At 34.2% G+C, this 72,089-nt stretch overlaps 2 protein-coding genes across 2 annotated transcripts; one reads left to right on the top strand and one right to left on the bottom strand.

The window, feature by feature from the left end:
* Positions 1-21,621: 21,621 nt before the first annotated feature.
* On the top strand, positions 21,622-23,791 carry LOC149528425 (xanthotoxin 5-hydroxylase CYP82C4-like). Its single transcript, XM_089809905.1, has 2 exons — positions 21,622-22,550; positions 22,913-23,791. The coding sequence occupies exons 1-2, from the start codon at positions 21,654-21,656 to the stop codon at positions 23,552-23,554; spliced, it is 1,539 nt and encodes a 512-aa protein (XP_089666031.1). The 5' UTR covers positions 21,622-21,653; the 3' UTR covers positions 23,555-23,791.
* Positions 23,792-26,201: 2,410 nt separating this feature from the next.
* Positions 26,202-64,971, bottom strand: LOC149528424 (protein PLASTID MOVEMENT IMPAIRED 1-RELATED 1-like). Its single transcript, XM_089810071.1, has 5 exons — positions 64,835-64,971; positions 64,241-64,301; positions 31,731-31,808; positions 28,060-30,808; positions 26,202-27,618 (listed from the first exon to the last, which is right to left on the bottom strand). Exons 3-5 carry the CDS (start codon positions 31,762-31,764, stop codon positions 26,436-26,438), a joined length of 3,966 nt encoding a protein of 1,321 aa, XP_089666197.1. The 5' UTR covers positions 31,765-31,808; positions 64,241-64,301; positions 64,835-64,971; the 3' UTR covers positions 26,202-26,435.
* Positions 64,972-72,089: the final 7,118 nt, after the last annotated feature.

The raw sequence follows: 72,089 nt of genomic DNA, 5'->3' as shown, positions 1-72,089 counted from the left end.
AAGAGATTTCCATTGTGGAGAATGACACACAATACAAAGAGATAGACACTACTAAGCTATTTGCAGATAGAGACTCAAATGAATTTGATGCAGTAGTTGTAGATCTAATGGAAAAGAATAGAGCCCAAGCTAAGGAAATCAGAAATCTCAAATTAGAGCAAGAACCACAAGCTATACTGCTATGTGAAGTGGTTGAACAAAATAAGAAAGTCATGGAAGACAAAGCCATGATTAAAGAAGACAAAAAGGTTTTGGCCAATGGATTGGAAGAGAAATCATCAGAACTAACCAAGATTTTCGACATGCAATTGAATACTCTAAGTCAAATGATGAATTCCAACTATGAATTAAATGTCAAGGACATTGAGATAACTACATTAAAGTTGCATAATGAACAATTGCAAAGTGACCTAAAGAGAGAAAAGGAATTTGCTAAAAGTTTCAACAAACCAAATGAAGCTATCAAATACTTTGAGCGATTATTGAGATCCCCTAGATCCAATAATGATACATCACTACTAGGTTACACAAGCACTGAAGAAGGAGAATCATCCAAAAGTGTGGAAGAAAGGAACAAAAAAGGTAAGAACTCCAAACCTACTTGTCATAATTGTGGTAAGAAATGACATACTGCTAATGTGTGCAGGAGCAAAACCACAAATCAAAATGTCAAGCCTGAGAACATGGTTCACCACCATAAGTTCAACAAGCAAGGTTATAAAGAACATAAATGTAGAAGTAGGGTCATGCATACATAAAGATTTAAAGTATATTGCTACAACTATCATAAGTATGGACATAGAGCTTTTGAATGTAGATAAAAACCCATGTGGTCATCAAACAGGCAAACAAAGGTAAGAAACAATGACAACTCTTATAACTGGGATTATATTACAAGATATAGTTGTCATTACTGTAAGAACATGGACATTTTCCTAAGAATTGTATTAGGACACATTTCAGTGGTAACTATCAAATATGGTTAAGTCAAACCACATATTTTAGCTATTTGAAAATTGATCACATCAGTAGATATTGACTAACTAGGTCAAAGGCACTGAGATGTAAATTTGATAAAGGCAAAAGCAAGGCAGATGTTGAACACATTAGAAATGAGATGAATAAGACATGGAAAAGTAAGGATGATTGCAACACATCAAATAGAGAAGGGATCACTTCACCTAATGGGTTAGGTGATCACACCTCATCAAACTAGGCAATCAAAAGGTATGTAGGACTAATATTTAAAAGCTATATCATACATTAATTCCAAAGGAAGATAGTATTAAAAGGACTACATTAGCATGAATAAAGATGCAAGATGTTGTTAGGAATTCAAGATAAATCTTTGAATTTTTCATGTTGTTGCCGAGTGTGAAATATTTCCTATGTATGTTGAGTGAAGGTAGAAGATGTTGAGCTAGCAGTCTAGCTAGTTGATGTTGAGCTCATAGTGGTTACCATGTCATGCCTGACCTTATTCCTTACTGTTTCTCTTTGTTTGCTTCAGTTATTGTTGTGTTTCAAGTTCATTTCTATGACTTTATCAACTTTGTTTATCTATTGGTTAATTTAGTTAGTTGAGTTTTGGTTTGTGTTGATTCAGTTATATTGATCATTATCTGTTTATGATAATTTATTATTTTTGAGGAATTTAGTTCACACTTATAAGTATGTGATTTGTGTAAATATATATTGGTATATATATATAAATGTGAATATTTTGAAAATTCACACACACACAATTCATATGAGTATTAATGTGAAATAATCACATATATTTACATAAATTAATGTGTGAAATGTTCAAGTTGAACTTTGTATATGTTAAGTTATATTTGTAACTGCAATATCAATGGGGGTTATTGTTTTACTCCTAACCTATGTGTTAATGAAGGATTCATTCTTTCTAAAACCCTAGGGGGTTTCGAATTCTTTTATATGGTAATTTGTTATTAGTATTATGTTTATGGTTTTAAAAAAAAAAAAGAATGGTGGTGGCTTTGGACTATCTTCTGTACTCGACTCTGCAGTTGAGATTAATGCATTTTAATGAGGATTAATGGAACTCAAGGACTGGGTTGGCCATTCCATTCTAGTTTTGTGTTTGCTGAGTTTTGGCCAGGTTTTGGGCCACCTGCATTGTAAAGTGAAACACCTGTAAGGTGTTGCTATTGAATAGGCAACATGGTTGGGAAAAAACCCTATTTTATGAGGCCAAGTATGTTGTTTTTCACAAAATTTTTGTTATTCTTTGTGGTCGAAGTTGCTCTCAAGTTCATTAAGTTGGACATTTCGGGCTGTTGGTATCAAGTTTTGGGGTTCTTCTACCTTCAGTGTTCGCTGGTAGGGGGCATTTTCTAACTCACATCTTTTACTGTTCTTGTAGTATTATCCTATTGAAGAAAGTAAGAAAGCTGTGGTTTTAAATATGTTGGTTGATACCCAAGTGTGGGTATAGGTAGGATTGGGTAATTGGTTGCCGAGTTCTATGTATATTCACACTTGGATATGGGTTATACATGTGTTTGTATGCTTTGTTGTATTCTAGGTTTAGTTAATATACGAGTTTCCATATTTTATTTAGTTTTTAATAAATCTGTGAATCTTGGGTGTTTTCATTTTCATCTATGTTAATGGTATTTTAGTCATTCACATAGCAAACGACATGAGACAGCAGTATTTTTTTACTCCTAACCTATTGTTTTATACCTGTGTCATTCTTTTGAGTCGAGTTGTATGTGAAAACGTATGTGCATAACAGACAGCATACTGGCAGATTTTGTAAAAACATATAAGTTTTGCAAACTGCTGTCAATTTTTGTGAGATTCCATGAACTAAAGCTCTTTTGGGTAATAAAATGTGAAAGGTTTGGTCTCAGCCTCTAATTCACTTTAAACTCGAGCTCAAATCCCATAATCGAGTACTGAGACATTATATCGAATGGTTGATTTGAAATGTTAGCAATGTCGATATGCTTAGTTAAAACAAAGACATTTTAACAAACACTTAGTATGAAAATTATATTATGTTAAATTAGTTTGATCTAAAAGGTATTAAGATGTGATTTTAACATTCTCTTTTAGTTGATACCTACTGATAAGTATTTGGGGATTGTGAACTGTCATTAGCAATGTCGTTTTACCAAATTCTTCTGAACCGTATTTTGTTTTCTTAAAACATATATTAATGGTCATTGGTTTGATTTATTTCTTTGACTTAGAAAACTTAGGAAGAAAGAAGTGATGGAAAATGGATGTTTGTGAACGAAATTTGTGGGTTCACTCACTTATCGATTGTTATTAGTGTTATACGGGTTATGGAAATATAAAAGGTTGTTGTTTTGTGACACCAGTCGTGGACATTATGATAACTAATTTTGTTTGCAATTTCTTTTAAACATAGTTGCATTATTATTTTTATAGCATAGCTAGTTTTGTCATCGATTTATATATAGGAAAATTTGTTAATAGAGTAGCCATTACATTGTGTAATCGGGCAGTTTAATATGATTATGAGTTTGGAGTATCATATGATGTTGAAATTTCAATTGGCTTTCGCTGATATGCATCTTAAAACTGGGCAGTAGTATTGTCTAAATATGATGGTGTTGGAATGAATATTGATTAAAATCTGTATGCTGATTATAAATAGAATGGCAAATTGGAATTTTGAATGAAGGTAAATAATAGTTTAGCATTTTTTATTAAGTAATGTTTGTATGAAAACATTGGGAATGATTGAACGGTTGTTTAATTTGAGATTGAAGAAAACTGTTTATGGTAGCACATGATAATTTATTGGTGATTATATATAGTAGGTTATTATATTGAATATCATTGTATTCTGGAATGAAATGTGATTGAGATATCTACTTTGTAAAAAAAAAAAAAAAAGCATATTTATAAGCATTGGAATTATTTTTCTAATTATATTATTTTGTTCAGTATTAAATGGAAATTGTATTCAAAAAGTTAAATTAATGATAATTGTTAGCTGAAAGTCATTAAAAACTAGAATATCATATTTATTGTTATTCTATCATCTTAGTCATTTTTAAAGATTAATCTAGTTTATTATGACAGAAAGGTTCGATTGTGTAGTATTAAGATTTGGTAAATATCATTAATGTGATATGTTAGATAATTATAATTATGAGATCTTAATGCTATAGTTTGGTTCCTGTTGTTATAGTAACCTAAGTTACTTTTGGAATTGGCAAAATAACATGTGGTCAAATAGATTAAAGGATGTAGTATCATGTTGAATACTGATTTATATCTATTGCATGTGCGTTCTTTTGTAAATTTGTTTGATGTGTATTTTAAGAATAATGGAGATGAACATATACTGAGGTGGCTAAATTTGGTTTATCCTGTTCAGTTAATTAATTAAGTGATAACTTTAAAATCAATTGGGTGGGTTAATTACATATAAAAGATAATTGGCCTTACCTATGACTTAAACCTATATGGTTAAGTACAGAGAACAAGGCATATCTCTATTCTATCATTCACAAGTAAAATAGAGAATTCTATTGTGTGTTGACTATGGGCATACCATACACAGATGCAGAATCTTAGTGCTATCACGATGACACCTCAATATATATATGATTCATTTATGGGTTATTCTTAGTGCGAGTTTAATTTTGCATTGTCAAGTAAATGTTTACTTCTTGCATATTAATTTGAAACTGCACTATGTTAAAGTGGTTCAGATATCTACATTATGGTTTATATATGTTATTCTAACATGTATGCAGGTGGATTACGTCTTTTTTTTTTAATCAATGTGTACTGAGCCCACTTGTTGTCTTGTGTTGCATTGTTGTATGTTTTCTAGGTGTTTCGAGATTGTTTAGCAAGTAACCAAAGATGACTGTTGAAGTTACTTTTGAAACAACATTTAGGGTTCCTATGTTGGACATAGGTGTTTAAAAATGATGTTGTACTACATTATTGTACTGAACTCGATTTGTGTTAGCATCATTATGGAAACATATATGGATGATATTATATTTCTTATTGAGGTTTTTAGATTAAGAATGATTCAATCTGTGTATTTGTACTTGTATTAAGGTGATTTAATTTTTATTTTATTTTTAAATTATTGTGTACTTTGTTCTTGTTATTGGTTTCATTTTTATTGGTTTTTTTTTTAGGGTAGTGTTACATTTGGTATCAGAGCCTGGGTTAGAATAACTAGGACTCTTGGGTTATAGGGTTTTACCGTCATCGATGCGTTATTAATAGATTTTTGTTTTTTTAGGTTGCTATCATGCCTCCCGTCACTAGAGGAATTTGAGGACACGAAATTCCTAAGGATAACCTTGCTGGCAGAGGTAGAGGCAGAGGCAGGGGCAAGGGCTATGGTAGAGGTCCTAGGTACCAAAATGATGCTAGGAATGATCAGTTTGATCAGAATGTTGGGGTTGGAAACAACTAGGATAAACAAGCTGACCAGGCTATGGTACTTTAGAGGATTCTGGAACGTCTTGATAATATTGAGGCTAACAACCAGATTCCTAGTGGGGGAGCGAATTATAGGAGACCTCTTGTGCAGGGTATTAATTTACCTGTAGAGGAAGATCCAGTGGCTAGAGCTCAGCTCAAGGACCTTTCCAAGATGAAAGGGCCATTATTTTATGGTACTGAATAGGGTATAGTGGTAGAAGCTTGGCTTCTGAATATTGAGCGATGCTTTGTCTTACATCGTTACATGAGTAATGTGAAGGTAAGATGGACGGTTATGCATCTGAGAGGATTCGGTTCCTTGTGGTGGGAACAGGAGTTGGAGAAACCTGGCATTGATATCTCTCTGGTTACTTGGGAACTCTTTGTTGAGGGTTTTAAGGAGAGGTTCATGTCAGAATATTGGCGGTAGGCCCGTGCAGAGGAATTCTTTTAGATTATGCAGTCTGGCTCTACAGCGGAAGCTTATGAACATAGGTTCTACGGGCTTAAGAAGTTTTTTAGGTGGGCTGAAAATGATAAGGCCACGATACAACACTTTATCAGAGGGATTATGCCTAAGATTGAGGAGGAAGTGAGAACTTTCTAACCTTTGACTATGTAGGAAGCTTCGGAGTGAGCAAAGCTGATTAAGACGAAGTCTGGTTATCATGGGACTTCCTACAAAACCAGCATGAATCCACCTACTCTGAATGTCAGTAAGAGTCAAAAGCCTCCTCAATGTAGTTCAAAGTCAGGATTTTTAGGTGGGAAATTCAAGAGGAAGAAGTTTGTTAAGGACTCCAAAGGTTCAGAACAGCTGAGACCATCTCAACCACCTCAGAGTGTGCAGAGTAATAAGCCTTTTCCTAATCCTTCAGGTCAGAACTTGGGATTTAGGAAATCTATTGATTGTTTGCATTGCAGAAAAATAGGTCATTATCAGTCTTAGTGCCCAAACTGGGATAAGCCGAAGGTTGGACCTAAGCTAGCTAGGCCTGAAGCAACAATTGGTGATTCTGCCAGGAACCACCATATCTTTGCAACCCTAGATCAGAAGCAAGCCGAACACCAGAACATAGTTATTGAAGCTCAGGGTAATACTCAAGGTATGAAAGTATCTATTTTATTTGACTCTAGAGCTATAGACTCGTTTATTTCTTCTACTTTAGTTGCAAATAGTGGAATTCCTTTGGTTAGGGCAAGGGGCCGATGGCAAGTGGAGTCAGCATCAGGGTCTAAGGTGAATGCTGATACTATTGCTCTTGATTGTAAGATTCATATGAAATCCTTTTCTACTTCAGTGAACCTTAGGGTTATACCTTTAGGATTGTATGACATAGTTATGGGTATGGACTGGTTAGAACAACATCAAGCTATAATGGATTGCAAGGATAAGACAATCAATTGTGTTGATGATTTTGGATCAGCTAGAGTTATTGCGAGAATCAAGAGACCTATCTCTTTGCGGACCATTTCTGCCAAGCAATTGGCAAGGTGTGTTCGAAAAGGCTACAGTTTGTTTGCCATATCGGTAAACAATTTAGAAGATTCTGTAGTTAGAGGTTCACCTCTCGATCATCCAGTCTTGCAGAGGTTTTTGGATGTCTTTGTTGAGAAGATTCTTGGAATACCTCCGAGAAGAGAAATTGACTTTCGTATCAATTTGGTGCTAGGAATGAAACCAATTTCCAAAAATCCTTACAGAATGATAGCGCAAGAGCTGGTTGAACTGAAATCTCAATTGGAGGAGCTTTTGGAGAAAGGTTTGTTTTGTCCTAGCGTTTCACGATGGGGTTCTCCTGTGATCTTTGTCAAGAAGAAAGACAGCTCCTTAAGACTTTGTATCGACTATAGACAATTAAACAAAGTCACTATTAAGAATAGGTATCCTTTGCCTAGAATTGATGACTTGTTTGACCAGGTAAAGGGTGCCCGAATCTTTTCAAAGATTGATCTAAAATTTGAGTATCATCAACTTAGAATCTAGGAAGCGGATATTTATAAGATAGCTTTTTGCACCAAGTATGGGCACTACGAATTCACAGTGGTACCTTTTGGGTTAACAAATGCACCTTCTATGTTCATGAGCCTAATGAACGGTGTGTTTAGAACTTACCTAGACAAGTTTGTAGTGGTTTTTCTAGATGATATTTTGGTGTATTCTTACTCTGTTGAGGAGCACAAGCAGCATTTAGAGCAAGTTTTGGAATGCCTTCGTAGGAACAATCTGTATGCCAATCCTGAGAAGTGCAAATTCTTCAAGTCAGAGATTTTCTACTTAGGACATATCATTTTAGGTGAAGGAATTTCTGTAGATCCATCAAAAATTTGAGCTATAGTGGATTGGCCAGCACCTACAAATGTTTTTGAGGTTCGAAGTTTCATGGGCTTAGCAAGCTATTACCACAAATTTGTGTCAAATTTCTCCAGAATAGCGCATCCTATCACATCTCTTCAGAGAAAAGGGAAGAAATTTGTGTGGACTGATGAATGCGAGGTAGCATTTCAGAAACTTAAGGAATGTTTGACCACTGCACTAGTTCTGGCAGTCCCTGATTCAGCTAAGGAGTTTGTGGTTTGCACTAATGCATCTTTGGATGGCATAGGGGCAGTGTTGATGTAGGATGGACGTGTTATAGCTTATAAGTCCAGAAAGCTTAAGAGTCATGAGGTGAATTACCCTACTCATGATCTTGAACTTGCTACGATTATGCATGCTTTGATCAAGTGGCGGCATTTTCTTCTGGGTCAACGATTTGAGTTACATTCTGATCACCGAAGCCTTCAGTATCTTTTCACACAACTAGACCTCAATGCTAGGCAGTGAAGATGGATGGAGTTCTTGTGTGAATACAATTTTGAGATTAAATATGTGCAAGGGAAGGAGAACGTGGTTGCTGATGCACTTAGCAGAAGGCGACATGAATTATCTTCTTTGATCCTAACTATGGATCTTAAGGATAAGATTGTACATAACCTTTTTGCAAATCATTGTTTTTAGGATGTTAAGGTTGTAATTGACAATGACAGCATCTTGGAAGGACATTTTGAAGGGTATTCAGTGAATTTTGAAGGTTTATTGCTATATAGAGGGAGTGTGTGCGTTCCTAATTTGGGTGATTTGAGGAATCTGATTATGTTTGAGGCCCTCAAAGCACCTTCTTCAGCTCATCTGGGTGTCAAGAAAATGCATGTTGACCTTAAACGGCATTATTATTGGCTTGGAATGAAGAGAGACATAGCAGATTTTGTGGCCCAATGCTTGGAATGTCAGCGAGTTAAGGCTGAACATCAGCACCCTGCAGGTTTGTTGCAGCCACATAGTATTCCGGAATGGAAATGGGACACCATTTTGATAGATTTTATTACTGGATTGGCTCTGACAGCTTGTAGGCATGATGCTATTATGGTGGTAGTGGACCGATTTTCGAAGGTTGCTCATTTTATTCCTATTAGATCGTCCTATTATGCAACTAGAGTTGCCAAGATTTATATGGAACAGATAGTTAAGTTACACAAAATTCCTAAAAAAATTATTTCTGATAGGGATCCAATGTTTACTTCTTCTCTTTGGAAATCCATGCAGCGAGAGTTAGGTACTCAGCTGAATTTCAGTTCATCTTATCACCCAGAAACAGACAGACAAACTAAACATGTCAACCAAATTTTGGAAGACATGCTTAGGATGTACATAATGGATAGACAGAATAAATGGGAGGAGTACCTGCACTTGGTAGAGTTTGTGTACAATAATGGATATCACAGTTCCATAGGTATGGCACCATTTCAAGCATTGTATGGTAGACCTTGTAGGATACCGCTCAGCTGGGATAATTTGGAAGACAGGACTCTTTTAGGACCTGATCTGTTGCAAGATTTGGAGCAGCAGGTTAAGAGGATCAGAGAGCATCTTATTACTGCTCAAGATAGACAAAAGAAATATGCTGATAAGAATAGGATTGATTGTCAATTCTTGGTTAGTGATAAAGTGTTTCTCCAGGTAAGGCCGTGTAAGAGTCCAATTCATTATGGAAAGGGATCCAAGTTAGCTCCATGATTTGTAGGACCGTTTGAAATTTTGGAGCGGATTGCCCCTATTGCCTACAAACTTGCCTTGCCACCAAGTCTTTCATGCATTCATAATGTATTTCATGTTTTAGTTTTGCGTAAGTATATTCTTGATATTGCTCAAGTGTTTGACTGGAAAAATTTGCAGATTTTGGATGGACAAATCATGCTAGAACCAGTGCAGATCATGCAAAGCAGAACTTTGAGTTTAAGAGGAACCGAAATAAGGCAGGTAAAATTCCTATGGGACCCCAATGATGAAACATCTGCTACCTGGGAGGACATGGAAATGATGAGAACAACTCATCCACACTTGTTTTCTGACTTCCAAGAGAAAGTCAAAGCCTAGTGAGGGAGGATGTCATGCCTGACCTTATTCCTTACTGTTTCTCTTCATTTTCTTTAGTTGTTGTTGTGTTTCAAGTTCATTGCTATGACTTTATCAACTTTGTTTATCTATTGGTTAATTTAGTTAGTTGAGTTTTGGTCTGTGCTGATTCAGTTATATTGATCATTATCTGTTTATGATAGTTTATTATTTTTGAGGAATTCAGTTCACACTTATAAGTATGTGATTTGTGTAAATATATATTAGTATATATATAAATGTGAATATTTTGAAAATTCACACACACATAATTCATATGAGTATTAATGTGAAATAATCACATATATTTACATAAATTAATGTGTGAAATGTTCAAGTTGAACTTTGTATATGTTAAGTTATATTTGTAACTGCAATATCAATGGGGGTTATTGTTTTACTCCTAACCTATGTGTTAATGAAGGATTCATTCTTTCTAAAACCCTAGGGGGTTTCGAATGCTTTTATATGGTAATTTTTTATTAGTATTATGTTTATGGTTTTAAAAAAATAAAGAATGGCGGTGGTTTCAGACTATCTTCTGTACTCGACTCTGTAGTTGAGATTAATGCATTTTAATGAGGATTAATGGAACTCAAGGACTGGGTCGGCCATTCCATTATGGTTTTTTGTTTGCTAAGTTTTGGTCGGGTTTTGGGCCACTTGCATTGTGAAGTGAAACACCTGTAAGGTGTTGCTATTGAATAGGCAACATGGTTGGGAAAAAACCCTGTTTTATGAGGCCAAGTATGTTGTTTTTCACACAGTTTTTGTTATTCTTTGTGGTCAAAGTTGCTCTCAAGTTCATCAAGTTGGACATTTCGGGCTGTTGGTATCAAGTTTTGGGGTTCTTCCACCTTTAGTGCTCTCTGGTAGGGGGCATTTTCTAACTCACATCTTTTACTATTCTTGTAGTATTATCCTATTGAAGAAAGTAAGAAAGTTGTGGTTTTAAATATGCTGGTTGATACCCAAGTGTGGGTATAGGCAGGATTGGATAATTGGTTGCCGAGTTCTGTGTATATTCACACTTGGATATGGGTTATACATGTGTTTGTATGCTTTGTTGTATTCTAGGTTTAGTTAATATACAGGTTTCCATATTTTATTTAACTTTTAATAAATCTATGAATCTTGGGTATTTTTGTTTTCATCTATGTTAATGGTATTTTAGTCATTCACATAGCAAACGACATGAGACATAGTTTTATTATGAATAGGTTATAGATTTGGGCTCGGTATGTTGCAAAAATAGTTATAAAACATATATATTTATTGTGTTCTATTTATAGGGAATGGGTTATGGTTTTATACCTATGTCATTCTTTTGAGTCGAGTTGTATGTGAAAATGCATGTGCATAACAGACAGCATACTGGCGAATTTTGTAGAAACATATAAGTTTTGCAAACTACTATCAATTTTTGTGAGATTCCATGAACTAAAGCTCTTTTGGGTAATAAAACATGAAAGGTTTGGTCTCAGCCTCGAATTCACTTCAAACTCGAGCTCAAAGCCCATAACCGAGTACCGAGACGTTATGTCAAATGGTTAATTTGAAATGTTAACAATGTCGATATGCTTAGTTAAAACAGACATTTTAACAAACACTTAGTATGAAAATTATATTATGTTAAATTAGTTTGATCTGAAAGGTATTAAGATGTGATTTTAACGTTCTCTTTTAGTTGATACATGCTGATAAGTATTTGGGGATTGATGAACTGTCATTAGCATTGTCGTTTTACCAAATTCTTCTGAACCGTATTTTGTTTTCTTAAAACATATATTAATGGTCATTGGTTTGATTTATTTCTCTAACTTAGAAAACTTAGGAAGAAAGAAGTGATGGAAAATGGATGTTTGTGAATGAAAGTTGCAGGTTCACTCACTTATCGATTGTCATTAGTGTTCTATGGGTTATGGCAATATAAAAGGTTGTTGTTCTGTGACACCAGTTGTGGACATTATGATAACTAATTTTTTTTGCAATTTCTTTTTAACATAGTTGCATTATTATTTTTACAGCATAGCTAGTTTTGTCATCGATTTATATATAGGAAAATTTGTTAATAGAGTAGTCGTTGCATTGTGTAATCGGGCAGTTTAATATGATTATGAGTTTGGAGTATCATATGATGTTGAAATTTCAATTGGCTTTCGCCGATATGCATCTTAAAACTGGGCAGTAGTATTGTCTAAATATGATGGTGTTGGGATGAATATTGATTAAAATTTGTATGTTGATTATAAATAGAATGGCAAATTGGAATTTTGAATGAAGGTAAATAATAGTTTAGCATTTTTTATTAAGTAATGTTTGTATGAAAACATTGGGAATGATTGAACAGTTGTTTAATTTGAGATTGAAGAAAACTATTTATGGTAGCACATGATAATTTAGTGGTGATTATATACAGTAGGGTATTATATTGAATATCATTGTATTCTAGAACAGAATGTGATTGAGATATCTACTTTGTAAAAATAAAATAAAAACATATGTATACGCATTGGAATTATTTTTCTAATTATATTATTCTGTTCAGTATTAAATGGAAATGTATTCAAAAAGTTAAATTAATGATAATTGTTAGATGAAAGTCATTAAAAATTGGAATATCATATTTATTGTTATTCTATCATCTTAGTCATTTTTAAAGATTAATCTAGTTTATTATGATAGTAGGGTTTGATTGTGTAGTATTAAGATTTGGTAAATATCATTAATGTAATATGTTAGATAATTATAATTATGAGATCTTAATGCTATAGTTTGGTTCCTGTTGTTATAGTAACCTAAGTTACTTTTGGAATTGACAGAATAAGATGTGGTTCAAATAGATTAAAGGATGTAGTATCATGTTGAATACTAATTTATATCTGTTGCATGTACGTTCTTCTGTAAATCTATTTGATGTGTATTTTAAGAATAACAATGATGAACATATATCGAGGTGGCTGAATTTGGTTTATCCTATTCAGTTAATTAATTCAGTGATAACTTTAAAATCAATTGGGTGGGTTAATTACATATAAAAGATAATTGGCCTTACCTATGACTTAAACCTATATGGTTAAGTACAGAGAACAAGGCATATCTCTATTCTGTCATTGACAAGTAAAATAGAGAATTTTATTGTGTGTTGACTATGGGCATACCATACATGGATGCAGAATCTTAGTGCCATAACGATGACACCTCAGTATATATATGATTCATTTATGGGTTATTCTTAGTGCAATTTTAATTTTGCATTGTTAAGTAAATGTTTACTTCTTGCATATTAATTTGAAACTACACTATGTTAAAGTGGTTCAGATATTTGCATTATGGTTTATATATGTTATTCTAACATGTATGTAGGTGGATTACATTTTTTTTTTTAATCAGTGTGTACTGAGCCCCCTTGTTGTGTTGTGTTGTGTTGTTGTATGTTTTCCAGGTGTTTTGAGATTGGTTAACAAGTAAGCAAAGATGACTGTTGAAGTTACTTTTGAAATAGCATTTAGGGTTCCTATGTTACACATAGGTGTTTAGAAATGATGTTGTACTACATTATTGTACTGAACTCGATTTGTGTTAGCATCATTATGGAAACATATATGGATGATATTATATTTCTTATTGAGGTTTTCAGATTAAGAATGATTCAATCTGTGTATTTGTACTTGTATTAAGATGATTTAATAAAATAAAAAATAAAAAAATCATTGTGTTCTGTGTTCTTGTTATTGGTTTCAGTTTTATTGGTTTTGTTTTAGGGTAGTGTTACATACCATGTGATGGAAATGTCAATGGATGCCAAGTGAGCTTGAAATTGGTTGATGTCAAGCTTACAATTGTGTAAGCACTCAATATTAATTGCAAGATTTTCAAAGGGTATTTTATCAATTTTTGCTCATTTTTCATTATTTCAATTTCAAAAAAGAGCGAGCAGAGTAGAAGGTGATCTGGAAATCCATCCAAGTAGTTGCAGAAAGATCTAGGTAGTGACTCTACGTCAATTCGTCAAATTTCAAAAGGTCTTTATCAAGAGCCAAGCTACATAGTTTAAAATTTAGTAAACCTTAGTTTCTCATTATGGTGTCTAGTTTGAAGAATGTAGAAGGGAAAGAAGTTTTGAATGTTCAATTAGTAAGTAATGAGGTCAAGCAACCTATTTTCAAATCTATTCTTAACATATCATATAAGCAAGACCCTTCTGGTGCATTATCAATGATTTCACCTAATGTAATAATGGTGCAAGATGTAAGGAAATGCTATAACTATAAGATTGGTAGCATTGGTGACATGGAGATTAGGGAGGCATATAAAAAACTTTGTGATGATGGTGTTTTGAAGGAAGAGTTCAAAATTGTTGAAAGAAAGGGATTAACATGAGCCCTAGATTTTCTAAAATTATTCAAGATAGAGTGGATTAGGAAAATGCTTAGTTGAATCCATAACGATTCATTATGGCTGGACAATGGACCTATTAAAATAACTAAGAGAATAATCCATAGGGTTACTGGTTACCCAACCCTAGATTGGCCTAAGACATTGAGAAGTGATTCTAAGGAAGTGATTGAGAATAACATTGGAGCTTTCTAGAACAAAAGATGTATGACAATAGATACAATCACTAATCCTCTTATTAATTTTGTTGTGAGGGTTATATCACACAAGTTCTATCAATCCAATAGATTAAACAGTGTTCCCTATATAGATGTGAATGTGTGATATAAGATTTTAAAGAAAGATCATACATATGATCTAGCTAAACTACAATTACAACAATTGATGGAGAACCTTGGAGCAATCAGGAAAACTAAGAGTGCATAGTGCAAATTTGGCTAAATCCCCATTTGTATATTCTTATATGTGCAAAACACATTCCCCTCATTTGGTACTGTGGGATGAAAAACTAATAGATCAATAAGAGTGTAGATTGGTGAGGATATTGAGTAGCTAGGAGAGAATTTTGAATCTCTAATGACAAGCTACTTTGAAGACTTCAAGAAGTCAATGAAGGAAATATTGAGAATAACATCATCCTTAGTTGAGAATCACTATAATGATATATGTTTTCTTGTGGATGTTGACTATACATTTGTGCAAGCTGCTACACTAAGAGTAAGATGGTTGAGGCCAATTGGATGAGGCCTCTATAGCCATCATAACCTTACTATCAAAAGAGGTAGATAAAAGTGCAAAGGTATTTGGAAACTATGAGATGGTAAAGTTCAAAATTGCCATGGAATTGAAGGTTGCTTCAGCTTTGAAGAAAAAAGAGAAGATAGTAAAGAAGTTAAAAGCCAAGTTTGGAGAGGGTGTCAAGGAAGAAGAAGAAGAAGAAGAAGAAGAAGAAGAGGATGAAGAGGAAGAAAAAACCCAAGCACAAGCACCTCTAGCTTTGACACAAGGCATGGGAGCAGATCAAGAAGAGGAGGATATTGAAGATGTCGAGGGAGAAGAAGCTGAGGAAGCACCTACTCCTATCGAGCCAAAGAAGAGGAAGACCAAGGTACAACTTGTGGCAAGGGCTAAGAAGATTATTAAACCAAGCCAAGCTAAGTCCACCACACCTACTACAAGAGCCAACACACATGCAACTACACAAAAGGCCAAGGAAAAGACAAAACAAACTAAAAAAGGAGGTCAAAAACAAAAGAGACCAAGAAGAAAGTATGTGGCACAAGTAGAGACTAATGAAGAGAAAATAGAATCAGATGAAAAAATCCAATTTAAGGTGGCGAGTCATAATCCTCTTTCAAATATTGATAATTTATGTGAAAATGTTAGAAATAGTGCAGATCTATCAAGATTTGGTCATATTGGTTTTGATAAATTGGGTAAAGAAGAGAAAAATCAAGTGGAGGAGGCCATATATGCCATGATGGAAAAATTCAACACAACTCCACTAGAGATTGCCAACTCAATGCCTAAGAGTCTGTATGATAGAGTTGAACAAAAATGACACTATTGCCTAAACTTGGAGAAACAAATAAGAGAAACATATCTAGCCCAAGTGATGCCAGAATTAACAAAGACACAAATTGTTAAGGCTATGAAGAAGTATGTAGTTAGGTTTGTACCTAAATATAGAGCATTCATCATTTTGCAAAATAACATTGAGGATGTGTCAAGAAGACCACTCAGATGTGGAAACTTACTTATGGGTTCACAATAGTAAAGGAAGGAGAGGAAGAATCCATTGAAGTAAAAGATGATGACAAAGGTGACATAGTTGGAGGAGGAACATAAATGCAAGAAGATAACAAGCAATAGCTGAGCCTAAATAGCCAAAAGAATAAAGTGTGCAAGATACACAATTGTTGAATGTCAACGCTCCACATGTCACAAGTAAGAATATTGAGACAATAATTGTCAAAGATGTTTCTAATCTATCAGCTCAGAACATCAATCCCCTTATTGAAGATTATTTGAAGAAGATCTTGGAGCAGTCTACACTGCAGGCCAAATTTTGTGACTATCCTATTTTGGTCAGTATGAATGAGCTACAGAAATTAGTGACTGATGTTGCAGTGGAAAAAGTGAATCTACAAGAACCACCTTCTATCATCCTCTAGTCACTAATGTACAACTTTTGGTAAAGATACCATAAGCCTTATCAAATAAGGTTGATACAATTGCCAAAACTGATATTGTAGAAAAGAGCATAGTGGAAGCACAAGTTGCTACTATAGAAACAGGTTAGATAGACTTATTTGTACCTACTACACAAGGACAAGGTGCAAGTTAGGTCATTATGCCAAAAAAGGGCAAGCCTAAAGAGTGTGAGATGACACCACAATTGAAGGAGAAAACTACCATCCAACCCCTAGTAACCTTACTAGTATCTGGCACTCCATCAAGTCATACTCTTCAAAAACTAAGCACATAAGCTAATCCATTGTAGATCTCAGTGTTGAGCCCTAGTTCATCAAAGGCTAAATAAGTAATTCAATATGGAGATGTAAGCCTTGATGAAGAGATAATTTTACCAAAATTTGATTTTGATAACATGACAATAGAGAAAATGGGCATATTGCAGTAGGCCCTAGAAAGGAAAAAGCATCAAGAAATACTTAGAAGAGAGCACAGGTAGAAGCAGACACTTCATGATATCAAAGACATTTTTTAGATGCATTTACTCTGCCAACTCTAGATGAGACCAAGCTAGTAATGGATCAACTGATAGATATAGTGAAGAAGATTAGTAAAATGAAGGCATGGATAGAAATGCCAAATTACTTGAATGGTCAAAAAATAAGCTCCAAAACAAAGCAAATAAGAAAATATCTGGTGATATAACACCAACTCAAGTTGCATTGGAAACTAAGGTTGAGAATGTGAAGAAGGTACTTGAGAACATATTCTTATTGTACACAAAATTATGCAATCCAGCTCTCTTCACCTAAGATACCAGAAGTCACATTCTAAGTCCAGAGAGCCAAATTTCTACATTAGGTGTAGAACTACCAAAGAATATAGCTCAGAGTGAGAAGCATTTCAGGACATTGTTTCAAACATAGAGTTACTTGCTATATTGATAGTAGATGAGGCCAAAATAAGGGCTAAATTGACTAGCATTCAAGCAACCCTCACCCCCCATATGTATTTAATGGACAAGGAGCTAGGCTATGCTAAAACCCTACTAAAGAAAGACCTCAATCTTTCTACCTTAGATGGTCTAGTTCACCTTGTTGCCATGCTTGTAATCCAAATCAAGTCATTATATGTAGCATGTGAGAACTAGGATGCAACTGTTAAAATGATATTGGATGCCCACAAATCTTTTCTGGACAAACACACAACCACTGTATAGCCCATTGACATAAGTGTCCAAAAGGGGGAGATATATATTTTTGGGGGAGTATAATAATAGAGCAAAGGGGGAGAATGAAATAAAAAAGAGAATGCAAGGAAGTATTAGATGAAAGAGTATCAACAAAACATCGCATTGAAGGCATTTAGTGTATCAATAGAGACACATTTACTCAATGAGAGTACCCAATTTTGGATATAGAACAAACATATCAACTCAAGGGGAGTTATCAAATTTTGAGGTATCTAAGTTATTGCAAAATTTTGGAATTTTGAAGTTTTGTATATAAGTCGAGTTGAGATATATTATGCTCATAAGATTAAGGATGATAATGTATACTCAAGTGTTTTTGACACTCATGTCAAAGGGGGAGATTGTTGATCTCATATTAGTTTTGACAAGTGAGTGTCAATACACTTAAGTTACTTACTTAGTTCATGTCAAACAAGTAACATATGCTAAGCAAATCATAGACCAAGCCGAGTCATAGTGAGTGTCAAGCCACTCATGTGCCAAGTCCCTCAAGTGTCGAACAAATAGTATATGCCATGTGATATAGGAGCTAAGTAAACAATGAATGTTGAGTAATGTAGATGCTAAGTCACACCAAAAAGATTAGTACATGTTGAGCATTAGAGACTTCAGATGCCGAGTGACATAGTTTTGACATATTTGTTTGTAATGGCACAAAAAAATATGCAAACCATTTTTTAGCCAACTTAAGATTAAATTTCAATATTTTGGAGATAAGGATGAATCTCAATTTGGATTCCCTATGAAAATACATGCAACCAATTAGAACATGGGAAGGATTAAGTGGCAAAATGGATGGATCTCAGCCATAGATTCATACCTAACCCTAAGTCACTAAGTCTTCTTAAGGAGCAAGAAACCCTAAACTCTCTATCAATAAATGTGTAAGGAATTGGAGGAGCAAAGAGAGAAGTTTGTATGTGCAAACAGAGCATTCATGGTGGCTTAGAAGTTATGAAGTGAGATTGAATTGTAGAATCAGTTAGAGTAGAACAAAGGATAGAGAAAAATATACAACATAGAGACATTTGATTGAGAAGGATCAAGGAGAAAAATGTTTAGAGGTGATCTGTTATTAGGAAAAAAAGTGTTAATCATAGGATCAAAGCTAAGACATTCTAACAAGTGATTTCAATCAAAATCTCTTAACAAAGTAGTCCTAACAAGCTGTATGAAATTTTTTAACAAGGTTCTTACTTAATTATGAGTTAAAGTCTTTTGACAAGGCACACTTCTAATAAGGTGTTCAAATCTTCTAACAATGTGAGACCTAACAATCTTTGTAAGCGACCTTTCACAGGATAGATCATGACACATGATCAAAACATTGCAACCTTCATTGGATACACTTTATTATTGCAGTAGTGAAGATTTGTGGGTGTCATCCCCACCCCAGTTTTACTTTCTCACTTGGAAGGTTTCTAGGTAATCATATTCATATTTGGTGTTATGTGTGTGAATGCTTACATGTTTACATGATTTAGATGTATATGCTTTGCATGTTATTTCGGTTTACTCATTGAACATCTAAGATAGATGTGTGGTGAAAGTTTTATGGGTCCAAGTTTAAACTATTGATTCACCCCCTAGAAGTTTACCTTTCCTATTGTATTTCCAACATAACATAGCCATCCCAAGGAGAAAAGACATGTTTACCCTTATATTTATTTACTGAAGCATTAACAAGCTCAACAATTGATCTCTCTAATTCTTCCAGAAATTGAAGGATTGGAGATTATGTTTGTCTAAAAGTTCTCTTGTTTCTTTCCCACCAAATTTCTCATGCTATAGACGCAAGTATGGACTTCCAAAGACATGAAATCATTGATTTAGAATATAAGATTAGCCATGCCTAGAATAAATCCCATAGAGTGTTAGGTAATGGCATATGGGAATTAAGCTTATTAAGACATTAATTAAATTTGATTAGAATCGAAGACCTCTCATACAAGAGGCCCACAATTTATCATTGTGTTGTAGACTCTTGCCTATATTTTAAATTATATTACATATTATAATACAATTACATTAATTTCAAACCATTTATTTATTTATTAAATCATGTGTTACTATAATTTCTACTATTTAGACATGGTCAAAAGTGGTTTAGTTTCTCTAAAAAAGATGTGAAGGAAGAAATAGTAATTGTTCTTGGATGGGTGATTTTGTTACTAGTACAAAAAGAGCTTAGATAATAGTTATAAATATGATTTCATTTTTAATACTTTCCAATTCAATACAAACTAAAATTAAATTAAATGACCATTTGATTATGATTTATGTTTGTGTAGTCTTCAAACAACTTAGTTAATAAAATAATACTTTCAATTATTTACACAAACACAATGTTCAAGCACATATTTGTGCAAATATCATCAACCAATAGTACTATAGAAAATTAACTAGATTTAATTCATTATTATTTTTGAAATATTTTGTATTTATGCTTTGATAAAATTAATAGTTTTTAAATGGATTTTTTTTTAAAAAATAAATTGAAATTCACAATTTTACAATAGATAATAGTAACCTCAAGAACCTAAAACACAACCTCTTATTTGGGAGGCCTTGAGTTTGATACTCAAGTTTAATTAATCTCAACACATAACAATAATAATTAATGTATATCAAAAAAAAATTTAAAAAAATTGGTGCCAACATTAAACTTGTCTCCTCGGATATAGATGTTAGTGAAGAAATGCTCATATGCTAAATGTTAGTGCAAAAATGCTTATATACAATTTCTTTTAATCAATGAGAGTAAGGAAAATTAATTTTGAAAATTTGAAAATTAAAAAACTTGATATTTTATTTTATTAAATATTATTATATAGTTTTATTATAAAAATAACTCATTAGTTGAAACATTTAATTATTAGTGAGGAATTAAAAATAATTAGAATTAAAGGAACATAGAGATATCTTTAATTCAATGAGTTTTAAAAACATACATACATAATTTAATAATAATATATGATAATTTTGTTAATGATTGTTTGTAATTTTAAAAAATTTATATGATAGATCTATTATTTAATTTCTTTGAATAAACAATACATAAAAATTATGAGACAATCAAATTTAGACAGGACGACAATCTCCAATTTATATAAATTTGATAACATCAAGGAAGATAAGTTGTTCAATGATCGTGACATACTACGTAACATAAATTATTTAGTTGACCCCAAGATAAAATGATAAAAGGAGGACAATCTCCAATTTATATAAATGTGATAACATCAAGGAAGATAAATTATTCAATGATCGTGACATAGTACCTAACATAAACTATTTAGTTAACCCCGGAATAAAATTTTAAAAAATAATAATAATAATCTTAGAAAATAGGTCTATGTAATACCATGTCATAGGAAAGCAGATTTCTTTATTATTCTTCTATTTTTTTATATTTTTTTGGAGAAAGTCAGTCCATGTGAGGAGCGTGTAATATGGGAACGATTCCTCCGTTAGATGTAAGAACAAAAATGCATTTTTTAAAGTCCGCCTGCCATACTTGATAAAAGGGCTGTGTGTCATATTATGTCGTAGATAATTCGTCCAAGTCTAAATTGTAGTAATCTGATTCAACATTAGGAAAACACGTGAGATGACTGATGTGCATATTCCAATGCTGACTGCGGTGTGCCATGCTTGATTACCTCGTACATTATTCATTCAAGTCTAAATTGTAGCAATCTGATTCAACTGTAGGAAAGCACGTCAAAGAAAACTGCTCATATACAGATTTGATTTATTGAATATACATTTAAAGCTGAAAATTCAAAGCGGAAAAAACATGACTTGGTACACGTGCCTTACCATTGTTCACAATTCATTCTTGATTTTATCCAGAGACTTAGTCTATATATATGCATTATATCATCATAGTTTTCATCGAGCTAAGATATTTGAGAGATGGAGATGTCTACAATTCTGGTAGGAGCTGCCACAGCCATAGTTGTTATTGTGGCAACAATTCTGCTGAAACAAAATAAGAGCCCTCTTCCTCCAAGCCCCACAGCTCTTCCCATAATTGGCCACTTTCATCTTCTCATAGATAAAATCAAGCCAGTCCATCAGATTCTTAGTTCGCTCTCAAAAACATATGGACCCATTATGCATCTCAAATTTGGTAGCTCCCCCGTTTTAGTGGTAAGTAATTCTGCTTTAGCCAAAGAATGTCTTACGGTGAATGATAGAAATTTTGCATCTCGCCCTCAGCTTGTGCAAGGCAAGTATTTGGGGTACGAGTATCATAATATGGGTTGGGCTCCTTATGGCGCCTATTGGAGAAACGCTAGAAAAATATGTGTTCTTGAGCTCTTGTCTACCAAAAGAATCCAATCGTTCGGACCCAAGAGAATTCAAGAAATCAGGAAATCAGTGAATTCTGTACTTGAGCAGGCAGAGTCGAAGGGGATTGTGAACATGAGAAGTGTTCTTTCTAAATTGACTTTTAAAGTTCTGATGAGTATGATTATAAATGAGAGGCATTTTGGTGAGGAATCAGGGCTTTCGGAAGATGTGGTGACCCATCTGATTGAAGAATCATTTATTCTTCATGGCGTAGTTGATATTGGAGATTATATTCCCTGGTTGAAGAGGTTTGATTTGCAAGGGAGTGTTAAGGCTATGAAGAAGGTAACTCAGAAATTAGATTTGTATATGCAAAGGATTGTGGAGCAGCACAGAGAGAACAGATTAGAAGTTGGGTCAGAGACGGAAGACTTCATTGATGTACTCATCTCTCAGTCGGAAGAGAATGGCGAGGCAATTCATGATAAAGATGCATTTATCAAGGCAACTGCTGTTGTAAGTGATTCTAGCGACTTTGATTGTTTATTATATATATATTTGTCTTATAAGTTATTATGTATCTGGTCGAGAGCAAGGGGCTACGAAGTACTAACATAGTTTGAACTCAGTTTTTGAAGTTATAGCAGGTGCACCTAATGACCCTTGATAAATTGGTTAAAAGGATAATTACAAGAGCTTTTTGTTTCATCTTTCTTGTGTTGAAATAGGTTGATTAGTCTGAAAGATGTTACCTTTTATTAATACACAGTATGTGTTATGGCATCTATATTCAAAATAACACTTGAATATAGTCTAGATGTTATTTGTAAGTTTTGGTTTTATTTCATTTTCTTATTATTATATTCTTGGCATTGTAGATTATGTTTAGTGCAGGGTCTGATACATCATCGATTGCTATCGAGTGGGCATTGTCATTGTTATTAGAACATCCCCATGTAATGAGGAAGGCACAAGAGGAGATTGATTCTAAAGTTGGACGGGACAGAGTAGTGGAGGAGTCAGATATACCTAGGTTAACATACCTACAAGCAATAGTGAAAGAGACTCTACGCCTTCATCCATCTGCGCCTTTGATGATGCCCCACAAGTCTATGGAGGCTTGCACAGTGGGGGGCTTTCATATTCCTGCAGGAACAATGCTGATGGTAAATACATGGGCCATTCATAGGGACCCAAAGTTATGGAATAAACCACTTGATTTCATTCCAGAGCGTTTTATGGAGAAAGGGATAGAGATGGACAATGTACAAGTGAGAGGGATTGAGTATGAGATGCTTCCATTTGGGGGAGGCAGAAGAGGGTGTCCTGGTACTGTTTTAGCAATGAGCATGGTGCAAACAGCTCTTGCAAGTTTGTTGCAGAGCTATGATTGGTTTGTTCCGGATGGAACAATCCTTGACATGCGTGAAAAAGTTGGCATGACAACACCAAGGGTAGTGCCACTGGAGGCTCTCGTCAAGCCCCGTCTTCCTTGTCATCTCTATCAAAAGAAGTTCTAGTTTCAAATAGTTGAACTCCTCCTCAGTTCTTATCATTATCTTTTGATTGTTGAATACTCGACACACATCATACTAGTACGAATGTGAGCACAAATAATTAGTTTGGTGTAGCTTTATGTTAATGATTTGGTGCAAGAGCACCCACAAATTATTCAATTTGATGGATTAGGCACGAGTAGGAGTTTGTCTTTGATGTAATAAGGGCACTTGGACCAAAATAAAATGTTATTCAATCAATTTGTAAGGCTTCCTGGCCAAATTGTTCAACATACCTAATTAGGACATAATTGGTTAAATGGTGGTCAATGACATCAAATGTGGAAATTGTAAGCCTTATTTATCATATTGGAAAGATTATAGGGTCATATGAAGTCATTATTCAGGAAAATAATAAAAATTAACAAAAATGCTAACATTTTAGGGGTAGCACACAAGAGGCTATGTTATGTTTTCTCAACAAAAAATTACCACTTTTTGTGCTGCCTCTTTTTAAGGACCTTAATATATCCTTTTAAAAAGTAAATCATAAAGTAGTTTCAAAGTACTACAACTCTTGTTCTTTTTGCATATTTAAATTTTGTGTCTAAGTATTTTCAACTTCATTTCAGAGTTTAGAGTATGTTTTCTCACCAAAAAAGATGCAACATTTTTCGATGGATTTCACTCATATTCATGTTTTTGTGTGATAGAGGATACGTGCTCTTTGTATTCCCTCTTAATGTATCTTATTTTCCTTGATATTTTTGTTTGGAGTTGGAGATGTTAACTAGATCTACTCTACTTTATTTCCAGATAGTTGCTAGAATTTTTCAAGGGTCTAGTCTACTTTTTGGTTAGGGTTTGGCTTTGTTGTGGTTTCTCTTATTCCTTGTCTTTGCTGGTCTTCTATTACTATTGGTTGAGTTTCTTCTAGTGTTTCCTATTGAGATGGGGCCAACACATATAGAAGTGGGGTCTTTGATTTCAACTATGTTTTAAAAATGACTTGTATTGCTCCTACTGTACTCTTTCAACTTCCCCTCTAAGAGGGTGGCTTCTCCTACAGAGGTAGGTATAGGGTAATATTGGGGTCTATATTTTTGAGTTGTTTTGAGATATGAATTGGGTGAAATACCTTAAGAGTGTCAATCCATGACTCATAAGCTGATGAGAAATATAGTGGCTATCTTCTCAAGGGATGAAGATAGTATGTCAAGTGGTTATAAATGCATTCTAATTCACACATTAAATTGTAATCTTTTAACTAATGAATTAAAATTTGCATCTAAAAGAATGAAACTCTCTTTCATAAAATTACTTACACTTAATGAAATTAAATCTTCAATCCACACTTCACTTTATTAATCACTAAAAATATTAGGCTTCTATTTAGATTGCAAAATATAATCACACTCAATTAATCAATCACTACTCAAAATCACACTTAATTAATGCTCTAAAATATATATTAACAACATGGAGTAGGATGGACTTAGTTTGTGATAGGACGTTTGGTTGCAACAGGAGGTTTAAGATAGCAGTTGACAGATAAGGCAATAGCGATAGGAGATTTATGGGTTGTGAAAGGGAAGGACAATCACGAGAGGAGGTTGATAATTTGGTGAGCAAAAATTGGCAACAAGAGATTTACTACTCTCTAACAAAGTATATGAATTAGAACAAAAGATATAATTCAGTAACAAAGGAAAGTGAACTATAATTGAATGTGAATGAGGATAATAATGAATTCAGACAGAATGATCAAGAAGGAAGTGTAAAGTCCAACTACTCATTAAAATATTACTTTATGATTCTTCTATTTTAAAGTTGTAAAGTAATAAAATCTTCACATAACTACTATTTTGATTACTAGCAAACCATCTAATTTTCAAAGCCTAATTACTTGACATTGAATACTGATTATTTAGAAATGTGCGTTCAATGTGAAATCACACAACACAAATTCAAAAGTAATTAAAATAATCTCACCTACGTGCGAGGAGGGGCCTTCCTCTGGCTATTGAAGTGAGTGAAAACTCAAACAGCCATGCTACTCCATTTATGCATAAACAATTGCATTCAACCATAGAATTTTTTATTGGGTAATAATTTAAAGAATCTATGATTCGGATTTCCAAGAGGTGGTAATATGAGAACTTGAGATTCAACTTGGAATGTCCATTGTGTGTAAGAGCTCCATAGAGTTACTCGCTCAAGATTATTTTTTCCAAAGAAAAAGACTAAATAATATGTATTTTTTATTTTAATCAAAATATTTTTGTCATATGAAAAAATGGTGTTGAATTATCAAAATTTATGTCGATAAAGTCAACTTAATAACTTATTTATTTTATTATTTAATTACATACCTTAGGTAGGTTAGAATGAAGAAACTTTGTAAGAGTAATGTTATAATACATGGGAAATCAATTCTCAATAATGTTTTTATCATGTCTTTTAATAATGTGCAAATGTGATGCTATCTTCTTTTTCCAATAATTCTTTCCCAAATTTCTAACAGCATTAATATAATTACTACAATTATGCCTCTACTTTGGCTTGATAGCTACTTGCGTCCTCGATATAGAGTGATTTTTTTATTTCATCTGTAAGTATATATTATCAAATGATTCAACAAACTTATTAAGAGGCCAGGCACCATTCACTCTGGCTTGAAGAGCTTGAGTACTAGTTCATGAATTTGGATAAATACGTGAATTAATGTCCAACACGGTCTCTTCCTCCACAGTTGTTAATTGATATGTAGATAATCTCAAAATAAGAATCGATCCATGAAGTAAATTTCACTCATGAGAGTGTTTGAAAGTTACAGCAGACAACATGCTTACAAAAATCAGCAGCAATATCCCTTGTGGAGACTTTTGCTCTACATTAATACCTCCTATCTAAAATTAATTGTATCGTTAGGGAATATGATATCAGGGTTTCTGATGTGAGGATCCAGAGTACCAATTTCATTTCCTTGCTTCCCACTGCTATGAAAAAGAGTAGAAATACTCCATAGAGTCTCCCTTGGTTTGACATTTACCCTTGACGCTCCTGACGTTTGTTTGAGCAAAGGGTGCTTTCGACTCTTGCCCATCCCATTTGCAATCAGCCAACGAGAACCCGATTGTTTCTGCTTTGGATTGCTCCATCCATTTGCCCTGCTATTTTCCTGCAACTTAAGACCTGCAACATGAACATTTGTGATTTTGAATGGAGACTCTTCTTTCGTCTCTTTTGTTTCTCCATAGACTTCACAATTCCATTTGTCTACTACTCTTCCTGTTGTGGGGCTTGGAGGCAGCTCAACACGCTCTGCTTTTACTAAAGCCATCATTGGAGCTCCAACCGGTTCAAAATTCCTAAGAGGATCATGCAATTGTACTCTCAGAGCTATTGTTAAGGTATTTCCTATTGTGCCCCATCTTTCTATGGAATGTTTCTTCCTTTCCAATTCACTTTTATTGCATTTGGTATGCCTTTTGCCAATAAACCCTAAATTTACATCACACTGCTCAGGAAGAATTGTGGGCGATCTCTCATTTGCCCCTTTGTTGGCCATTGCTGCATCTAATTTCATCCATTCATCTAGGGTTACAACCATTGCCATTAAGCCATCATCAGTATGATCACAGTCTTTGACATCTGATGATCCCAAGTCCACAGTACCCTCCAACCCAATCTTGTCACTTTCTTTGGTTCGACTTGCTAGAGAAGGAATTCTTTGTGATGGGCATAATGCATTCAGGTTAGATGGTGCATCTTGCTCTGCCATGTCTGACTGTATTTTGAGTCCCTCAACGGCTAGAGATTCTATCTTCTCCATTGCTGAAGGAACTAATTCCTCAAGGAAAACAAGTTCATTGTAAATATCCCTGCTAGCAGACATCTTGAGCTCCTTAATATCCCCTGGTGTAGAGATCTCGAGTTCTTGAGTATCTCTTTTGGCAGATATCTTGTGCTTCCGAGTCCCAAATTGTACCTGGCTCATTCCTTGTAAAATAGATATCCCTCTATCAAAAGAGAGTATATCAGATCTACAGACCAATTCGTTGTAAAGCTCTGGATATATGAACTCCCTGCATTTATCCAAATGATAAACATAAGTGGCAGCCAATATAAGAAATCCTTCCTCCAACATTTTGAACCCAAAAATGTATAAAACTAAGAACAAGAAGATTTCCACAATCCATATGAAACTATCAAATTTTATGCTTCTGGGTTCGATTGTGTGATTATTTTTGCATCAACGTTTCGGAGCACACTCTGTGATCCATCATCATGATAAGAGAGAGAGCATCATGAGAAAGTAAGATAAGTATGGATCACAGAGTGTGATCCAAAACGTTGATGCAAAACAAAATCATGCTACTTCTCTTACTTTCACGATGCTCTCTTTCTCTTATCATGATGATGGATCACAGAGTGTGATCCAAAACATCGATGCAAAAAAAATCACACAATCAAATCCAGAAGCATAAAATTTGATGTGTATAAAATTGTGATAGCAGGAGTTTCACCTTGTTTTTGATTCCTGAAGGCCAGGATCTGATTGTAATTCTAATTGCTGAATAGTTTTTCCAGTGATATCTTCAAGAGGCATCATTTCTTTAGCTTGAGCAGAAAGAATTTCAGCTCCAAGAGAAGCTAACCTTGACAAAATATCGATGACGCTTGACCCTATTTCGGCAGACACTACAAGGGGCCTTGATACCTGCATGAGAAGGCTTTCTTTGGTTTTACTCACAGGACTCATTGACCCAAGAAAACCTCCATCCCGCATTCTAACAACTGAACCAACTGCTCCTGCAAGAGAAGGTCTCTCAACATGTTCTCTGGGAGGAAAACTGATGGGACTGCCGAATCCGCTGCAAGGGTTTACAGGAGAGGTCTGAAAATCTTCTTCGTCCATACCCCACTTTTCCAACAGTTCATCTACCTCCTCTTTCTCTATCATAGTGGCTCGCAATTTGCTACACAAAGCCTGTTTTGCTTTTTGAAATTCTGATTCTGCGGCCTGCACCAATGAATCCAAATGTAATTCCTCATCGGAGTTCTGGCTTCCTTTTAAAGTCTGTTCTGAATGTGAGACAGCTGGAATGCAAAATTCAGGTCCTTCCAACAAATATTCTCTCTCAAACTCCTTAAGAAGGCGTGCTCTGGGAGAGTCTGGCTCACTTTCAGAGCTTAAATGAAAGGAATTATAGTCTTGACCTAGCATGTTAACGAGTTGCCCATCAACCAGTTTTTGGTCTTGACATGTACAATCCTTGCTTTCATCAATTTTCTTCTTATCTTGTCGATACTGATCAGGCAGTAGACATACTTCAGCTTCAGAGTTCTTTTCCAACCAGGAATTTGTAGTATCCAAATGCTGAGCCTGTTGGGTATTTCTAGGATCTTTGGTCTTTTCCTTTTCTCTAGGTCTTAAACTATTCTCTGAAAGCTTTCTATTTTGTTCCATTAATTGCGAGATATTCCCAATTCCCATCTCCAAAATCGCTGAACGTGAGACAATTGGAATGTGGAATTCAGATCCAAGATTGGCTCCTTCCAACAAATATTCTCTCTCAATCTGCTTGAGAAGGCATTCTCTTGGAGAGTCTGCATCACTTTTGGAGCTTAAATGAAAGGAACTATAGTCTTGACCTAGCCTGGTAAAGAGTTGCCCATCAACCAGCTTTTTATCATGAAATGTAGAGGCCTTTCTTTCATCAATTTTCTTCTTATCTTGTTGATACTGATCAGGCAGTAGACTTGCTTTAGTTTCAGCATTCTCTTCAAACCAGGAATTCACAGTATCCAAATGCTGAGCCTGTTGAGCAATCTTGTGATCTTCAGTCTTTTCCTTTACTGACGTTCTCAAACTATTCTCTGAAAGCTCTCTATTTGGTTCCATTAATTGTGAGATATTCCCAATTCCAATCTCCACCCCCTTCTCAATGACCTTGTAGTCATTATCATCCTCTAGCCTAGCTCTATCATCTTGGCAAGCATTTTGAGTAGAATTGAAGTTAGATTCCCTCATATTCATGAGAGGGTTAGACAAATTGATATCTAATTCAAGGGCAAACAACTCTGCTAAGCTGATACTTCTTTTCACATCTGTTGGATGTTGCATACAGCGGTGTATTTCATTAGAGACATCATTCACGATAGAAGCTCGACCATCTAGGTTCAAATGATCTTGGTCATCAAGATGGGCTTCATGCCCAGAGATGGAAGGACTAGAATCAGAATAAATTTCTGAACTTTCAGGATGAGACTTCGAAAATCTGCGTAAAGATTGAAATCTTACTCTGTCAGACATGTTTGCACTAGTGCCCCTATTTTGCATTTGCTGAAGTTCATTCTTTGGGATTTTACATGAGAAAGTTACAGATAAAGTTCCTTCTTGAGCCATACCTGCAAGCTTGAAACTCATTGTCCAGCAATTCGCTGTTCCATCCTCTAAATGTTTTGGAAGCAATCTGCTGAGATTAATCTGATGTTCACCAAAATCTATCCCTTTGGCATCCACGGCAGTAACAAGAAGTGTACAAACCTTTGATTTGTACCTTGTGTTTTGATCTGACATCCTGCTTCCATTAATGGTGCAAATCTGATGAAGAGTCTCTTCAAATTCAGCAGTGCCTTCACAAATACGAGCAGCGATCGTTTGTTCTTCTCTATATTTTCGTCTCCAATGGACAGAAATGAGCAAGCCGTTCAAGCTCCATGGAAGACCCTCAACTCGATGAACATGCAAGGTGAAGATACATCTGAACTGCTGCTTCCTAACATGTGCAAGAGCTCGCAAGGGTTTCCAATTCCATAAGTGTTTTTTCCTCTTAAGCGGAACTTCAATTTGCCTGCTAAATTTCGAATTGTCCTCCAGCCATTTGGGGAAATTATCATTGTCTGAACATTTCCTATGTTCCATACAACTCCTAGATTGCTGGAGCTGAGATGCACCATGGAAACCTTTTCTTTGAGGATTGGATTTCAGATCGAAATCGAACGATTTACCCGCATTTTGAAACCCTTCCCATGACAATCTTGGCCGATTGTCACATGTTTCATCTTGTTCCAGGGTGCTGCAGACCACTGATGATGTAGAATGGCGAAAATCAACCTTGGAGGGTGGAAATTGGGAAGAAGGATCGTTGAAAGTAACATTTCTACAAGGCAATTTGCTTAACCAGACTCTGTTTGAATGCAGACAACCATTTGAAGTCGTTTTCTTCATTCTCTCATCTTTCATTGACATATGCTGAAATTTCCTGTCACCTATTTCGAAATGAATAAGCCAGAGGGTTTGCCATGCATAACATACTGCTAGAATTTGTTAATAATATAGCAATTCTGAGCACTTGTGATCTGTACATTACCCTACTCTAGCTAATTTGCAAAGATGTATAAATTTAGAGATGAGAGAGAGGAATGTGGCTTAAATTGCTGGAATAGAATCCTTTTTAAAGAATTCTCTCATTTTGATTGCTATCCTCACCAGAAGCAACAAGGTGCCAAATTTAAGAGGTAAATTGTCACCATCCCGTCTGTAGTTCACCATATTCTAAGAAACCTTATCGGAATTAAGAAATCTCTAGTTTCTGTCCCGGGAAGTTCCCTTTTTTTAAATGTAATCAATAAAGATACAGAATGAAGGCTAAATAACAGTATGAACTCAAGTATGCGAACTCGCAAGGTTCACAAACATTATAGAGAATTCTGTATTTCTCAGCATGATTGGTTCACCATACACCCAATTCTCCACCTCAAAAAGGCTTTTTCCCGTATCCTCAATATTTTCTGGCTTTCTTCTTCCTGTAAGAAAACTCAGCCTGGTTCAGATCATAAGAAAAACAACCATTGAAATTCCTTCAATGCATTCCGAAACAACCACCAATAGGCAATTCTAGACTCTGTTCTGAACATTGAGTTTTTCTGAAAGCTCTGCCATTTAAATGAATTTCATGCGGACTTTGTTCGAGTTAACGTATTTTAACTCTTTAAAGTTTGCGGATTTCCTCCTCGTGACTACGAATTTGCAAAATTATCAGAATCCCATAAGAAGGTATAAACGGTAAAAGCAAACTTTTTTCCATACACGGCTAAAAGGCCTAAAAAATTTCCGACCTTTGGAAGCATTATTATTCTCTCCCAAATGATTCAGAAAACACAAAATATTACTAACAGATGCAAATCTTACCTATGAAAATTTGCTCAACATTTTCAAAGCTCATTTAAACTTGAAGCCATTCCCATTCTTTCCTAAAATTAAAAACCTCTGCAAAAAGAGTTTCAAACAAAATATTATTATCCTGCTTTTTTAAACCATTTTTCAAACCGAACACCATAAAACCACGAAACAAAAATGCGCACAAGCTACAAAACATGGTAACTTTGATTACAGCTTCCCATAAATATCTAGTTTGAACTGATTTTCTTTGCTTATAAAAATAAAACCAATATAAAATTCTGAAACCACTCTCACCTAATCTATAAACCCTCTGCAATATTTAAAAATAAAATTGAAAAATACTGTTAGATTAGAAAAATATTTTTCAACCTGAAACATCCACCATAAACTCCCAAACTAAAAATACCAAATACATTTTATACTGTATTAAAAAGTCTAAAATAACCTGTGGGTTATCTTCTTTTTCTAGAACAGTCTTGACCTCTTTTAAAAACTGCTCCCCAATTCAGTCACCATGATATCACGAAGCCAAAAACTGGATCATCTTACAAAAGATTGAAATACTAAAGACAGTTCTGCTAACAGTTTTTCAAGAAATTTGTAGCCCCTTTTAAACGTAAAATCTTCAACTTACTCTTAATCACTATTCAATTCAGGAATCTATTTTCAATGCAGAGCTTCATTTTTTCATTAATGATGCGAATTTGACATCTCTTGATTCAATTTTGTTGGAGTTGTTTTCGGATCGGAGTTAGCGAAATGTTTGGGGTGGACAATAAATTTAAACCGTGGAAGCATTCACATAATTTTTTTAAAGAGAAAACTGAAGGATTAAGCCCAAGTCTCCCGGAGTCCATCAAAGCTAATTTACGAAGCATACAAATGAGCATAACTAAACATACATTTCGTAAAGATCCAAACAAGAAACTTGTTATGGTGTGGACTCTCGACGACCAAAATGAGACTTTTTCTTTAATGAATATTATTATTTATTTCTAAAACTGGTTAATCGGTCTTTGACATCGAATTTTCTTCATATATCAATAAGATTCAAAATGATGCCTCATCCATGGTTTCTATCTTTCTTATTATCATCTCCGTTTATCTTTACTAACATGAGCATTAGAAATAACACAAGCTATACGAAGGAACTTATTCAACCCCACCATCAAAAGGTAGTGAAAAAGTTGAATGACACTTAGGAGGTTGTCACCATCCTTGTTCAATTGCATCCCTTTTCGCATGAGAGAGAGCTCTAAGAACGAACATCTTCATTGTCACAAATTGATTGGTTGCACACTTGATGATACCCACAAAGCGGGGTCAGAGGGAAGTTGGCAACTATACATGACACATTAAACCCATGGTTGAACAACACTTCCAGATAGAAAACTTCAAGTGCAACTTTGTTAACTTACAATTGATTCTACATAAACATATTCTAACAAATTATGACTTTAAAATTAAATAATATAGTCAACAAAAAATCCATTAAAAATAACAAAATGATATCCTCCCAAATGCTTAAAATAATATATCATGACACTATACTAAATGTGAGGGTATCTAACTAAAATAATTATAGGTCAATCTCCTAATAAGACCATGTACCAAAAAAAGAGTCTTTGACTTGAATGAAATTATAAAGCATGCATAAATATCTGGGCAATTTGGTCCATAAATTACAATTAAATTTTGTTAGGTTTAACAAATTTTTAGCACATATACATGTAAATTGGCCAAACATCTTCCATTTGGTTTACGACTTCAATGCTTTTCTAACTATAGTTATGGTGACAATTTTGTGCTACTCATGTATAATTTGACCAGAATGTTGATGTAGGAGCATCTTGGGTGTAAGAGTAATCTTGCATCACCCAAAAATATTTTCCTTTTCAATCTTTTCTATTTTAATGAGGACTACTAGACAAGGGGGTTACTATTTCTAGGAAGTTTGTCATACAAGCTTGGAATGTTCTCATTTTCTACATGAAGGTTCATTGTAGAAATATAAGATTACCATAAAAGTCTCATTGCTCTAGCTTAAGTATTAAAGAAGTTATTGCAGATTTTCAATGGCAAAATTTGCAGAAAAATTTTCAAACTCAACATTAGAGGTCTTAGAGTGCCTGGATGAAGTCCAAAAACTCGAGGAATTCAAACTTGTAGATTAGGAGCTAGTATTTCTGAAAAGTGGTTATAATAGCCAATAGGAGCAACGGTTTGAGAATTATGGCCTTTCGAAGTTGGGCTACCCGAAAATTTCTAAAATAATTTGTCAAAGATGGCCCTAGGTGTTAAGTTTGAGCATCTAGAACCTTCCCAAGTGGCATAAAATTGTCTATTTAAGAAAGGCCTGAACATTGTCTACAATAGCTTTGGGTGGTAGTTCACAACTTAGTCTTGCATTTTACTGTAAGGAAGGCACCCATGTTGGTTAGCATATTGTACTTATGAATTCTATAATTCCACATTTGTGGCAATAATAAGAAGCTCATATTTTGTTCTCATATTTGATGTTGTTTCTTTGTTCCTGTATGTGTTATGGTATTAAGGGGAGCACCCTTCATCAAATGTATTAAAGTCCTAACTCTAAGGTTATATCTAGACCTAGACATAAACCTTGAGAGCTCATTCCTATATTCTTAGTTATGTATCCACTTTGGGGAATTAGAAGCTTCATATATGTGACATTGGTTAGCTATTTAATATGTGTGTTGCATGTAGTAAACATGTTCCATATTGAGAAAGTGCATATTTAAGGCACGTGTTTTTACCCAATTATTACTTGGTCATTTCATGCGAGCTTGATTGTATACAAGTAAACACATGAATAGTGGTGAACAAGATGGGTTGGTTGGCTAGTTAGTGGTTTGAGATTCACTATCATTTGTGTTGAGCTTTCTTCTTGAGTGTATATGCAAAGCATGGCATGAGATGTATAGGGACATGTTTGGCAACATGAAGAATGTATTTGAGTATCTTGGTATTTCACAAGTGTTGTGATGTGGAGCCTAATCAAACTCAAAGGTTTATTTGACATGGTTTACCCTTAGATTATTTTTACGGGGGTTTGGGGGCAATTGCCACAAGATGGGGTCAAGGTGTTGCGCCCCTCGCAGGGTCTTGGGGCAATACCCCACATGCACTTTGCGTCACAGTATAGGATGCGATTGAGGGGGAACACCCTCGTGAGGTTTTTTGGGGGTAGTGAGCCTAAAGCCAAAACTGAATCAACTATTGTGAAAGGTATCAACTGTTATTTTTCTTTTGATGACTTATTATAGCCCTAAATTTGTAAGTGGAAAAAGCTCGTATAAATGGATTAGGGTTAGGGATTTCATAATGTATGATGATATTGTAGCTTCTTGTGGTGGTATTGAGTTGCAAGGGATTGCAGATTGTAATCATTAGACAATAATAATATTGGACTTCTTGTTGGCAAACATAGCCTAGGGATTGGGTGAACCATGTTAAATCTTTGTGACTTGTGTTCTCTTCTGTGCACTTTATTATTTTTTGATATTGGCTATATTTGCATGTAATGGTTATTTATGTCCGTGGTTGATCCTAACAAGTACTCGTGGATACTTTCTAAGTGTATTATAATATTTTTATTCTTGAATATATACAACTATGTGTGAATACTTTTAGAGGTTGGGTTTTCCCTCTTACGCATTTTTCAAAAAAAAATCTTATGTGATCTTGTAATTTATTTATGTGGTATTTTATATTATGATTATTTTGTAAGATTGTACACGTGCTTTTCTATCATGGTGTCATGTTGAAAATGATTTTTTCAACCTACTAATTTTTCTGAACAAGTGATCCCATGATTTTAGTTATGAGAATCCAACTCCCCTTACTCTTTTTCTAAACCTTGTATGAGAATATATAAACTCTCTCATAAAATCTTCAAACACTCTTTCCTACATATATTGTCTTTTCATACTTGTCACTTTTTAGATATACAACATACTAAGCATCACCACTAAGCATCAGAACAATATCTAAGAATCCAATACCAAACTTCTAATACTCTTTCCTATATATTTCAACTTCCCATACACTAGACACACTCTATGCACACATTGTATTTTTAAACATGAAAACATTGAATATTTGTCTTCTAAACACATATGACACTTTTTTTCATCATGAAACACTAGACTCATATTAATATTCATTAGGTATAACAATAAATGCATGTATAAATCTTCATCAAGTCAACATAAATTCACACAACAAGTTGACATGAATAAAAACATTGAACACATATTGTAACAATTAAATTAGCTTCAATGTACTCATTAGTGTAGTACCCAAGGGAGTTCCACTTGTAAGATGGAATTATATTAAAATAACCTTTACATAAAATACTAATGCAAGTTATACACATTATACTCTCAAAAGACTTGTAATCTTTATTAAATTAAATAATATATCTTCAAAATTCAATCATATTATCATCAAATTTTAATGTTTATATTATATCTTTGAATATCTATAATTTTTAATAATAATTTGAATCAAAGCAATTGGAATAATCATTATCACCCTAGGAAGAAAACAAGTGATCTTGGCCCTTATAATAATGACACATTAGGAGGAATGTATTCTTATTCATAATCCAAATGCATGCTTTCTAAGAATCAACTATGATGAGGGAAATCATCAATGCACTTTATGTTAGGATACTAAAGACATTGAGAAGCAAGGTGTAAACCCTTGTTTAAGAAACTTCCTACATGAATTAAACTAATAAATACTCAAAATTTTAAAAATAGAGATTGAAACTAGATTCATCTAGATTATTTTTGGAACACAACAAAAAAATGTAAATGGCAAACAAGATAGATAAAACAAGAGTTCGGGTGGAAAACCCTTGAAGGGTTAAAACCCACTATGCAGATGATTCTTATTAGGCCTCATTGGTCAAATCTCACTAATTAATATATCTTGTTGATAAAATTATTTCTCTAACAAAGATTGTCTCATTGACCAAAAAAAAATCATTGAAAACTATTGTCTCACTAATAATGGGATCACCAATTTTTTTTGCATTTTTTAAAGAAAAATTTGAGGAATTTGATAAGTTCAAGATATTCAAGAATAGAGTTAAGAATGAATCAGGTATGAATATTAAATGTTTAAGATTAGATAGAGGAGGGGAGTTTACTTTAAATGAGTTTAACATCTTTTTTGAAGCTAATGGAATCAAAAGAGAGTTTTCAGCTCTGAGAACCCCTAGACAAAATGGCATTGTAGAGAGAAGAAACGAGTCAGTAATAGAAGCATCAAGAGCTATGTTAGCTAAGGATGATGTATCCAAGATGTTTTGGAGAGAAGATGTGAATATAGTGGCCTGTACACTATGAATAGAGTGCAAGTCAAAAAAGACACAAACAAGACCCCTTATGAACTATGGTTTGATTGCTCACCTACAGTTAAGTATTTTAGAATTTTTGGTAGAAAATGTTACATCAAAAGAGATAACGATGTTGGTAAATTTGATGCTAGAAGTGATGAAGGTATTTTTCTTGGTTATTCATTGAAAAGAAGGGCTTATAGATGTTATAATCTAAGAACTAAGACTATTGTTGAAAGTATAAATGTAAGAATTGATGAGAAATTTAGGATACAAGAAAGAGTAGTTGATTACAATTCTGATGATGAGAATGTTGTTACTAAACCAAGGAATGATGAAGTATTCTTTGAGACTAACAATGATTTGAAGAATGAAGGTGAGAAAAGGAAGGAACAAAGTTCATAACCTTCACCAGAGCTAAGAGTTAAGATAATAACTCCTACTTCTGGTAAGAATATGACAAAGAATCATCCACTAGAGTAGATCATCAGAAGCAAAGATAAAGGTGTGATGACAAGAAGTAAAATCAATGAAGAACTATGCCTGATACCTCAAGCTAAACCAAAGAATGCAGATGAGGCATGCAAAGATGACTATTGGAAGAATCACTGAAAGAAGAATTGGATCAAATATTGAAGAATGAGACATGGGAGTCGGTCCCCAAACCAATAGACAAGAATGTGATAGGAACAAAATGGGTATTCAAGAACAAGGTGAAGTTGTAAGGAACAAAGAAAGATGAGTATGTAAAGGTTACTCACAACAAGAAGGAATAGACTATGGAAAAATCTATGCTCTTGTGGCAAGAATAGAAGTATTAAGGTTATTCTTAGCCTTTGCAACACATAAGAAATTCAAAGTGTATCAGATGGATGTCAAGTAAGCATTTCTAAATGGAGAACTTGAAGAAGAGATATACATAGAACAACCTAAAGGTTTTCCTTTAATAGATGACAAGGACATGTTATGCAAATTGAAGAAAGCATTGTATGGCTTAAAGAAAGCACCTAGAACTTGGTATGCAAGGTTGGACAAGAATTTAACAAAGCTTGGATTTAGCAAAGGTATGACAAACATTAATCTATATTGGAAAGAAATAGATGATGGATTGATGATTTTGGTAATATTTGTTGATGATATCATATGTGGAGGAATTGATGATGAAAGTGACAAGTTTACAGAAGAAATGAAGAAGGGATTTGAAATGAGCATGATAGGAGAGATGAAATACTTCCTAGGATTACAAATTGTGCAGGATAAAGAAGGAATCTTTATTTCTCAGACTAAGTATTTGAAAGATCTATTAAAAAGGTTTGGTTTGGAAATATATAAACCAGTTGGAACACCTATGGTAATTGGACACAAGTTACCTACAAAGGATGTGACACCTACTATTGAGTAGAAGTACAAATCTATGATTGAAGGGTTGCAATATCTGACTCACACAAGGCCCGGTATAGAAAATGCAATTGGGATTATTGCAAGCTTTCAAGCTGATCCTAAAGAAGCACATTATGTAGCAGTCAAAAGGATATTTAGATACCTAAAAGGAACACTAGAGTTCAAATTGTGGTATGAAAGATCTAATGATTTCACTTTATATGATTATACTGATGTTGATTGGGCAAGCAATATGGATGACAAAAAGAGCACTAGTAGTGGAGCCTTCTTTCTTAGAGGAAGATTGGTTTCTTGGTTAAGCAAGAAGTAAGGCTATACCTCACAAAGTACATTAGAAGTAGAATATGTTGCAACAACAAAAAATTGTAATCAAGTTGTTTGGATGAAGCTAGTGTTGAAAGATATAAGGATAGAATTCAGTGAACTCGTTGTCATAAGTTGTGATAACACAATCACAGTAAATATGTCTAAGAATCTAGTGTTGCATTCTAAGACTAAGCACATTTATATCAAATATCACATGTTGAGAGAAAAAGTTACAAAAAAGGAAATTAGATTGTATGTAAGCACCAAAGAGTAGATTGCAGATATTTTCACCAAGCCTCTTCCCAAATAGACTTTTGAGTATTTGCGAGGTATGCTAGGGGTTATGCCCCTTCCTACATTAGAGTAGATGATGCAAGAGTGCATCAATCTAGTGTTACAAAGTATTATTTTTTATCTGGACTAAATGCTAATGCTTCCTGTATGGGGGAGTATCTGTGATGGACAGAGTTGACACAGTGCAAGGTAGGAGAATCGCCAAAGGAGATGTCCTAGCCCCCAACAAGTAACCACACAATGGAAGATAAAGAACAATGCAAGATCTAATACCAAATCACAACTCTTTGTTCATAAAATAACTATTATATGCAATGTGCCAGGTTGTAAGGCCTTCCTAGTTATGGTTGAATACAAAGCAAGTAGAATAACAATTCTACAAGACCCCTCAAGATCTAATCCAAACACTAGCTAGTACAGATTCAGACTCTGGTAGAAACCTCCAAGGAAGATCTCAACTTGTGCTCGCAAGCCCACCAAGAAATATCCTTGCTTTCCAAGCCATAGCTACTAGCTCTTCCAAAGTTTATCCAAGATCAAAGTGTAAACTACCTCACATTCAATGCTCTATCCACACACTCACAACTCCACCATAATCTTGCTATAAACTACCTCACATTCGGTGCTCTATCCACAAACTCAGGATAACTTTCCCTTTAGCTTCCTTCTTCTCTCCAAGCTTCTACTAAGAAGAGATCACACCTTGAAGCTTGATTAGAAATGCTCATATGCCTTGCTTAAATAGGCACTTACCACCCAAGATGTTACAAACACAACCAATGTGGGGTAAAAGGTAAATGCAACTACCTTTCAAAAAATATTTAATTCCCACCCAAATACAACAAAGCACCACCACGTTGCCCAACAACTATTAAATGCATGATTTAATAAAATATCCAGAAACTTCTAGAATTCACCTACGCACCTCAATAAATGGAATGCCAACCATTTTTATTTATTTTTCTATCTATGCCACCTATGCACCTCAAAAATAGAAATTCACTTTTTTCTCATTTTTTAAAATTAAATTTTTTTTTTTTGTTATTTTTCCTCTAATTTTCATCACTTTCTCTCTCCTCCAAAAAAAAATTTCCATGCAAGATGATCCTACATCAGACTCCCCAAGTAGGAAAAAAAAGTGTGTCCCACACTTTGATGCCAAAAGAAGGATCTATAGCCATCTTCATCTTCACCAAAGGTTTCCACCTCAATAGGGACAAGAAAAGTAGCACACAAATCTTCCACATCTACACCCATATGTCAAAAACTAGAATCCCAACCATCCAATCTGCATGCTCACTCCCAGGAACAAACTAAACATAATATTTCATCAACAAAACTTCATCCACGTTAGCAACTAGTGAATCCACACCAGTAGCACAGAAACTTCATATCAATAGCAATATGTAGATCTCCATCGACACATGCCAAAATCTCAACACCAACAATCTCATTGCTCACAAAAAGATGCTTTTCAACATATAACTCACCACCAATATCAACCCAATCATCCACAACCAAGTGCTTTGCAATCTCCATGTCAGACTTAAACAACTAGTCATCAAAACCAATATCCATCCCAACATCAACAAGGTTAGGAATATCTTCAACAAAAACCTCTAGTTGCTCTACAGGTTTAGTATTAGGCTCCACAAACTAATCAAAAAAACCAACCTCTTCCACATCAACCTTTCCATGCCATCTTCTTTCTCGAACAAGTCGCTTAACCAGCCAAAAAACTCTCTTTTGGATTGGTAGACTCCAGCTCCACAAACATCTATGGAATGCCTTCCTCATTAGCTCAACCAACAAAACTAGCTTAAAACTGAGCAGACATCTTAGAAAACTTCCTTTCCAACACATCAAAGATATTTGAAATCATCTTAGGGTCCAATCCTCTTGGAGCCATCTCCCAAGATCTTCATAAAACCTATTGGTTTCATATTGGTTATGATAATTGAGTGTCAACACACTTAACAAATTCTCTAAGTTGATGCTAAGTATAATATAGATACCGAGCTATAGTATGTGCCAAGTTAGATATCCAATAGGTGCCGAGCTATTCAAATGATGAGCAGACAGACAATGTCGAGCAAGTTTTAAGTGCCGAGTGTACTATATGTGCCAAGTCACTATATGTGCCAAGTGAAGTATAGGTGTCGAGAAAGACAAATTTTCTATATGTGGCAAGCACCAGTAATTAGTATGTATCGAGCATCAGCAAATAGTAAGTGCCAAGTGACACAGTGTAAACATATGAGTTTGTGCCTTCACAAACTTAAATGCAGATCATGTTGCATGCTAGCTAAGAGATAGATTTTGAAGTCTAAAAGATAAGATCAAATCTTTTAGAGTTCCTATGTATACTACATGTAACCAATAGAAAAAGTGTAATGCTAAAGAGGCAAAACGAATGAATCTCAACCATAGATTCATAACAAACCCTAAGTCACAAAACCCTTTTAAGAAGGACAAAGCCTCATGATTTAGTTGGTTGAGAGAGTTGAAAAGATCAAGCATAGAGTGAAAGAGAGAAAAGAGCAAAAGGGTGACTTAGTGAAATAGGATATTGATAGATCAGTTAGAGCAAAACAAAGTATCAATACTTCGAATAAAGATACATTAAATCAGCAAGGATCAGATTGGATTGGATTGAACATCGATATGAAATTAGGAATAGAAGGTTGTAAGTAATCAGACCAAATATTCTACTATACTTTCTAGCCATTATATTATGAGAATGAAAATCCTATGGACATAGGTTGGTTTAACAACCATATTGTAAATCCTTTAACAGGGTGACATTCCAAGTGAATGTTTGTAAAATCCTTTAGATAGGTGCACTTCTATAGAGTGTTGAGCCTTTAACAGGGCAGGCCTCTCATAGGGAAAACCATTGATGATGGTCAAAACATTGTAACACTAATTGGTTACATATTGCTGTAGTGATAAGTTGTGAGTGTCATCCCCACCCCAATTTTACCTTCTCATTTTGGAGGGTTTCTGGGTGATCAAATCCTGTGTTATGTTTTTTCATGCATGTCTTTACTTTCATGTTTATTAGATATGTATACATGCATGTGATTGATTTCAGCTAAAAGTTTTAGAGGTTAAAATGTGTTACTTCTTATTCACCCCCCTCAGTCTCAAAAGTAATCTTCCCACTTGTGAATTCCATCAATTGGTATTAGAGCCCAAGTTCTCACAAGCAGAAGCCTTATAGCTTGGAAAAAATGATCTAGACATGGAAGTTTACAAGCTTGGGAAGATCATAGAGAACTAGGAGATTGAAACACATCTCATTTTGCACTCTCTGGAGGAAGCTAGGGAAGAGTTGAGGGAATCCCTAAAGAGAAAAAGAGGGATTGCCATAGCTGAGAATGATACATAGTACAAGGAGATTGACACCTTAAAAGTGTTTGCCAATGGATATTCCAAGGAGTTTGATGCAACAATAGTAGACCTTATGGAGAAGAATAGAATTCAAGCATAAGAGATCCTATCTCTCAAGATTGAGCAAGAATCACAAGCCATGATGCTTTGTGAAGTAAATGAATAGAAAAAGAGAGCCATTGAAGATAAGGCTATGATAGAATATGAAAAGAGAAACCTTGCCAACAAATTGGAAGAAAAGTCAATTGAGCTTGCAAGAGTTTCCAAAATTGAGCTAGACACCCTAGCCAGATGATGAATGCACATCATGAGATGAATATCAAGGATATTGAAATCTCCACACTAAAGATGCAAAATGAACAACTACAAAATGACTTGAGAAGATAAAATGAGATTGCAGAGAGCTTCAACAAGCCTATTGAAGCTATCAAGTACTTTGAAAAACTACTGAAATCACCAAGATCCAACAATGACACTTCAAGACTAGGTCACACTAGCACTGAAGAAGGAGACTCATCTAAGTCTACAGAAGAAAGAAGTGACAAAGGTAAGAACACTAAACTCACTTGTCATTTCTATGGTAAAAAGGGACATACCTCTAATGTATGTAGGAGCAAGAATGTCAATCAGCATGACAAATCTAAGAACATGGGTCACTGTCACAAGTGCAATAAGCAAGGACACCGAGCACATGACTGCAAGACTCGAACCATAAGGACACCAAGATTTGAAAGTCACTACAAAAATTGCAAGAAGTATGGAGATAGAGCCTTTGAATGCAGATCAAAGCCTATGTTGACACCAAACCAACCAACAAAGAAAAATAGTCATAGACATCACTACAATTAGGACTACAACACTAGACAGAGTTGTCACTACTGTCAAGAATATGGACACATTCCTGAGAACTACATAAGAACATATTTTAGTGGCAATTACAATAGGTGGTTGAGTCAAACCACTTGCTTCAGTTGTCTAAAGATAGGACACATCAGCAAGTACTGCCCAACTAAGTCAAAGGCACCCAATTCTGAGTTCAACAAAGGGAAAGCAAAAGTTGATGTTGAACACATTAGAGGAGAGATGAATAGGACATGGAAGATAAGAGATGGAGGCAACACATCCAATAGAGGGATCACTTCACCTAAAAGGTCAAGTGGTCACACTTCATCCAACTAAGAAAGAGAAGGTGTGTGGGACTGATATTCAATACTTTATCATGCATCAGTTCCCAAAAATAATTCAGCATTGAAAAGGATAGATCAACATGAATAGAGATGCAAAGTTGAAAATTTTGACAGTGTTGCCAAGTAAGAAGTGTTGTCTTCAGGTGCTAAGTAAAATCTTTGTATCTGCCGAGTTGATTACCAAAGATAGTAGGAGCCGAGTTAGTAGTGGAAGTCAAGCGAAGGAAAATTCCTATTGAGGCTGAGTGAGAGAAACTCCAGTGTATGTTGAGTGATTGGAAATCAATAGAAGTCGAGTAATGTCAAATTTCTTAAGGAGATGAGTGGATAGTTGTAAATGCACTAAGCATTAAATGCTATGAAATAATAGTATATGGTCACATTTTGAATCATTTTTCATTACCGTGATCAAAGAGAAAGAATGAGAAGAGCACATAAAGGATTTTGGAGAACAGTTTGATAGATTTGAGTAGATTTCAACATAGTTTCAACTATTCAAAGTATTTTACTTGTGTCGAGCTATGCAGTTTCAAAATTTGTTTGTGTTGAAACCTAGATTGCACAAATGGCCTCAAGTTCTAGGAAACCTCATGAAAAAGAGCCATTTGAAGTCTAGTTAGTGAGTAATAAAGTCAACAACTTGATTTTAGACCAATCCTAGAAGTTGTGTACAAAAATGACCCTATTGGAGCCCTATCTGTAATTCCTCCTGAGGTGGTAATGGTTCAAGATTTTAGGAGATGTTAAAACTACAAAATAGGTGCTATTAGAGACATGGAAGTTAGGGAAGCTTACAACAAGTTGTATGAAAATGAGATTTTGAAGGAAGAGTACCAAATCATTGAGAAGAAGGGCTTAACCCATGCCTTAGATTTCCCCACTATGTTTAAGATATAATAGATTAGAATTGTGTTGAGTAGGATACATGATGGAAGTTTGTGGTTAGAAGATGAGCCAGTGAAAATATCAAAGAGAATTATTCATAGGGTAACATGGTATCCAACCCTAGAATGGCCCAAAACACTAAGGAGTGATTCAAAAGAAGCAATTGAAAATAATACTAGAGCTAAGTGGAACAAGAGAGGCATGACCATTGACACCATCAAAGATCCACTTGTTGATTTTATTGTCAGAGTCATTTCTCACAAATTTTACCAATCTAGCAAACTCAACAGTGTACCTTGTATTGCAATGGATGTTGGGTATGAGATTGTGAAAAAGGATCATACTTATGACCTAGTAGAATTACAACTACAGCAAATCATAAAAAATCTAGGAGCTATAAGGAGATCCAAAAGTGCACAATGCAAATTTCGATCAATATCGATTTGTTTATTCTTTTATGTACAAAATGAGTTCCCTTCTTTTGGAAAAGTGAGTTGGAAAACCAATAGGTCAGTGGTAATCTAGGTAAATGAGTATGTTAAACAAATGGGAACCAATTTTGAGACCATCACGACCAGTTATTTTGAGGACTTTAAAAATTCAATGAAACATAGACTTAGGATTCTAGTCTCACTTGTGGAGCAACATATAAATGATATTTGTTTTCTTGTTGATATTGATTACAGTTACATTCAAGAAACCATTCCAAGGGTAAGATGGCTAAGACCTCTTAGATATGAAATAAATATTGATGAGGCATCTGCAACAATTACAACATTGCTAGTAGAGGAGATTGATAAGACTACAAAGCCTTTTGGAACCTTTGATGTTGTTAAGTCCAAAGTGGAAATGGAGTTAAAAACTACCTCCACAATACATAAAAAGGACAGGTTGGTGAAGAAACTCAAAGCCATATTTGGAGAAGGGATAGTAGAGGCAAAGGAAGGAGATGATGAAGAAGAAGAAGAAGAAGAGGAATAGGAGAAAGGGAAACTAGCATTGATCCAAGGCATGGGTGAAGATGTTGAAGAAGTAGAAGGTGCCAAGGAGAAAGAGGAAGAGGAAGCACCAAAGGTAGAACCGAAGAAAAGAAAAGTCCAAAAAATAGCCTACTACTCAGCCTAAAGGCAAGAAGAAAGCAAAGCCTAGCCCAAAAAAACCTACCACAAGGGTATACATAAGGGCTAGAATAAGGGTAGCTAAGGAGCAGGTAAAGAAAAAGGCCACAAAACAGGGAGGTCCAACTAAAAATAAGCTAAGGAGAAAGTATGTGGTACCTCTAGAATCAGATGAGGAGAGGACATAGTTTGATGATAACAGCTAGTTTAGAGTGGTAAGTCACACCACTAAATCTGATTTAGAAAATACATGTGACAACATTAGGGACAATGCAAACTTGTTAGGGCTTAAAGGAATTGATTTCAATAAGTTGACAAGAGAGGAGAAAAAAATGGTGGAAGAATCAATATACATCATGATGGCAAAGTTCAAGAATACTCCACTTGAACTAGATAACACTATGCTTAAGGAGTTATATTTTATTGTAGAGAATAAATGGCACTATTGCCTTAACATAGAAAAGGAAATAAGAGAGTCAACCTTGGCTCATGTGATGCCTGAGCTTAGAAAGGGGCAAATAAGCAAGGCTAATAAGAAACATGGGAGAAAATTTTCTACCAAAGTACAGAGCCTTCAGCATACTACAGAATAACATTGAAGATGTTGTGAAGAAGTCCACTCTCATGTGGAAAGTAATTTATGGGCTCACAACAGTTAAGGAAGGACAAGCAGATCCCTTTGAGGGAAGAAATGATGGCAATGATGAAGAGGAAAATGACAAGTAAGAAGGAGATAAAGAAAAGATTAATGTTATAGTGGAGAGGTAAAGACAAAAGGATGACATGGCAACTACCAAACAACAATAGATAGATCAAAGTGTGCAAGAAACACAAACGCCACCACCAAGCCCTCCACATGTAACTACCACACCTATATATTCAATGATAGTATAAGATGTTTCTGACACCTTTGGTCAAAACATAAACTCGCTGACTGTAGAGGATCTTAAAAAGATCCTTCACCAGACTACATTGCAATCACAACTATGTACTAATCTAGTCTTGGTGAGTGTGGAGGAACTTTAGAAAGCTATAGCTGAGATTAAAAAGGATAAGGTGAATCTACAAAAACCACATTCACATACTCCAATAGCTACAAGTGGACAACCCCAAGAGAAAGTAGCACAAGACACATCTGCTAGGGTTGATTCCACAGTTGCAGTGACTTCAACTGTTGAGGAACAAGGAAAGGATCAAACATGACAGATGGATACTACTATTCCCATAGCACAAGGACAAGGTACACCACCTCAAATCATAGTGATAGATCAAGGTAGATTTGAAGAGGACAAGGAGAACCCTAAGGAGAAGGAACAAGAGGCAATTCAAACATTGATAAACTTGCCTACAATAGGGACTCCTACAGGAACACAACAACAACCGAGCACTGAGGCAGTACCACTTCAAATATCAACACTAGGCTTGAGCTCTACCAAGGTTGCAAGGGTACTTCACTATGGAGACCCTACTCTTAATGAGGAGATAGTCCAAGGTATGACTATAAAACAATGAATATTGATCATATCAATGAAGTGCAACAAGCATTAGAGAAGAAGAAGAAACAAGAGATACTCAAGAATGAGTACAAACAAAGGCAAGCTTTGATTGAAATTAAAGACATCTGTTTAGATGCATTCAGCTTGCAAGTAACTGATGAAACAAAGCCAATCACGAAGCAACTATCCAACATCGTGGACCAAGTATAGAGTGAAGACCTAGACACAAATGAAAAATTATTAGAATGGTCTAAAAGGAAATTCCAAATGAAGGTGAATGAGAAAATATCTAGTGAAATAACACTGTCACAGGTGGAACTAGTGAAGAAGATGGAGAATGTAAAAGTAGTACTTGAGAATAGATTCTCATTGTACTCAAAGCTGTGTGATTCATCATCAAGAGACTAGCCAGAGGATATTGAGCTTGGAGAGGAACCTTAAGATATCTAGCATGCAACTACCCAAGGATCCAACTCAAAGTGAGAAGCATTTTGCTACTACACTTCATACATAAAAAGAATTAACTCACAGTAGATGATGTTAATATAAAGGCCAAGCTAATACAAATACAGTCTACTATTACCCCTCACATGGAAGTGTTGCACAAGGAACTGACCTATGCAGATAATGTTTTGAAGAAAGACCTCAATCTTTCTACATTGGAAGGCCTAGTACATGTTGCAGCTAAGACAACCATCTAGCTTAAAGCATTGGAGATTGCACTAGACAATTAGGATGTTGCTTTCAAGATAATCATGGAGGTAAATAAATATTTTTTGGCTAAGTATTTTATTAGTGCATAGAATCCTTTGACATAAGTGTCAAAAAGGGGGAGATAATAAATTAGAAAATTGAAAGGGGGAGATACCCAAAGATACCTAAAGGGAAAGATAATACATTTTGGGGGAGATAATAAAATTTTGAATTTTGAGAAATAATAAAAATAATAAAGCCAAAAGGATAAAAAAATTGCAAAGGGAAATGTGTGAAAGGGGGAGTAAAAACATAACAAATAGGGAAGCTAGAGCATATAAGGATGACAAGGCATGGAATCAACATAAGACAAATACATCATAAGGAGTTTTGGTTATAGATATGGCACATTAGCTGGGGGGGGTTACAATTTTGAAAGTATAAAGTTATTTACAAAATTTTGAACAATTTTGAAGTTTTGTACATATGCCGAACATAGTGTATATTATACTCATAGAGATCAGATTCATAATGTATAGTTAAGTGTTTTTGACACTCATGTCAAAGGGGGAGATTATTGGTCTCAGATTGGTTTTGACAATTAAGTGTCAACACACTTTAAAATTCTCTAAGTTGATGTTGAGTATAATATAGATACCGAGCTACAATATGTGTCGAGTTAGAAATCTAATAGGTGCCAAGCTATTCAGATGCCGAGTAGATAGATAGTGCCGAGCAAGTTTCAAGTGCCAAGTGAACTATATGTGCTGACTCACTATATGCACCGAATGAAGTATAGGTGCCAAGCAAGATAGATTTTCTATATGTGTTGAGCACTAGTAATCAGTATGTGCCGAGCATTAGCAAATAGTAAGTGTTGAGTGACACAATGTAAACATACGAGTTTATGCCTTCACAAGCTTAGATGTAGATCATGTTGCATGCCAGCTAAGAGATAGATTTCAAAGTCTAAAAGATAAGATTGAATCTTTTAGAGTTCCTATGTATATTGCATGCAACCAATAGAAAAAGTGTAATGCTAAAGGGGCAAAATGAATGAATCTCTGCCATAGATTCATAACAAACCCTAAGTCATGAAACCTTTTTAAGAAGAACAAAGCCTCATGATTCAGTTAGCTGAGAGAGTTGAGAAGATCAAGTAGAGAGTGAAAGAGAGTGAAGAGTAGAAGGCTAACTTAGTGAAACAGGGTATTGACAGATCAGTTAGAGTACAATAGAGTATCAGTACTTCAAATAGAGATACATGAGACCGGAAAGAATTAGATTGGATTGGATTGAACATTGATCTAAAATCAGCAATAGAAGGTTGTAAGTAATCAGATCAAACATTCTACTATACTTTCTAGCCATTGTATTAGGAGAATGGAAATCCTATGGAGATAGGTTGGTTTAATAGCCTTATTATAAATCCTTTAATAGGGTGACATTCCAAGTGAATGTTTGTAAAATCCTTTAAATAGGTGCACTTCTAATAGAGTGTTGAGCATTTAATAGGGCAAGCCTCTCATAGGGCAAACCATTGATGATGGTTAAAAAATTGTAACACTAATCAGTTGCATATTGCTACAGTGATAAGTTGTGGGTGTCATCCCCACGCCAATTTTGCCTTCTCATTTTGGAGGCTTTCTAGGTGATCAAATCTTATGTTATGTCATGCATGTCTTTACTTTCATGTTTATTAGATATTTTTACATGCATGTGATTGATTTCAGCTAAAAGTTTTAGAGGTTAAAATGTGTTACTTCTGATTCACCCCCCCACCCTCTCAAAAGTAATCTTCCCACTTGTAAATTCCATCAAAACCTTTGCAAAAAATCTTTCCTATGCTCCTTGTGACAAAACTAAATTGTTCGCAAGTTAGATCGTAACCTGCCACCTCGCATGAACAATCAGGAACCAAATCACAAGTCTAGGAACACAGTTCTACAATCAATAAAACCTCTACAATCATGCCTAAACAAGATCATGCTTCCATCTTCTCATCCATCAATCCATCTACAAGCCCTCTACAATTGCAAGTTAGAACCACAATCTGCTACATCATAACCAAGAGATCTAGGACTCCAAAAAGAAAAATCCACTACCAAATTAAGATCAACTTAGATTTACTTCTCCAACCCAAGTCCTGGTGCAAACTGCTACAACTTTGGTGATCTGTCTACATGCTCAAGAACAACTATGCTCTAATAAACTTTCCCCAACCAAGGTCCTGGTACAAACTACTTCACACTTTGGCCATCTACTTGTACACTTAGTAACAATTGAGCTTTGATACCATCTGACATAGTGCAAGGCAAGAGAATCCCCAAAGGAGATGTCCTAGCCCCCAACAAGTAACCACACAATGGAAGATAAAGAACAATGCAAGATTTGATACCAAATCACAACTCTTTATTCATGAAATAAGTGTTACATGCAATGTGTTGGGCTATAAGGACTTCATGGTTATGACTGAATACAAAGCAAGTAGAATAACAATTCTACAAGACCCCTCAAGATCTAATCCAAACACTAGCTAGTCTAGATCCACACTCTAGTAGAAACCTCCAAGGAAGATCTCAACTTGTGCTCGCAAGCCCACCAAGAAATCTCCTTGTTTTCCAAGCCTCAGCTATTAGCTCTTCCAAAGTTTATCCAAGATCCAAGTGTAAACTACCTCACATTCAGTGCTCTATCCACACACTCACAACTCCACCACAATTCTACTGTAAACTACCTCACATTTGACGCTCTATCCACAAACTTAGGAAAACTTACCCTTTAGCTTCCTCCTTCTCTCAAAGCTTCTACTAAGAAGAGATAAAAACTTGAAGCTTGATTATAAATGCTCATATGCCTTGCTTAAATAGGCACTTACCACCCAAGATGTTACAAACACAACCAATGTGGGATAAATGGTAAATGCAACTACCTATCAACAAATATTTAATTCTATTAGGAGGAATGGGCACTCTTAGCATTTTTTAATTAGCTAGTTCTTAGCTAGGTGGGTATCTAGCTAGGGAGAATTTGGCAGGAGGTACTGATCCTAGAGGAACAATAGAGTGTTTAGAGAAGAACCTAGCAAAAGCTGATGGGACAAAAAGCATTTTTTTGGATTATGAGGAATTTGAAAAAACTTTGTCTAAAGTAGGTACCACTAGTTGTGGGGTTTGAGACCCCTCCTTCAATTCTTCTTCTGCATTTCATGTGCATGAGCAGGTATTTGATAAGGAAAAGAACCCCTTGGGTAATGTGGACGCTAATATTGAGAAGATTTCAAAAGGGTCAAAGTTAGGGTTTTTGGATCAAAGGACATGCTCTTCCTTGTTTGGCAGAAAACCTGGTGGAAAATCATCCTTCTCATCGGTGACCTCTAAATCATGCTAGGAGAAAGGTGAATTTCAAATCTTTATCCTGGATCCTATAGTTGATTTTTCTGTTTCTTCCATGGAGTTCACTCTTGTGGATAAATTCTTGAGGGCTAGACCAGATTTAGATTCTTTGAAAAAATAATTAAATGGAAATGGGTTATCTGAGGCGATGTTGATGTAGCTCCTATGTCGAATGGATTCTTCTATTATCAATTGCAAGGAAGACATGAATATGGTTCTATGTGGAGGCCCGTGGTCTTTTGGAAAAAGCTCTCTCACTATTAAAAAATGGGAGCCGAATATGGATTTATCTGATGCTTTTTTCTTAACCACTCCAATTTGGGCAAGACTCCCTGGCCTCCCTTTAGAATTTTGGCATGAAGATATTTTTAAAGGAATCGCTAGCTCATTTGGTGAACTAGTGGTACTGGATAATGCAATGGCTTCAAGATATAAACTCCAAAGTGTCAGACTATATATTAAAGTGGTAAATCTAAATCATCTTCTAGATAAGGTGGAATTAATCTCAAAGTTAGGAAATTGTTTATGAAGATCTTCCAAATTCATGCTATGCCTATAAAAAATAGGGTCATTTGGTTAAAAATTGTCCTTATAAAAGTAAGAATCATGCAAACATTGAAAAGGAAGTGAAGAAGACTAAAGTTTAGAAGAAACTGTGGAAACCTAAAGATGCTCACAAAGAGAAATAGGGGAAACTAGAGTTGGTTTCTCAAGATGAAAAAATTGTAAAAGAAAGCGAGAATATTGAAAAAAAGGGGATCATATGATGCCTGAGTAGAATATAGATGATATGATGGATTTAACAAAACAAATGGTTATTTATCAAAAGAAAGATGAAAGATGGAAAGATCTTGTTGAGATGGATGTTCTAGAGGAAGGGGAATTTGGTCTGACTCTGAAAATCTAACGGAGAAGAGAGAATCCCAAAATACCCATGTGACTAATAATCAGGAACCAAACTCAATCTCTTAGGAGATGCCTAATTGTAAAGATATTGTTCCCTTTAGGAATGATCTTGATATTGAAGAAATGAAGGAAGAAGGGAAGGATTCGAAACATAAACTAAATCAAAGGAAAAAAGCTAAAAAGAAGAGTAATACAACCCCTAAGGGAGTGGAGATAATGAGCAGTAAAGTGGATCAACAAGATAAGGTTAAACCAAACATTGGTACTCTGGATAAACCTGGAAGAAGATTCTTTAGGAAAACCAGAGAAATGGAAAGTATCTAGAATATTACTGCTGGTAGACAAGCAACTATTCTGGATTTTACTCCTTAAAATTAGAAATGAAAATTATTACCTGGAATATTAAGGGTTTGAACAACATGCACAAACTTGATGTTGTTAGGAATTTTGTTAGAGAGTAGAAGCCAAATTTTCGTCTTTTGCAAGAAACAAAGATGGAAAAAGAGAAAGTTGAACAAATTAAATCTTTCAAAGATTACTATTTAAAAGCTAGCAGTTCAGAAGGAGCTTCAGGGGGAACCTTGATGTCATGGAAGAAGAATTATTATTCAAGAACTGTTTTGAATGCTAGTAAACATCTAATGGTGGTTAAAATCACTAGTATTGATCACAATAAGGAGTGGTATATTGTTAATATGTATGCTCCCAATACTAAGAACCCTAGGAAAAAGGTTTAGGATACTCTCTCACATATAAAAAGTAATGACTATTTTTGGTAATGGATCATTATGGGAGATTTTAATGTTCCTCTTTATGAACAGGAAAAAAAGGGTGGAAATGTGAGTCAGCTGGAAGGTCAATTGGATCTCATGGACTTTATTAATAAGGAGGGTTTAATGGATATGAACCTTCATGGAATTCAATTTTCCTGGAGCAATAAGAGAATTGGAATTGATTGTATTCAGGCTCGTCTTGATAGAGCCCTTATCTCACTTGATTGGACTAAAGAGTTCACTTGTAAGCTAGAAGCTTTTCAGAAAATTGGATCAGATCAGTTCCCTCTGATCTTTACTGCTACAAAGATTAATATTAAGAAAAAATTCCCTTTTAGATTTGAAAAAATGTGGATGCAGCACCCACAGTTTGAAAGTAAACTGGTTGAATGGTGGAATATAGATGTTGAAGGTACAACTCTTTATTGAGTGGCTTCCAAGCTTAGAAATGTTAAAAAGATGGTTAAATTTTGGAACAAAAGTTTTTTTGGTAACATTTTTGAGAAAAAAGCAGGTATACAGGAAGAACTTCAAACCATTCAGGATAACATATAGACGGAAGGATATACTCCTGAACTTGTTATTAAGGAAAATGAAAAATTGGCCCAATATCATGACATAATCACTAAAAAAGAAATCTATTGGAGGCAAAGATCCAAATTGACATGGCTGAATGAAGGAGATAAAAATATAAGATTTTCCATCTTTCTACTCTGAAGCATAGAGCCAAAACTCATATCTCATACATAAAAAAGGGAGATTTGAAGATTTTTGAGGATGGATGAAATGGTTTCCTTTTTCTCTTCTTTAATGACTGTTGATCCTAACATTAGTCCTCTTCACTAGACTAAGCTTTTAAAGGTGATCCTACCTATAGTTATGAAGGAGAAAAATAAATTGTTAGGATCCATTCCTAAGGAAGAAGAAATCTTTAAAATTGTGTGTTCATTAGGAGGAGATAAAGCTCCTAGTTTAGATGGTTTTCCCATGTTCTTTTTCTAGAAGTCATGGAAACTGGATGGAAAAGATGTGTGTGATGTTGTGAAGGAATTTTTTGGAGCAAAAAAAATGCTAAAGGAAATCAATTCTACTTTCCTTTGTCTAATTCCCAAAAAGATTGGGGCTAACTCTCCTGACCAGTTTAGATCGATTAGCCTATGTAACTCCTTTTACAAAATTATTTCTAAGGCCTTGTGCTTCTTTCTCTTATTGCTAATCAAAAAAATGGCTTCATCCCAGCTAGACAAATTCTTAATTCTATTATTGCAGCCCATAAGAATATTCACTCTTTGTCTTGTTCTAATAATCAGGGGTTTATAATGAAAGTAGATATTGCAAAAGCTTATGATAGAGTTGAATGGGCCTTCCTTTCTAGAATTTTACATGCCTTCAGCTTTGATCATAAGGTTGTTGGAGCTATTTATCAAATGATCTCTACTTCATCCATTTCTATCTTGGTCAATGGTAGTTCTTCTCAATTTTTCAATCCTTCTAGAGGTCTAAGACAGAGCGACCCCTTATACCCTATTCTCTTTGTTATTATGGCTGACTGTCTGGGGAGATATATAGGGGACTTAGTTCAAAAAGAAGTTATTAAAGGTCTTCAGCCTTTCTTTCATCCCCTTACTTGTTCTCATAGTTAGTTTGTAGATGATACTATTTTTATGGGTAAATCTGAAGTTATTGAAGCAAGGAACATCAAGCAAGCCCTTAATTTGTACTCCTTAGCCTCAGGTCAATTGATTAATTAGAATAAAAGTGTTGTGTTTTTTTATTAACACTCCTATCCTTAGACAAAACAAAATTGCTAAAATTCTTGGATGCTCTATAGGATCTTTTCCTTTTATTTATTTGGGTCTTCCCCTTGGTCTGAAGGTTCCTGGTTCCTTCTAGGAAGATCTCATTATGAAGTTTAATAAGAAGTTGGTAGGCTGGAAAGGAAACCTTTTGAGCCAAGCAGGTACAATTACTCTTCTTAAAGCATGTCTTCAAAGTATTCCTACTTATGCTTTGCATCTTTTTAGAATCCAAATCAAATTTGCAGATACAATTGATAAAATTCAGAGGAATTTCGTATGGATTGGCATTGAGGATAAGAAGAGAATGACTCTTATTGCATGGGATCAAATTTGTAAACCTATCAGAGATGGTGGATTGGGGATCAGGTCTATAAGAAGTATGAACAAATCTCTTTTGGCAAAACAAGGTTGGAGAACTTATCATGATGATAAGGAATGGAGCACCATATAGAAGCATAGATACCTTTTTAATGCTAATTCTTTAGCTGACTTCCTTTCAACTCTTGATGTTCTTTCTCCATCTGCTATATGAGGAGTTGTTCAAGGAAAAAAGAACATTCTTGGTAAGGGTTGTTCCTAGAAAATTGGAAATGGGCAAAAAGTGAGATTTTGGGAAGATGTTTGGTTGCTGGATCATCCTTTGATTAACGACTTTCAAGATACCACTCAAGTAGATAGATGTAAGAAAATGTTTGGCATTTTAGTGGGACATTACTAGCATGATAATACTTGGGTGAATTTGATTTATGTTGACCAAAGTTTTAATAATATATAGCTAAGTTTGAATGCTTTTTCTCTATATCCTAACCATTAGGATGAGATAATATGGAATGCTGATCCTAGTGGTCAGTTTAAAGTCTCTTCTTTGTTTAATTCAAAAGAGAAAGGTATCCAACCTCTATGGTCTCAAGCCTGGATAAAGGATCTTATTCCTAAAATAAATATCTTCTATTAGACTTTGATTCAAAACAAAATCCCCACTCAGGATAATCTACAAAAAAGAGGTATTAATGTAGTCAACGGATGCATTCTATGTAAAGATGGATTTGAAGACATAAATCACTTGTTCTTGAATTGCTCTTATAGTCAACAAGTGTGGAATATTGTTCTCACCTTATGGAACATAACTTGGGTCCATCAAAGTAATGTTGAACTTTGTTTTAAAAGTTGGAGGTGTCCTTCAAAGGATTTTGATGTGGGTTTTCTTTGGAAAATCACTCTTCCCCATCTTTGGTGGGGCATCTAGAAAGAAAGAAATAAAATAATCTTTAGAAATAAAGATTTGCCAGGATGGGTGCTTGGAAATAATATTGTTAGATCCATGAAGGAAAATTTCAAGTCTCAGTGGAAAAGTAATCAAACTTTCCAAATTGATAATTTGATGGAATCACAAGGCTCTCATTTGAAAAAAGATAACCCAAGATTGACTACCAGATGGATGGCTCCTCCTATTGGCTAGATCAAAGGAAACTTCGATGGTGCTGCTAAGGGTAATCTAGGTAGAGCAGGGTGTGGAGGAGTCTTAAGAGATCATAGAGGTAATATAATTAACGTCATTGCTATCCCTATAGGTAATTCTAATAGCCACATAGTAGAAGCTACTGCTGCTTTATATACTATAAGGTTAGCAGCTAAAACCAGTTATCTTTACCTTTGGTTGGAAGGTGATTCATTAAGCATTATAAATATACTTAATAATAAAAAATCAATCACTTGGTTGATTGAGGCTAGTGTGATGGAGATTAAAACTTTATTAAATAAATTTGAAAAAGTGATTATAACCCACACATACTACAAAGGCAATGGGGTGGCAGACTAGGTTGCCAACTATGCGGTTCAAATGGGTCATAAGATGATGTGGAATGGTGATCTTAGAAAAAATGTGGATCTTAAAGCCCTCATTAATTATGATGCTACTCACACGATGGTGGGAAATATATGCCAAGATTAGAAAATTAATGATTTTTGGAAATGGGCATATGGTTGTTAGAATTCCTTCCCCGAGGAAGTACATTTATGCGATTGCAATCCTGGCAATGCATGTATTTGGCATAAAGTGGGTTTTATTTGGTTTAATGAACAATCTCTGTATGCTTAAACCATTTTCTTTCTGCCTTCTACTGAATTTGGTTTGGTATAGCTTTTTGAATTCTCTGAAAATGGGAGGAGAGCCATGAAAACAAGAACCCCCAAATTACAAAGCTTGGAAGGATAAAGAGGATTTTTGGAAGATTCTAAAAAAGGGGCAGGTGACTAATTTCTTGGAGCATCTTCATGGGTTTAAACCCCATGTTACCACGACCTTCTTCAAAAATTGGACAAAGGACAGGGTTACTTTGCATGGCATCACTATGCAATTGGCAGAGAATTTCATAGCGAAGATTATGGGTTTACCCATGGAAGGCATTAAGTTCAACAAACAAATGAGCATCTCAAATGCCACTTTCAAGAAATTTCCCAAAATGGAAGCAAAGGACAAAAACCTAGAGAAAAATGGGGATTTCTATGAACTAGACCAGATCAAGACCATATGGCAGGATGTGCTTTCCTGTACTCGTGAGTATTTTATCTCAGATGGTAGAAATAAACAAGTGCATAAGTTTCATTTTGTCTTCCTTAATCATTTTAGGCATAGGGATAGACTTTCCTTTCCTTTTTATTTGAGTTTCTCTCTCCTTCAAAGCCTGCAAGCTCATAGGAAAAAGGATTCGTGTCCTATTTTGCATGAAGGGTTGATTCTTCTCATTGAAGGTCACTATAAAAATATGACCATTATTTCTTCTCCTTCGGTAGATAAAAATAAGGGTTCTACCACTGAAACCCACTCTAGGAAGAGTAAGGGTAGGAAATTTTTAAGGGTAAGAGGAAGAGTCTGAAACATGAAACCCAACAATCTCCTCAGAATATTATGGAAGAGGCCACTGAATCTGAGAACTCAAAAAATAAGGAGGACAAAAAACTTGAGGAAGAAGAAAGCATGAATGAGGGAGATTTTAGCTCCGACTTGGAAGGCTACTTAGATAGCAAGGAAAAAAATGGGAAGGAGGATGAGGAAGAAAATAGTGAGGAGAATACTGAGATGGGTAATGTTGGTAATGAGGGTAACCAGAGCGACCATTCAAAAGAAGTAAGGGATGATAAAGAGGAGATGGAGTAGGCTAAGGAAGACCTTGTAAATATGAGGGAGGAGGAATAGATTGAAAAGGTGGTGTCTCCTGCTAGAGTCAATGTGGAGGAGGATAAAAATGGCTCTCCTCATAGAGATTCTATGCTCTACTTTTTGCACATTGAAAAACTAAAGGCTGATACCTTTCTGCAAGCTGACTCATGGTTGTATAATAAGTTAATGAGTCTAAAAAAGAAAGTGGAAGATATATAGAAAAAATAGGATATGGACCAAGGTAAGCTCAGCCATATGGAAATTCAAGTGGGAAACATACCAGTCAAACTCAAAGACTATGAACAAAACCTTTAGCTGCTTATCAAGAAAAGCGGTAATAAAATGGAATAGGTAACATCTAGTATCTATGTTGCTGTTGCAAGTCTTGGAAAATGTACCAATAAAGAAATTATGTCACCAGGGGTCCTAGTAAAAGAACCAGGCAAAGTTCTAGGAAGAGAGCTGCGGAGGCTACTAGAGGTTCAACTATTGATTCCATTCAAGATACGACAGAGATTGGCAAAGAAGTGGTCAAAATTATCAAAGAGATGCAATAGCAACCTTTTCTAGTCATTGGTCTCTAGTTTTTGTTCTTGTCCTGGTCTTATTTACTAGTTCTAGTAAATGGTTTCTATTTATGGTTGTGATATCTGGTTTTTAATCAGTTCTTTAAACTAGGTTCCAGGTCCTTGTAAAACTTGGGTTTTTTTTTTGGATATTTTCTGTGATTTTAGGTCCCTATAAATCCTAATTTTGATATTGTTTAAACAGTAGCTTTTAGGTCCTTGTAAAACTTGGTTATGCTCCATGCTTTATCTTTTTTGCTTTTGTTAATGGGTTTTAGGGCCCCTTCAAAACCTATTTTTACCGTAATATAAAACAAATATTTAATTCCAACCCAAATACAACTAAGCACCACCATGTGGCCCAACAAATATTATGTGCATGATTTAATAAAATATCCACAAAATTCTAGAATTCCACCTACACACCTCGATAAATGGAATGACAACCATTTTAATTTATTTTTCTATTTATGCCGCCTATGCACCTTGAAAATAGAAATTCCCTTTTTTCTCCTTTTAAAAAAAAATATTTTTGAAAGAATATTTTCCCTCTAATTTTCATCACTTTCTCTCTCCTCCACAAATTTTTTTCCATGCAAGAGATTCCTGCATCAAGAGTCATCTAGGACTCTTATTGGATGTTATTTTGAATAGTGTCTTTAGACTCTTGAGCATGTCAGAGACAGATGTTGTAGAGATTGATGCTTGTTGAAACCTTTGAAATTGATGTCAATGGGAGAGAAATTACAACATGAAAAATAGTTTGATATAGAGTACATTAAAGAAAGATATTATAGTTCGAGATTGATTACATTGAGGCATATCAATTTGGAGGATAATTGATGAAGAGAATTTGAAAAGAAAGGATAACAACCTTTTATAGTTGATATTTTTGGAACTAGATGTTTTTCATCTATGTTGCCATCAATGCCAAAGGGGGAGATTGTTGGAAGCATGAATGTTGATGATAATTCTATGGGGGAGTATTGTAGAAACATGATTGGATCATTATCATGATGATATGTTATATTCATGATTGTGTTTTTCATTCATGTCAAATAATAGTTTTCTATTGTATCTGATAGAAGAACACTGATAAAGATCAAGTTGGTATGGATAGATTGTTGAGATTTTCACTAAGAGAGGTTAAAGGGAGATACTACAAAGTGTTTAGTATATGTAGCTAACTCAGAAGCATAAGATATTAATTTTGGAAGAAGTTATGCAATTTTTGGTGAAGACTATTTTGAGATAGAGTTTATAGAAGCAAGTTCTAGTAAACTTGTTATATCTCTTAGTAGAATTGATATTCTAAGAAGCCAAAGTTAGAAGACATTTTGGAGATGATGTAGCTAATCTCACTTGCCATAATGTCACATGTACAAAAATTTATTCAAGTTACAAGGTGAAAGATCAATGTCATCACTAAGTGTAGTGTGTTCTTAATGAGGTCCTATAATAATTAATTGAGAAGGTGTAATAGCCGACTCAGGGAATTTTTTTTATGGATTTAGTATAAAGGAAGGATATTTTCCTTTATCATGCATGGAATGTATGAACGATTAAAAGAAGCACAAAGAGTGGAATGCAAAGATAAGAAGATCATAGAAAAGTTTGAGAAAACTTCATTCCTAAGGTTTTATTGTGAGACCTGAGGTTTGATATTTGGATCCAAGGTTCGTTACCTGGTCTACAAGCTCAGATAGTGATTGGTCCAATTGATAGGATAGAGGAAAGAGGTTAAAGAAAAATACGAACAATTATTCTAAAAGGAATAGTTGAGAGATCAATTGGACAGTGAGTTCAATGATCTTTCCCCAAAAGTTGTTTGGACAGTGGGTCCTTCTATCTTCTACAACTCCTAATAGGGTTGGCACAACTCCTAATAGTGTTAGAATCTCTTAATAGGGATTCAAAGTCTCCTGACAGGGACTCATGTGCACTAAATATTGTAATAGACTCCTAACAGGGTCCATCATCTAACAAGGAATATTTATAAATTAGTACATCATCTTATGGGCATCATTCCTCGTAGAGTTTTCCTTCAGATCAAAGGTCTCCCTAGTTAACAAATATGGTGTAATTGTGTATATGCATCTTGGTATAGTTGTTTACTTTGATTCAATGGTTAAGATTAATTAAGGTTGATAATTTTTTAATTGGATAATTGATTCACCCCTCCTCCTCTTAGTTATCTTGGCGGACTATTGTTTTTAACAATCTTTTCTCTCCTAAGGAGAATGGTTCAAGAGCACCTTAGGGTGAGAGATTAAACCCTAATCAATTTTGACTTTTTGACTCATGACTAAGAAAAATATGTAATAAGGTCTAATGAAAATTCCCAAGTGTATGTTGGTATATTTTTTAAGCATTTAGAATGTGGATGTAATGACTATGCCAAGTTTGGCCAAAAATGGGTTTGTGCGGGCAAAATGTTGCCAAGGTGGCCAATTTGGGCCTAATAGTCAAAATGTGGGTCCAAAAGGTTGGAAGGATTTTTTTTGGTCCAAGTAGCTTTAGGATTTCTCATGACACCATTCTAAAACATTAGATTGCAAGGAAACATGCAAATTGAAAAAGTTGCATAATGTTGCAAAAGTTGTCATTGAAAACTTTGTAACTTTTTGCTATGCATTGAAATTTTTTTTCAAGTAGTTAGCAATTCCCAAGACTAAGTTGGAATATGTAGGATAAGTTTTTTAAGCCCTCTCAAATCATCGTGTATGGTTGTATGCTTTTTTTCGAGGAAGTTGAATGCAAGAAACAATGGACTATGACTAAAAATTCAATTGCAACTCAAGCATCTGTGTTTGAATAAATTAAAATTCATATCTCTATACAAATTGGTGTGAATAGTTGTCAAAGTTTAGGGTGTTAAATAAATTCTCTAAGTTCACTATCAGTTACTAGCTTGAACAAAGTTTATTGCACAAAATGACCTCCCATTCATTTCCTACTATTGAAATCGCACAAACCTTAGAGGAATGAAATTAGGGAATGTGTGTAACATGACATTTTTTAATTGGGATTGAAAATATGCAACCTTCTATTTTTAATATTATGCCCTAGGTGATACATCAGTGTTCCCAACTAGTTGTTGACTATTATGGTTGAGAAAATACTTGCATGGGGAGGTTGATTGAATGCATGTAATGAATTCTTAATCTATATTAATATCAAATGATGATGAATATTGGAGTTCAAGTGTATTGGAATCCATTTGCTAAGTTTTGAGTGGATCAAACTTAGTCTTCTAGTAAAACCCTTAAAACTCAAGTATCAAACCCTCATGTTTTTGTTAGGGCATATAGGAAGAGTGTTAGAAGTGGAGACCTAGAAAATCATGTGGAAAATCCAATAAGGTGTTTTGAAAGCTAGTTTTTTTGGAGGGTATTTTGAGATTTTGAGGAATTAAGTCCCAATTTAACTAAGTTTGGAGGTCTAATTGAGGCCTAAAATGGCTACAAGGCCTGATAGAAAAAACCAAGAAATTGGTAAATACGTTTAGTCTAAAAATGACTTCAATACACCTTGTTAAGGAATCCAATGATGCTTTAGTTGTCTTCTCACTCCCGCATGTTAGTTTAGAAAGTTTGAAGATCATGTGACTGGGGGGGGTGCTTATTGTAAAAATAGGAGAAAGGAAGTGACATTGTGACTTGTTAAGAAAGTGTAGTAGGAAGGGGTATTGGATGGATTAGAAAAACTCTATGTTGAAGTTCCAAGACTAACCTAGACTAGTTCTTGATTTAGTGGAAGGCTAGAGAACCAAGTTATTAGCTCAATTGGTTTGAGTTGATCCTATCAAACCAATTGAAACCAAGTAATTTTTCATCTAATGTTTCTAGTCAAGCTATAGTTTGATCCATTGAACATAGTTGTATTCAATGTTTGCATAATTTTCTCTACCACAAGTGGTTAAGATCTCAAATGACAAACCAAGATTTGCTATCAATTATTGCACAAACTAAACAACTTAGGGGGAATCAATTAATCTACAAAATTATAAAAATTCTTCTCTAGCATTAAACTTATAAAGAAAGACAATAATTTTTTTTGATGTATCATTTAAGAACATTAAACATCCACATAAAATGTAAACATAAGTATCATAACACTAACACATAGAGCACCAAGATTTAGATAGGAAATCCAAACTAGAAAAAACTGTTGAGAAGCTATTTCTCATGTAATGAAACATCTATTGGGCAACACCTATTAAGGTGATTTTTACAAGAGGATCACTACAATTTGGGTCACCATTGGTAGATTGACTTTTAATGTGGTTTATTACCTACAGGTGCAATGAAGACCCACACCCACACAAGCAACTTTATATCCATAATATAAAAGATGAAATTTGAATCCACAGCTTAACACAATATCAATACTTTGAAATACAATTTTCCACTATCTACTTCAACTCATAATGATTGTCATAATTCACTCTTAAATCACACATACCTTGCATGCGAGCATCATGCATACTCAAGAAATGAAAATCTTTTCTCTACTAATAATACTTTTCCCTCAAACATTCCTATGGTGGAAAAATAATGAAACATGGACCACCTCAACCAAACAAATGACATCAAAAATTTCAACACAAAATTGTATCTACACAATATTTGATGCCAATGATCATGATGAACACTTTACAATGCAAATATTAGGGCTAGGAGACACATGTTTTTTTGAGGATCAACCAAAAACATGACTCACCATATGTTGCATGCCATGTGAATTTACCACCAAGACATAAAAGATAAAACATTTAAAGTACAACATCCATTAGCTAATACATCAACTAATACAAAGGTTATGAATACCCATCATCTAATATATAACTAATACACTTGATCTATCAATACACATCAACTGATACCAAATTGACATACCAAGAGGCCAGTATAATGTTATAAAACTAAGAACCCTATTTTTAACCTCGACATTGTCTAGATGAAGATATTAATTGTTTAAATATTCTAGCTCAATCATGATTAATTAATATAAGAATATTTTTTGTTTAAATTAATTAATGTAAGACTATAATTGTTAAAAAATTACAATTATTTTTATTTTTTATTTATACAGCATTACACATTAATGGATAATTTATTGGCAATTTAATAACACCTACTTCTTTTATAAGTATTATTATTGTAAATTTTAAATATAATAATATTTTAATTTCTATAGACGTAACAATTTTTATAATTAAAATAATCCAACGTAAGATTATATTGATATGTTAGTTAATTTTTAAATTTTTTAAATAATAATTGTAAAAATTAATTATTTTAATAATTATATATTATAAATAATAAATAATATAGATCTCAATCATGATTTTTTTAATAACTAATGTTCATTTATTAATTAAATACTTTATTAAATATTTTGTAGAACATATAATTTTAATTTTACATTTAGAATAAAATTTAATAATTATATATAATGAATAATATTATATATAATACAATAAATATAATCAACCACCATCATTGTGCCTCAGTGGCAAATACTAATAACAACACAAAACAACCACCTTCATTATTTAACAGTTGTTATGTGTTACAGAGAAATAAAACAAGAAAGATTGGTAATAAAAATGTATAAGAACATCTTTACAGTTATAATTGTAATATCTAAAACAGTAAATACACTTTTATCGCAATAGATTTATGGTGGTCATAGTCAAATACACTATACTCATAATCAAAATTTAAAGCATAAAACATCTGTTAAACAGCCGCTTATATTTATAAAAGAAACTGACCTGATCAGAAGCAGCCCATTTAATCTTGTCACTATAAGCCTCTTTAACTTGAAATCCTCAGCTACAAAATAAAATAAAATAATAAATCAGTATAATTATCTCAAACCGAGTGCGTTGCTTTCATTGCTACATTTGGATCAATTTAACAGTCCATCTGATGATGCAAGGGGAAAACCCTTCAGAATAGTATTGAAAGCAGTTTTTCCTCAAATTTTGATGATGAGCAAAAGAATGTAATTTAGAACACTGAGATGATTAATATAATTCCTCCATTTTTTTATAATGGTTTGTAGAGATTAATTGAAAACACAGAAACTAAAAATTATCAAAAAACTTATATTTCATAACACTCCTTAACACAATCATACACAATAAATGTATCTTATTTAATCAAATTTGAAGGAATACCAGCTTAAAACTATCCAACTAAGATAACAAATCAGTATTTTTTATCTGAGAATTCAAACCATATTGAAAAACACTCTCCAATCATTAAATCTTCAAACACACAATTACTGATAAGCTTCATAATTCTACATAAAGAAGTACTCATAACTATAACAGAATAAAACATAAAATATAAAAAATACTTACCTTATTTCTGAGGTTTGCTCTGGTTTGAAACCATTTTCTTTGATGAACCAGTTCAATAAACCTTCAAATATGCACAAGAACTTGAAACCCAATTCAGTTCATTTGGAACGCCTTCCACACACTGTTGGTAGACCAAAAAGTCTTCTGACTAATATGAACAAACCCGAAAAAAGGGAGAAGATTTGGTAGAATAAGGAAAAGAAGGTAAAGGCAGTGTCCCAATGCATTTGTAAAGCTAAGGAATTGAATATAATGGGCATTTGTAAAGCTGAGGAATTGAATATAATGGGCATTTGTAAAGCTAGGGAATTAAATTTAATGGGCCCGGAAGTAGCCAAATCTAGGGTTGATATTTACTCCAAAAATGCTGGAAGCGTGGCCATCAGTAGATCACAGTGAGTCTTGATCTTTGTAGCTTTTTTAATTGCTTGTATCTCACTTCTTATCAATACATTTCTGACTTGGGGTTCTTCCTTTATTGGACTTGAGAATGTGAAGAGTTGTCATTCTTTTCTTGAATGTCTGGTTTTGGAATCTTGAAACTTTTTCAGAACTCACTGAATGACTTTATGAAAGTTTTGTACCATGTGTTTTGGTTTCATTATTTAGCTTCACATGGCCTTAAGTCTTTAAATACGGTGTTTATAATGATTTATACTTTTAAGTTCTATATTTGGATAGAGGCTGTCTGGGTCAAAGAATACATGAGTCTGCTGAACAGTGGTATATGGTCATACAGTAGCTTTTGAGAATTATTGCATAATGGGCCCAATTAGAATTATCACTTTAATTAAGTTTCTAGTGCTTGTTGCTTGTTTATATGTTTTGTGTTAGTCTTGTTTAGATTAGATTATTCTAAATATAATAATAATAGTATATATATTTTTCTTAATGTCAAGGTCATCCCTAGACTTATAACTAATCTTTGATGATTCACTCATAATGACCCTATTTGTGTATCCCTTTTTGTAAATTTAAGGCTTCATAGTGCAATGTAATTCATCTCATTTTCTTGTGTCACTTTTAATTTAAAATTTTAGTATCAATATTTTACATATAATATAATCTAATTATCTTAAAATGGCAATCATCAAATCTCCATCAAGTGTTCATTACATGGCCTTTATTAGCCTACAACTACACATAAAATCATATAAAGACCATGTCATGTTTATGTATACATTGTACAAGTGCACTCACACACACATACACATGGAACTCTCTCATACATATATCCTAGATAAATTCAATCACCAACTAATTTATCCAATTCCTATATACAATGTGAAAAATTTAACAACCTTGAAAGTACACATAGCCACTAGTTAAAAAATTTAAGTAGTTGCAATTGATGAGCCTATAAATTTTCAATGCTTATTTAATTATTAGGGCACTTTAATTCATGCTTATAGCTCTTTTCCAATGAATTTATCAAATTTACCTTGATTGTATGAAACATTGAATGTAATTGATAATTTATTGAAAAACACTTACATATATCTAGGTAGTTAATGATAAATTGTAACAATTTTTAATGTGTTTTTAATGATTAACATATTTTTTGTGAGAGATTGACTCATTTATTAATTTTATCTTAAGAGGAGACAAGTTGACATTTGCCAATATTTAACTATTGTCTTAAGTGCAAAAAGGGTAAAAAAAACACCTTTAGTTAAATACTCATATTTGACTCATTTCTTGAAAAAAAAATTAGATTTTCAAAATAATTTATAGATCTAGTGAGGAGATGCAAAACCTTACCATTTGAGATTATTTTTAGTAGTAAAGGAATAACATTTATTTGAAGTTGATTGATTCAAAATTGGTGAGATTACAAGCATTAGTTAAGGTATGAACTATAGTTTGATTTCAACTCTTCCACCTCTTGTTCATCTTGTGTATTTTCGGTTATTGAATTTACACAACAATGTAGAAACTTATTGGAATAATAAGGCATGACTCATAAGTTACTAGAATATGTGCTTATATACTATTTTTAACCATAAGAGTATTTTTAGAATCATTTAGAATAACTGAGGGGGGAGGGGTAAATTAGTTATCCTTAGATCCAAATGTACCAATTAAACTTTTAGACACTTCAATCAACTTAGATCTAATCAATAAGTATCTCGATCTCTATAGCAATATATCAGTAACATAAAACTTGTAGTTCACTATCCAATATTAAAAAACTTTTAGTATGTAAAAAAAAATAGTAAAATATCTCAAATAACGTTCACACATGTATGACAACAAGATTTAATGTGAAAACCTGATTTGGGAAAAAATGCCAGTAACATGCTACCAATATTTCACTCTTCTAAAGTGAATGCTATGAGGAGCCAACCCTATTGAAGGTTACAATACACACTATTAGGTGTGACCATGTTAATGGGTTTAATCACCCTATTAGGAGTGGCCTTATAAGAGGACTTAAGAACATTCCATTAGAATGCCACTTTGATTAAATGGTTTATAAATGACTGTTAGGTCAACCTTGACTAAAGGATTTCAAACTGATACAATGGTTAGAAAGTAACAATAGGTTAATCTAAATAAATACAACTCACTATGCAAATATAGATCACAATGTAGCCTATATGATGATCCATTGACTAACATCCATTATCATCTCTATCTCTGATCTTCTTGGAAACCCTTCAAGAAATCACACTTCACCTCTTCACAGTTATTATTAGCCTTCTATGCAAATTCACTAGTTAGTAGCATCAACAACTTCTCCAACTTTTTTAAGATCTCCAACAACTCTACCAACTTTCCTTTTTTAGATTATCCCTTAAGCCTCCTTAAATAGGTATCTTGATCTTTTGTCTCTTAAACACCACCATAGATCTTAGGGTTTTGATCAGATTCAACACATACAATGAATCTTTCCACCTTCTCATTCATCTTCTTCTTTTGTAAAAAATTCTCTTTAAATCAAGCTTTTGATCACTCACCTAACCCTTTCCTTTCTTTAAATAACCCAATTCATCAATCCTTATCTTCAATACACTTTCCATATTCCAAGAATTCAACCGTGTTAGCCAAGAAATGAGATTCCTTCACAAACTATCAAGTGCTAACACTTGACCAACACTATGTTCAGATTAGCCTTAGTCATCACTAGATAACTCGATCATGACTATATTGAATTACTTAACTTAATTTGTCTATTCCTCAATTCATTTAATGGTGCTAGGTAATTCGTTCATCTCTACATGTGCATTTTCCATATAGTGTATAGCTCCTTCACCAATTCTGGCCAAATGCCACTTCATCAAACTCTTCCATGCAAGGAAGTTCTCCTTGTTCAGCATTGGTACCTCCTTCTTGTACATCTTGATCTTTAGGTTTAAGTACCTTCAAATATTTCTTGACAAGCACCAATTTTATGATACCAGTTGTTCTAGAATGATTTAGAATAACTGGGGGGTGAATAAGTTATCCTCGAGTCTAGATGTACAAATTGAAATTTTAATTACTTCAAATACTCTACATCTAATCATTAATTAGCTCAATCTCTAGATAGAAAATAATCAGAAACATAAAACTTACAGTCCACTGTCCTAGTAGTAACAAATTTTGCAAAATGTAAAACATTAACAATAAAACATCTCAAATAAAATCCATACAAGTATGATACAAGGATTTAACATGGAAACCCAATTTGGGAAAAACCACTAGTAAAATGTTACCAACTTTTACTCTTCTAAAGTGACCTCTATGAAGAGCCAATCCTATTAAAGGTTACAAAACACACTATTAAATGTGACGTATTTAAAGGATTTAATCACACTATTAGAATTGTCTTGGGCAGAGGGCTTTAGAACATTCCATTAGAATGGCACCTTGATTAAAGAATTTACAAATGATTGTTAGGTCAACCTTGATTAAAGGATTTCAATACTGATGCAATGGTAAGAAAGTATCAACATGTTTATTTGATAAATATAACTCACTTTGCAAATACAGATCACAATGTAGCTCATATGTTGATTTACTAACTAACCTCCATTATCATCTATGTCTCTAATCTTCTTGGTAATCATTTAAGTGATCACAATTGCACTTCTTCATAACTCTTCTCAGCCTCTTTCTTAAGTTCACCAATCAATAAAATCAACAACCCCTCATATCTTGTTAGGTTTTCCCTTGTGCCTCCTTAAATAGATAGTTTGAATCTTTTTTCTACTTAAACATCATCATTGATCTTAGGATTAGGTAAGATTCATCAAATCTTGAACCATCTTTTTATTTCCTCCTTTCTCTTCTAGAAACTTCTCAAAACTTCTCTTTAAATCCATGCCTAGAAACACTCAAACATGGTTTTCCTTGAATCAAATGTTCTAGGTCATCCATCCTCATATTCAACACATTTCCTATTTTCCATATCTCAAGAATTCAATTGTGTTAGTTGGAAATCAAGATTTCCTCATAAACTATCAAATGTTGTCACTCAATCAACAAACTTTTTGATACTTGGTTTATAGTGATGCTTAGTTGATACTATATCCTACTCATCTTATATTGTCCCTTAGTCAACACTAGCATCACTCAACATATACTTCTAGTTCTTTAATCTTCTCTTTTCTCGATTAAACCTATGAATTTAGTCTTATATTGATAACTTCTTATAGGCTTCAATAAAATTGTATTCCCCTCTTAGGTTATGATTAAATAGTCACATTATCTTGTTAAGCTCTAACTAATCAAGTTCCAATTGTAGTTTCTCATAACTTAACTTTTCCTTTAGGTCCTTTTGTTATCTCTTGTTCTCAAATCCTATTCATCAATCATCTTGACATGGAACTCTAATTAGATAGAAACTATCTTACCAATAAGGTTTGACATCAATGACAATATAAAAATTGTTCCAATTATAGTTCCAACACATTTTACTCTTCTAAAGTGAGCTTTGTTCAAAGAACCAACCTTGTTAAAGGTTACAATACACACTATTAGGTGTGACCCTATTAAAGGATTTAATCACACTATTAGGAGTGGTCTTGTTAGAGGACTTGAGAATATTCCATTAGAATGTCACCTTGATTAAAGGATTTATAAATGACTATTAGATCAACCTTGAATAAAGGATTTAAAACTAATGCAATGGTTAGAAAGCAAAAATAGGTTGATATAAATAAATTATACAAGTCACTTGAAAAATATAGATCACAATGTAGCTCCTATGGTGATCCACTGATTGAACTCCATTATCATCTCTATCTTTGATATGCTTGGAAACCCTTTAAGCAATCACACTTCACCTCTTCACTACTCTCCTCAACATTATACTTAAATTTTCCAGTCAATAACATAAACAACTACTCTAACCTTGTTAAGGTCTATGTTATCTCTACCAAGCTTCCTTTTTTATATTATCTCTTATGCCTCCTTCAATAAGTATCTTGATATTTTGCCTCTTAAACACCACTTTAGATCTTAGGGTCTCAATTTGATTCAACACATATAATGAATTTTTCCACCTCGTCATTCATCTTCTTATTTTCTAGAAACATTTATTTAAATAAAGTCTTTAATCACTCACTTAACCCTTTCCTTCCATTAAATAATCTAGCTCATCAACCCTTACCTTCAACAAACTTTCAATATTCTAACAAGTCAACTATGTTAGTCAGGAAATGAGATTCCTTCACAAACTATCAAATGTTGATACTCAGCCAACACTGTGTTCCTTAGCCCCGATCATCACTAGACAACTTATTCATCACTATATTGACTTACTCATCTTACATTGTCTTTTCCTCAGTTCATTTACTAGCTTGTGATCCAACTTCTATGTTACTTTGTCTTTTAATGGCACTCGGTCAACACTAAATTTGTTTAGCTTCTAGTATTTACTTGTTCATTACTAGCATAGCTCTTCTTTAAGTATAAGTTTCTTGATCCTCTTCATTGAAGCTTAGTTAAGCCTAACTATTAGGTCCTCTTGTTATCCCTTCCTCTCAAATCATCTTCATTAGTCATCTTGATATGACACACTACTTAGGTAGCAGTTGTCTCACCAATAAGGTTTACCATTGATGACAACATAACAATTTCTCCAATTGTAGTTTCAACGATCTCCCTCTTTGGAATTAATGGAAACACCTCTAGTTACCATGGAATCCAAAACATTTACTTTCTTCAAGAAGCTCCCTCTATTTTCAGTATTAGATTATCATTAATATCCTTACTTTCATTATAATTCTCATCTTAGTGTCCAACAATATCCCTTTGTAGTATCATTCTGATTCTCATCCATGTAGCTCTAATATGCAACACCTCTAGTTATACATCTCGTAGCCTCCCTCTATCATATTAGAATATGAAATTAATTAGCCCCCTCTTGATATATAGTTGATTTGATTGTTGGAAACACCTCTCATTGATTTAGCTCTTTATGCACTCTCCCTCTTTGCTTATAATTGCTTAGACAATTGTTGCATGATCTCACTCTTTGTAATACTTCTTTCTATTTTCTTCCTTATATGGTAACTACATAATATCTTCCTCTTTGAAAATAATGCCTAATACATCCATACTCAAGTATCAACAATATACTTCAACATCTTCAGTTATCTTCTCATACATCTTCAATATGTAGATATTTCTGGGTTAGTTCTCTGAACTAGGTTTTTCTATCATATCTCTTATGGATGATTCAACATCTTTACTTTGTCACTTCACAACTTTAGGCAAGTCCTAAAGTGTGACCTTCTACATCAACTTGTAATATATTCTAATCAACACATTTTATGTAGAGCTCCATCTTAGCTTAAGTAGTCTCGCTTAGGGGAATTACCCCTACTTTACCTCTTAGATATTCATTTGCATCCTTAGGTAAATCTCTTGTGAATATATCAGCTATCTATTTCTTTTTATTCACATGTTCCAATCTTACTTCTTTGTATTGTACCAACTTTCTCAAGTAATGATACTTGATAGTAATATGCTTGGTCTTGGTATGCATCACATTATTTTTAGATATGTTTATAGAACTTTTGTTATCACATAATATAACAATAGGTTCAGTGATATCTTCTTTCATTCCTTTCAAAATTTATTGATCCATACTATGTTAGAAAAATTAACTGCTACTACTACATATTCAAATTGTGATGTTGATTGTGAAATGTAGTTTTATTTCTTGCTTGTCCATGAAACTAGCCTTTTTTCCATAAAGAAATCTCCACCACTTTTACTCTTTCTATCATCAACATTACCAACCAAATCTATTTTTGACTCAAAA

Source organism: Cupressus sempervirens, chromosome 11 (assembly GCF_028749045.1).
Source record: "Cupressus sempervirens isolate cs-2001-9-10 chromosome 11, ASM2874904v1, whole genome shotgun sequence".
Classification (NCBI taxonomy): Eukaryota; Viridiplantae; Streptophyta; class Pinopsida; order Cupressales; family Cupressaceae; genus Cupressus; species Cupressus sempervirens.
The sequence above is the reverse complement of the archived record's forward strand: the minus strand, read 5'-3'. Positions and strand labels throughout refer to the sequence as shown.

Excerpts from the sequence above, each read along its gene's own strand:
- LOC149528425 (XM_089809905.1), top strand. The coding sequence starts at position 21,654 with ATGGAGATGTCTACAATTCTGGTAGGAGCTGCCACAGCCATAGTTGTT. Across the intron at positions 22,551-22,912 it reads TTATCAAGGCAACTGCTGTT|ATTATGTTTAGTGCAGGGTC; the intron begins GTAAGTGATTCT and ends TTGGCATTGTAG.
- LOC149528424 (XM_089810071.1), bottom strand. The coding sequence starts at position 31,764 with ATGAGCTTTGAAAATGTTGAGCAAATTTTCATAG. Across the intron at positions 30,809-31,730 it reads TGTTGAGCAAATTTTCATAG|GTGACAGGAAATTTCAGCAT; the intron begins GTAAGATTTGCA and ends ATTTCGAAATAG. Across the intron at positions 27,619-28,059 it reads CTTCAGGAATCAAAAACAAG|GGAGTTCATATATCCAGAGC; the intron begins GTGAAACTCCTG and ends GGATAAATGCAG.